The following is a 70,554-nucleotide window of genomic DNA, read 5'->3' as shown; positions in this document are numbered from 1 at the left end:
TGTTTGACTTTGTGTGTGTGTGTGTGTGTGTGTGTGTGTGTGTGTTTTTTTTCTTAATGTGTGTGTGTGTGTGTGTGTGTGTGTGTGTGTTGTTTTTTTTCTTAATGTGTGTGTGTGTGTTGTTTTTTTTCTTAATGTGTGTGTGTGTGTTGTTTTTTTTCTTAATGTGTGTGTGTTTGTTGGTTTGTTTCTTAATGTGTGTGTGTGTGTTTGTTTCTTAATGTGTGTGTAGGTGCTGGACAGGCTGCTGCTCTACCTTCGTCTGGTTCACTCAGTAGATTATTATAACTTCTGTGAATATCCTGCGGAGGACGAGATGCCTCATCGCTGTGGACTCATCCACGTACGAGGACCCCTACCTGCAGGCCGCATCACTGCAGCTGAAGGTACACACACACTATCTGTGATAGTGATGATGTCATTCTGCTCTCTGATTGGACAGTGAGTGATGATGTCATTCTGCTCTCTGATTGGACAGTAAGTGATGATGTCATTCTGCTCTCTGATTGGACAGTGAGTGATGATGTCATTCTGCTCTCTGATTGGACAGTGAGTGATGATGTCATTCTGCTCTCTGATTGGACAGTAAGTGATGATGTCATTCTGCTCTCTGATTGGACAGTGAGTGATGATGTCATTCTGCTCTCTGATTGGACAGTGAGTGATGATGTCATTCTGCTCTCTGATTGGACAGTGAGTGATGATGTCATTCTGCTCTCTGATTGGACAGTGAGTGATGATGTCATTCTGCTCTCTGATTGGACAGTGAGCGAGCACCAGAGGATGTGTGAGGAGCGTCTGGCTCCTCTTCTTTCTGCTTCAGAGACTCTGAGTGAAGACGACGCTGCGAGACTCGGGAGGAAAGAGCCGGAGCAGGAGGTACCTGTCTGTCTGCTCACCTGTCTGTCTCTCTGTCCGTCTGTCTGTCTGCTCACCTGTCTGGCTGTCTGTCTGTCTTTCTGCTCACCTGTCTGTCTGTCTGCTCACCTGTGTGTCTGCTTACCTGTCTGCTTGTTGTAACAATTCCGCCCTCTGCCTTAAATTGAGGGGGAAAAGCACAACGCTAAATTAAAAAGGTCATGGGCGGATCTGTTGTCAATACCGGTAAATCGGACTATCTAACCCATGAAAACAAAAACACCAAGAAACAAACAGGTGGTTGAGCGTCTCAGTGTTATTAACAAACAAAATTCAATGCCACAAGGCAAGACATATGACAAACCGTAAGCCGTAGTGAGCTTTTGCGTCACGCCCCAAGTCTCACACAGGCTGGACATCAGATGGCTTGTGAATTGGGGTCCTCGATCCGAGACCAGGTATGCTGGTACCCCCCAGCGGTTGAAGATGACGTTTTTCAAGATCTGACAGACCTTTGGCGTTTTGGCATCTTTCAGAGCAAAAAGCTCTACCCACTTAGTGTAATAGTCCACCACCACCATCAGGACTGAATTACGGGACTTGCTAAGTGGGAAGGGCCCCATGAAGTCCACGCCTAACATCTCCCCGGGCTTGTCGACCTCAGTCGTCTGAAGCTGACCAGCCGGCTTGGTGTTAGAGCATTTATATTGCTGACACGTAAGACAGGCCCGAACATGCCCCCAAACATCCTTGCGGACTGTTGGCCACCTTGCCACTTCTAGGATCTTTAAGAGGGTCTTCATCCTTCCTAAGTGCCCTCCAAAGGGGCTATCATGGAAGTAGGCCAGAAACTCCGGGACTAGTACGGCCGGAACAACTAATTGGTAGTTGAACCCTCCATACTTGGACGGTACACCACGATACACCACTCCCTGTTGTAGCTTATAGTGAATACGACCGGGTGTGGGCTGGCAAACCGTCTGAGCCAGCTCTCGGCAGAACTCGTCGTTCTTCTGTGCCTCTTCAATGTCCTGCAGGGAATTGGGCAAATCGGACCAGCGCGTTTTGGCAACGGCCACACACACACTACCTTCTTGCGGTGGAGGGGTGCCCGGGACAGCGCATCCGGAACGACGTTGCAGCAACCCTTCTTGTACTGCACTCGGAAAGAGAATGCCTGCAGGCGCAGAGTCCATCTGGTGAGCCGTGATGTAGCTTTGGGACAGTTGAAGGCCCAGGTCAGAGCGCTGTGGTCTGTGAACACATCGAAGGTCTCTCCTTCAAGGAAATGCCGCCACTTCTCCACCGCCCACACAACGGCCAGGCATTCCTGCTCCGAGGTGGAGTACCTGAGCTCAGCCCCCTGCAGAGCCCTTGATGCGAAGGCGATGACCCGTTCGTCGCCCTCAATGGTCTGCATCAGTACGGCTCCAAGACCCACCCCACTAGCGTCACAGTGGACATGGAAAGGAAGGTGGGGCCTCGGCTGAGCCAGCACCGGTGATGACTGTAGCCGATCTTTCAGCAGCCTGGCAGGTTGCAGTCCACTCCCACAATACCCCTTTTTTCTTCAGGTTGTTGAGTGGGGCCACAATGTCAGCCAGCCTTGGGATGAACTTGTGGTACCAGCCCACTAACCCAGGAACCTCTGGAGACTTTTCAAAGTCCGTGGGAACTGGGTAGGCTGCGATGGCATCCCCCTTTGAGCGGTCAACTTCCACCCCTTTCCCGGATACCACATGCCCAAGAAAGGTGAGTTGCGACTGGAGAAGATGGCATTTTTTTACATTGAGGGTCAGGTGAGCCTGATGGAGTTTCTGGAGCACTGCATCGAGGTCCCGCAGGTGCTGATCTTGCGTTTGAGAAAAGACGATAATATCGTCTATATAGACGAAGCAGATCTTGCCTTTCAGCTCCCCAAGGACTCTTTCCATCAGCCTCTGAAAGGTGGCGCCTGCATTCCGCAAACCGAATGGCATGACCTTGAACTGGAATAGGCCGAGATGGGTGATCATGGCGGTCTTCTGCTTGCTCTCCACATCCATTGCCACCTGCCAGTATCCACTCTGGAGGTCTAGGGAGCTAAAATACTGAGCCCCCTGCAAGGACTCCAAAATTTCATGCACCAGCGGCACTGGGTAGGCATCATGGTGGGTTTTGGCGTTAACCTCCCTGTAGTCCACACAGAAACGTGGTGTCCCATCTTTCCTCGGGGTCAAAACTACCGGGGAGGCCCACGCAGAAGAGGATGGTTCAATGACGCCACCACTTAGCATCTTGTTAAGTAGTCCCTCTATAACCGCTTGCTTCTGTGGCGACACTCGGTAGGCTCTCCGTCGTACTGGCAGCTCGTCTGCCGTCCAAATCGTATGCCTTGCAACGTCGGTGGCACCAGTGGACTCCGTCCACACCGTGGACCACTTCTGCAACAGTGGCCTGACCACCTCCGGTTGAGCCTCCCACAGCGGAATCGCAGGCGGTTTCACATTGGCGTCTTCCATTACTGCCATGTAAAAGTTGACTGCAGGCTCTGCATGACTCCATTTCAGTGACTCACGGGTCTTGGGTAGGAATGTATACTCCTTTCCCCCGGGCATGCTATATTTTCTCCGGTGTGGCTTTAAGACCATCTGGCTTGCGCACATAAAGTCCAGGCCGAGCAGTACCGGCATGCACAACTGGTCGTCGCCGAGTACATGCATGCTAACAGTTATGGGGGTATCATGGATGTTAAGGAGCAAGACGGTTCTACCTAATGACTGGCTTTCTTGCCCATTGGCCATTATAAACTTAGGGATCTCACTTGCCCCTAATGTCTCCCCCGCCTTCCCAATGCTGCCCCACAGCGTTCTACTCATTAAGGAGTAAGTGCAACCTGTGTCGAGAACTGCGTCACCTTGTAAGCCTCGGATCTCTATTGGCACCACTTGAAGAGTGAGAACCCCCAGCACCGAGGCTACCTCCCCCCGGCCTTGCCCATGTTCGGATTTCTTGTTGGGTTTCCTGGCAGGGTGCTCTGAAGGGGGTGTCTGCTGTGTTCTGCTCCAGTAATCTTTAGAGTTACTCCAGTCCTTTTCAATCAGGGAGCCCACCTTGACCACTTGGTCCACCGTAGTGACGATGCCGCGTAGGCCACTTGCCAACCTCGGATTACAGGCCCTGAGAATACGCCGCACCATTTCCTCCTCAGACATCTCGGGTCTCCATTTCAGGCAGAGCGCACGATGATCATAAGCAAAGTCCCTCAGGCATTGGGTGTGGGCTTGCACATGTGCGCGCAGCTGCTCCTCAATCTCCGACTGACGGTCGGTGGGTAGGAAAGCTTCGAGGAAAGCCTCTTTGAACTTTGCCCAAGTGGATATTTTGCCGCGGGTCGCTACCCACCAGCTCCGTGCTGGGCCCTTTAGCACCGCATTGAGCGTGCCTACAAGTTCAATGTCACTCAAGGGTCTAAGGGTGAGAAAATTCTCGCACTGCTCAATAAAGTCTGTGACATCTGTTGAACTTCTTGATTCACCAAACTGAGGGAAATCCATTCTAACGGGTAACCTGCCCATCGCCGCAGGTAGGGACGCGAGACTCGTACTGTCCCCAGCCCTCTGCCGGCCGTCGAGCGGTGGCCCTGTAGGAGAGGGAAAGCTGGCGGGCGTCCAAGAGAGACGATTCTTCTTGAGGGCTTTTTTCAGCTCTTGTTCCCATCGGCTATCCCTCCGTTGCAAACATGCCACTATGGTTCGGTCCAAGCACTGCAGCCGGGCGTCAACATAGCCTTTGGCCGCCTCACGGTCTCAATGGCAGACCTGAGCCCTTCCTCCCGATTGAGTGTGCTGTCAACTGCCTCTTTGAGTCGATTCTCCAGGGTGTCCAGCCTTGAATGGAGGTCTTGCAGCTGCTCTCTGAGCACCATGACCTCACCATTCTCCTCATCATCAAGCGGTTGGTCTTCCTGATCCGACGGCTCAAGATACATAGCTTCCAGCTGGCTGGTCAACTCTAAGAAGCCACTTTGGTTGTGTCTAGAGGTGACATGACGGTAAGGGTCAGCATCCCCGTCAGCACCAGCACCAGAAAGCGGGCTAGCATCTTGGTCTGACTCTGAGAAGGGGGATGCATCTTCTTCAGGTGTCCCACCATCCATGGCTGCTCCCCGGTGGCTCATGCCGTACATGTATGTGGAGATGTAGCTATGCTATCAGGGATAATATGTATGTAGGGTGTTTGTTATGTGTATTGTCTCAGCTGTGTGACGGGTACTACGCACTAAACATCTAAACACATTCATCAAAAAAAAAAACCTTGTGCAACAATTAAATGTAATTTTCTTAGAGTGCACACCTCACCAGGGCCATACTTATAATATTCACAGCCACAAGTACTACAACTGTAACTGGCTCGGTGTAAAACAAAAACACTCAAATCAGATATAGGTTAAGCAGCAAACAATTAACACAAATATCACAACTAGTTAATCCTCCCGGTCCCCATACTGGCCACCACTCTGTAACAATTCGCCCTCTGCCTTAAATTGAGGGGGAAAAGCACAACGCTAAATTAAGAAGGTCATGGGCGGATCTGTTGTCAATACTGGTAACTCGGACTACCTAACCCATGAAAACAAAACACTCAGAAACAAACAGGTGGTTGAGCGTCTCAGTGTTATTAACAAACAAAATTCAGTGCCACAAGGCAAGACATAAGACAAACAATTAACCCCTCCCCCAAAACACAACTTAATCCCAACAGTCCCAAAGTCACCCGGAGTCCCGGAGGACGCGTCCGGCGGCGAAAGAAACCCCCCCAAAGTTGGCATACTCCGCTCCGCGTCGGGCGGAGACGTGACGAGCGCGCCTCGCCGCGTCCACCTGCCCCGCGCTACCTTGTGGCGTGCTTCCGGCAGCTGGGCTTTGTGCTTTGGCTGTCGGCGCAGTCCTCTGCGCTCACATCCACCTCCGCTGGGTCTGGAAACTCGCGCAGGGCAGCCGCCGTAATCCCGTCCAGGAGCACCAGAGTCCGTGCGCCGAAATCCGCTCGGGAAGACAAAAAAAACCCTCCGCGTCACTTCCCCCCGGTCACCTTAAATACCCATGTCACAATAAAAGTAATAACAACAACAAATAATAAACGGTCTCGGTTAAACCCGTGTCCTTATTCAGGCCGGCGATAATATCATCGGTACAGCAATAACGTGTAAAAGAAAAAGAGCGACCAAGGTGCTTCTTTTAGCAATGCTGTAACCCAGGCGGACCTATGCGATCTTTACATTGTAACACCTGTCTCTCTACCTGTCTGTCTCTCTACCTGTCTGTCTCTCTACCTGTCTGTCTCTCTACCTGTCTGTCTCTCTGTGTCCAGGTGGAGAAGTTCTTGTCATCAAACACTCAGGAGCTCAGTAAAGACAAGTGGCTCTGTCCTCTGAGCGGGAAGAAGTTCAAGGTGTGTGTGTGTGTGTGTGTGTGTGTGTGTGTGTGTGTGTGTGTGTGTGTGACTGTGTGTGTGTGTGTGTGTGTGTGAGAGAGAGTGTGTGTGTGTGTGTGAGAGAGTGTGTGACTGTGTGTGTGTGTGCGTGCGTGGTTGCCGTGGTAACCCTCTCTGTTGTCGTCAGGCTCCAGAGTTTGTGCGTAAACACATCCTGAACAAACACGGGGACAAAGTCTCCGCCGTCAGACAGGAAGTCGTGTTCTTCAACAACTTCCTGCTGGACGCCAAGAGACCCGCCCTCCCTGAGAACAAGCCCCTCCCCCCGCCAGCACAAGGTGAGACACACACACACACACACAGGAAGCTGCTGAAAGGCGTTCTGGTTGATGTGTGTGAATACGTTTGATGTTCTTTATTTAATCACGTTTATTAACATTTCATTGTTTTGTGATTATTTTTAAATAAAGTTTTGGCCTCTCTTTTAGCCACGCCCCCTGGTATGCCAGGGTTTCCTGGTCAATCGCCACAGCAGCAAAGCCTTCTGGGATATCCTCCTGGAGTCAGACCTCCTATGCCCGGCTTCCCTGGTACACACACACGCGTGTATACACACACATACACACGTGTGTATACATACACACACACACACACACACACACACACACACGTATGTGTATATATATATATATATATATATATATATATACATATACATATACACCCATTTCATTAAAAACATGAAACGTTAACGTGTGTGTGTGTGTGTGTGTGTGTGTGTGTGTGTATGTGTGTGTGTTGCAGGTGGAGGACTCCCCTTCCCCCCCAACCAGTTTGGGGCGGGCCGTGGTAACTATGACAACTTCAGAGGTCATCCGGGAGGAGGAGGGTTTCCAGGGAAACAAAGAACCAACAACAACAACAGGTAGAGAAGACAACGGTTCACAGCAACATATTGATCGTGTATTGGTTGTGTGTAACCGTGTGTGTGTGTGTGTGTGTGTGTGTGTGTGTGTGTGTGTGTGTGTGTAGGGGCGTGCGAGGAGACCCCCGCTCCATCATCGAGTACCGAGACCTGGACGCTCCAGACGACCTCGACTTCTTTTAGTGAAACTGGATGTTTTTTATTATTATTCCTACATTTCCCATGATGCCTTTCACCGAGGCTCCATGTGTTTGTTTTTTTAAAGTTGTGTGAGTGTGTGTGTGTGTGGGTGTGTCAGTCAGCAGGACCAACGTTGTTATTGATCTGATTCCACTTTCCAATAAAGATGATGATGATGAAGATGATGATGATGAAGAGTGGTGTGTTCAGGGTCGCAGTGGAACGGCGCCCCAAAATGGAGGCTGAATTCTGACCTTTCCTCACTTGAACCAATAGGAGCTTCATGTCCTGACTGACAGGCTACATTACCCAACCAGAAGCTACGTTGAAGAACAGAGTCAACCCCTCTGTCTCCTTAGTGGCTCAAGCCTGTCACGAGGTACAGCTCAGATGACAGGCGTATTGTACAGCCAATGAAATTGCTTAAAAAACGAATAGCAGGAAGAGGGGCAAATAATCCCAACAGCCTTCAATTTGATGAGAAGAGACAGCTGCTCATAAATCCTCAGTTTGGCATTGAATTAGCATAACAATGCATTTATACTTCATTTTCTCTGTCAGCAATACTGGTAGTATATATGAATTGTACCTCCTATAAGTTTGCAAGACTATAAGCCTTTTTAAATAGGTATATAGTTTATATATCAGGAATATTTTCAGTCTTAAAGTGAGAAACTGCCTAGACATTTCATTAGAAAAACATGTGTAAAATATTCATTTTCTGTGATATTGTTATCAACTTTTTCCTTAGACTAGAAAAGGCTTCAGGCTATGGTCCCATTGTGTTTTCCAGTCCATAAATCACATTTATATTCATCTACAGGCATCTATTTACAAAGACATGTTCAGGCGGAAATAAAAACCTTATACTTTAGTGTGTTCAAACTCATTTAACTCAGTGTCAGCAGCACTTAAAGTGAATCTGACTATTGAGGGGGAAAAGCTTCAGAGTGTTACCTTTCAAAAGAGACCAAGACCATGCATTTACTCCACGTGGTTCAAGTGCAGCTTCCTGTTTACTTTGGGTTTACCTGGATAGGCGTTTAGGCACATTTTACAGGAATGTTAAGAGTAAGTCTGAGAAAGTGAGTCCTGACCACCGGGGGCGGGGGCACACACACACACACACACACACACACACACACACACACACACACACACACACACACACACACACACACACACACACCCCCACGCCCCTCAACAGGACTTCCTGTCTGTTTCTCAACAATCGGTTCAAAGTTTAATCAAAATGTGTTTCTGAAGTTCTCAACACGTAGAAGCTGTTAAAACACTAAATGTGACCAAAATAATAATGAGAAACAAAGCGATCGGAGTCAGAACCAGGCTGGCAGAACCGGGCCAGTAGAACCAGGCCAACAGAACCAGGCCAGTAGAATCAGGCCGGCAGAACCAGGCCGGCAGAACTAGGCCAGCAGAACCAGGCCAACAGAACCAGGCCAGTAGAACCAGGCCAACAGAACCGGGCCAGTAGAACCAGGCCAACAGAACCAGGCCAACAGAACCAGGCCAACAGAACCAGGCCAGTAGAACCAGGCCAACAGAACCAGGCCAACAGAACCAGGCCAGTAGAACCAGGCCAACAGAACCAGGCCAGTAGAACCAGGCCAACAGAACCAGGCCAACAGAACCAGGCCAGTAGAACCAGGCCAACAGAACCAGGCCAACAGAACCAGGCCAACAGAACCAGGCCAGTAGAACCAGGCCAACAGAACCAGGCCAACAGAACCAGGCCAACAGAACCAGGCCAACAGAACCGGGCCGGCAGAACCAGGCTGAGCCATCCCGCTGAGTCAAAGAGTCCAAGGGGGCCAAGAGGACGTCACCAGATTCCAGACGTTAAACATTCGGTTGTTTCTTTTGTAAAAAGCTGTTAAATCCTCATTTATAACAACAAATAAAACGTAGAAGAAGAACGTCTCGTATCCGGTAACTTCCAGTCAAACTTTCTGTGGAGCTCATTAGTCAGGATGCTGCCTCCTTCATACTACCTTTAAAAATAGATCTTATTCTATCACAATGTCTAATTGATCTATCGATTATTATACATGACAATATATATTTATATAAATATATGTATAAAATATATATATATGTAATATTGTAATTAATATAACCCTAACCCGATTGTAGTAACATAATCCGACCACTAGAGGGCACCACACCACAACCTGTCTCTCTCTCTCTTTCTCGTGTTCCTCCTCATCACTCAGGGTGGACTCAACCTCTGAGACTGCAGACAACACACCTCTCTCTCTCTCTCCTGTCTCTCTCTCTTCTGTCACTCTCTCTCTCTCTCCTGTCTCTCTCTCTCTCTCTCTCCTGTCTCTCTCTCTTCTGTCACTCTCTCTCTCTCTCCTGTCTCTCTCTTCTGTCACTCTCTCTCTCTCTCTCTCCTGTCTCTCTCTCTCTCTGTCTGTGTCTGTCTCTCTCTCTCTCTCTCTCTCTCTCTCTCTCTCTCCTTCAGTGAGACATGAAGAAGAAGCGAACGCTTGGTTTTCTGCTCTGGGTAAGTTTAGAAAATCTTCTGATTTTTACTCGTCAACAATGTATTAAAATATAAATGAATACATGAATTAAATATAATCAATCTTAAGTGATAAATAGTGTTTGTTTAACTTTGAAGGGAAGTGAATATGTTTAATAATCAAGTGTTTTTCATTTCATTTAACATTATTTTATTTAATTGTCTTCGTATGAAGCGATTCCTCAAAGTATTTCATTTGAGTTTTGTTTATATTTATGTATATATATGTATTCTCATCGTCAACAGGAGAACTTTTGTCAAAAATGAAACTTTAATAAAATAAATCTTTGTTTACATTTCGTGATGTTTGTTTTCTCCATAAAATAATATTTATTGTATTTATTTTCTGACTGAAAACATTAAATGGGATTGACTTCAATTCTATTAATTTTTTATTAGGTAATTAATGTGTTTAGACAAATTATTGTATTAATATTACAATAACAGGCCGTGTGCGTGTGTTTTGTGTTTGTTTGTGTGTGTGTGTGTGTGTGTGTGTGTGTGTGTGTGTGTGTGTGTGTGTGTGTGTGTGTGTGTGTGTGTGTTTGTTTTGTGTGTGTTTGTGTGTGTGTGTTTGTGTGTGTGTGTGTGTTGACAGGTGTGTGTGTGCTGTGTGAGCTGCTGGCATGATCTTGACAACAGTGAGTACGACTGCTGGCCGCTAGAGAAACCAAACGAATACAACATGATGGACTGTGGAGGTGAGAACCTTCTCCTTCTTCTTCTTCTTCACCTTCTCCTTCACCTTCTCCTTCATCTTCTCCACCTTCACCTTCTCCTTCATCTTCATCTTCTCCTTCATCTTCATCTCCTCTTTCTCCTTCATCTTCTCCTTCATCTTCACCTTCTCCTTCATGTTCACCTTCTCCTTCATGTTCATCTTCTCCTTCATCTTCATTTTCTCCTTCATCTTCATTTTCTCCTTCATGTTCATCTTCTCCTTCATGTTCATCTTCTCCTTCATCTTCACCTTCTCCTTCATGTTCATCTTCTCCTTCATCTTCACCTTCTCCTTCATGTTCATCTTCTCCTTCATGTTCACCTTCTCCTTCATGTTCTCCTTCTCCTTCATCTCCTCTTCTTCATCTTCACCTTCTCCTTCATGTTCACCTTCTCCTTCATCTTCATCTTCTCCTTCATGTTCATCTTCTCCTTCATGTTCTCCTTCTCCTTCATCTCCTCTTTCTCCTTCATCTTCACCTTCTCCTTCATGTTCACCTTCTCCTTCATCTTCATCTTCTCCTCCATGTTCACCTGCTCCTTCACCTTCTCCTTCATCTTCACTTTCATCTTCTCCTTCTCCTTCATCTTCACCTTCTCCTTCATCTTCACCTTCATCTTCACCTTCATCTTCTCCTTCATCTTCACCTTCTCCTTCATCTTCATCTTCACCTTCACCTTCATCTTCTCTTTCTCCTTCATCTTCACCTTCTCCTTGATCTTCTCCTTCATCGTCACCTTCTTCATGTTCACCTGCTACTTCACCTTCTCCTTCATCTTCACCTTCATCTTCATGTTCACCTTCATGTTCACCTGCTCCTTCACCTTCTCCTTCATCTTCATCTTCACCTTCTCCTTCATCTTCACCTTCTCCTTCATCTTCATCTTCACCTTCACCATCACCTTCTCTTTCTCCTTCATCTTCAACTTCTCCTTCTCCTTGATCTTCATCTTCTCCTTCTCCTTCATCTCGTTACAAACTAAACAGATTTTTTTTAATAAAATAGACTCACTGTAGATTATGTATATCCAGAATTAGTGATAATATAGTTTGATACGTTGTAATGTTCCCTCTACCTGTCTGTCTGTCTGTCTCTCTCCCATTCTCTGTCTGTCTCTTCCTGTCTGTCTCTCTCTCGCTCCCTGTCTGTCTCTGTCTGTCTCGCTATCTTTCTGTCTGTCTCTCTCTCTCTCTCCCTGTCTCTCTACCTGTCTGTCTGTCTCTCTCTCTCTCTCCTTGTCTCTCTCTCTCCCTGTCTCTCTACCTGTCTGTCTCTCTCTCCCATTCTCTGTCTGTCTCTCTTCCTGTCTGTCTCTCTCTCGCTCCTTGTCTGTCTCTGTCTGTCTCTCTACCTGTCTGTCTCTCTCTCTCTCGCTCCCTGTCTCTCTACCTGTCTGTCTGTCTGTCTGTCTGTCTCTCTCTCTCTCTCTCTCTCTCTCTCTCTCTCTCTCTCTTTCTCTCCCGGTCTCTCTACCTGTCTGTCTCTCTCTCTCGCTCCCTGTCTCTCTACCTGTCTGTCTGTCTGTCTGTCTGTCTGTCTGTCTGTCTGTCTGTCTGTCTCTCTCTCTCTCTCTCTCTCTCTCTCTTTCTCTCCCGGTCTCTCTACCTGTCTGTCTCTCTCTCTCTCCCTGTCTATGGTCCAGGCCTAGAGATGTCCTGGGTGGTCCGTCCTCCAGAGACGGTGAAGAGCGGTGAGTTTTTCAGCGTCACGTATTCGGTGACGGCGACGGACTCGTTCTACCAGTGGGCCGTGGAGAACCACATCTTCTCCCACAGGTCTGTACTGGTTTACATCTGGTGTACTGGTTTACATCTGGTGTACTGGTTTACAGCTGGTGTACTGGTTTACATCTGGTGTACTGGTTTACATCTGGTGTACTGGTTTACAGCTGGTGTACTGGTTTACAGCTGGTGTACTGGTTTACATCTGGTGTACTGGTTTACATCTGGTGTACTGGTTTACAGCTGGTGTACTGGTTTACAGCTGGTGTACTGGTTTACATCTGGTGTACTGGTTTACAGCTGGTGTATTGGTTTACATCTGGTGTACTGGTTTACAGCTGGTGTACTGGTTTACATCTGGTGTACTGGTTTACAGCTGGTGTACTGGTTTATAGGCAAAGAAGGTGGCATGAATGATGCAAATTATGCAACCAACAGCGTGTGTGTGTGTGTGTGTGTGTGTGTGTGTGTGTAGCTCCATATCAGACGCAGACGCAGCTCGGAGGTTTTGTGAACACCTGGACTGTCCGTCCAACTGGAAAGACGCTGACGGAGACAACTGCTGCATTCACCATGCAAACATCCACTCCTGCCCGCTGGGTCACATGGTACTGGTCACATGGTGCTGGTCCACATGGTGCTGGTCACATGGTGCTGGTCCACATGGTGCTGGTCCACATGGTACTGGTCACATGGTACTGGTCCACATGGTGCTGGTCCACATGGTACTGGTCACATGGTACTGGTCCACATGGTACTGGTCACATGGTACTGGTCACATGGTACTGGTCACATCGTACTGGTCACATGGTATTAGTCCACATGGTACTGGTCACATGGTACTGGTCACATGGTGCTGGTCCACATGGTACTGGTCCACATGGTATTAGTCCTCATGGTACTGGTCCACATCGTACTGGTCACATGGTATTAGTCCACATGGTACTGGTCACATGGTGCTGGTCACATGGTACTGGGTCCTGAATTCAAACACAGCTACTGCTGCAATTATGGAGTCCAGTTAAAGCACCAGTTATATTATTTAAAGGACCAATGATTAGAGGCAACTAGGAGCTATTTAGATGATCAATAATACCATAAAAATGATCAATAATACCGTTAAAGTGATCAATAACACATTAAAGTCGGATGCAGTCGTCCCTTGAACTAGACTTGGTGCTTTGTTACTGTAAGACGTGTTAAAGTGTTCGCCCCTCCAGACGGAGAGCATCTGTGGTCCCTGGATACCCGACGACGGGAAGATCTTCACTCACACCATCTCCACCTCGGGGAGGATGACCCAGAACAACTGGACCGCCAAGGTGAGGGTCACCTGTCCGGGTTCTCTGGAGGCTTCGTGTGACTAGGAACAGGAAGTAGAGACACTGTGTGAACCCTGAACTCTGTCCTGCAGGTGGTTCTGTTCCACGCCGGCTTGACCTCGATCATCGCTCACATACGAGTCGGTCGCATGCAGGTCGCTCTCGAGGCCAAGAGCACGGTGCAGCCGGCTGTCGGTAGGTTGACCTTCAGTCTCACATTACCTGACCTCTGTATGTCTTGCTGTAAACCAATCACCATCGTCTCAGCACGGTGTGCGGAGAGGGGAGAATGCGCTCAGTGGCAGGCTTATACCCAAGTCTTCATCCAGTTAGTCAGACCAGCTGAGCTTCTACTTCCTCGCATGACTCTTGAAACAAACACAACGAGGGTCACGTGACCAACAGAGGAAGCTAAAAGGTCCAGTCTTGGATCCCATGTCACATGGTCAAAGTCATGTTCAGTTTATAAAGAAGTCCGTCCGACCTCGGCGTAACCGTTCTTTACTCTTGGATCTGGGTCTGGAACCCGGCGGTCGCTCAAGCGGCCTTCTGGGTCGGCCCATAGCCCTCCTGCCAGTTCGACATGTCCACAAGGAAGTTGTCCAAGAGGAGTTCTGATCAGACGAACCGTCTCAACTTACTGATCTCCTCCGAGTTCCTCCCGAGTATCTGAACTCCTCACCTGGTCTCTCAGGTGGAGTCGAGACATCCTGCCATGGAAACTCTTTGTCTTCGTCCACAATCTCATTCTTTGGATTACGACCCAGGACTCTCTGACTCACCGCCGATTAAAGACCTATCCATTGAAGCCCAGCTCCTCTTCACCCCAACAGTCAATCACAGACCCCCAGCGCTAGACCACTAGGCCACCAAGTATTAGAGGGCCACCAGTAGAGAGGTGAAAAACCAACCAGCAACAAAGGTCTCCAGCTGGAGGTGAACTGGACCTAGAACTCCAATCGGAGGGAGGCCATCTATGGCTGTTGGTAAAGTTTAAGGTATATTGTAAGCTCAGAAATAGCAGAGACCATTGTCTTTGGGTATGGGCAGGGGCGACTGTGGATCAGTGATTAGCATGGCTGTCTTTCAATCAGAGGATCGGTGGTTCGAGCCCCGGCTGCGCTCGTCCTTGCGTCCTTGAGCAAGACACTTAACCCCTAACTGCTCCCCGTTGCTGTGTCTACGGTGTATAGAGGAAACATGTAAGTCGCTTTGGATGAAAGCGTCAGCTAAATGTAAAGTATGAGGCTACACGTGGGAAAGGTCCAGGTCCTGTGGGGATTTCACACTCATCACATTGGTCCAGTAGTCTCTCCACTCCCAAAACATGAACCAGCAGCTCCTCTTTTCTCTCCTCCTAAGTGTGTGGCGATGGCGTCTGTGAGGAGGCGGAGCTTTGTTCCACCTGTTCAGCCGACTGTGGTGAATGCCCGATGACCGCGACCATGAAGCTGGCCATCGGCCTGCCGCTCAGCCTGCTCTGCCTCTGCTTTGTACTGACGGCCGTGGTGAGAACTCACAACACAGCACCCAACATTATGCTCAACAGTACACACAATAATAAACCCAATCTGTCTGGTGTAGTGGCTGAGGTACCAGAAACGGAAGCTGCTGTGGGACGAGAGCTGGATCATCGACTTCAGCAAGATAAAACAAGGTACTGTGACAATCCAGACCTGTTTAAGCTGCCTGGCCCCGACCCGTTTCGTCAACTCTTAACTGCTCTGAAACTGATGAGGAACTAGTACAAGAGGTCTGAAACTGATGAGGAACTAGTACAAGAGGTCTGAAACTGATGAGGAACTAGTACAAGAGGTCTGAAACTGATGAGGAACTAGTACAAGAGGTCTGAAACTGACTGATGAGGAACTAGTACAAGAGGTCTGAAACTGATGAGGAACTAGTACAAGAGGTCTGAAACTGACTGATGAGGAACTAGTACAAGAGGTCTGAAACTGACTGATGAGGAACTAGTACAAGAGGTCTGAAACTGATGAGGAACTAGTACAAGAGGTCTGAAACTGATGAAGAACTAGTACAAGAGGTCTGAAACTGATGAGGAACTAGTACAAGAGGTCTGAAACTGACTGATGAGGAACTAGTACAAGAGGTCTGAAACTGATGAGGAACTAGTACAAGAGGTCTGAAACTGACGAGGAACTAGTACAAGAGGTCTGAAACTGACGAGGAACTAGTACAAGAGGTCTGAAACTGATGAGGAACTAGTACAAGAGGTCTGAAACTGACGAGGAACTAGTACAAGAGGTCTGAAACTGATGAGGAACTAGTACAAGAGGTCTGAAACTGATGAGGAACTAGTACAAGAGGTCTGAAACTGACTGATGAGGAACTAGTACAAGAGGTCTGAAACTGATGAGGAACTAGTACAAGAGGTCTGAAACTGACGAGGAACTAGTAGAAGAGGTCTGAAACTGACGAGGAACTAGTAGAAGAGGTCTGAAACTGATGAGGAACTAGTACAAGAGGTCTGAAACTGATGAGGAACTAGTACAAGAGGTCTGAAACTGACGAGGAACTAGTACAAGAGGTCTGAAACTGATGAGGAACTAGTACAAGAGGTCTGAAACTGATGAGGAACTAGTACAAGAGGTCTGAAACTGATGAGGAACTAGTACAAGAGGTCTGAAACTGACTGATGAGGAACTAGTACAAGAGGTCTGAAACTGACGAGGAACTAGTACAAGAGGTCTGAAACTGATGAGGAACTAGTACAAGAGGTTTGAAACTGACTGATGAGGAACTGGTAGAAGAGGTCTGAAACTGATGAGGAACTAGTACAAGAGGTCTGAAACTGATGAGGAACTAGTACAAGAGGTCTGATACTGATGAGGAACTAGTACAAGAGGTCTGAAACTGACGAGGAACTAGTAGAAGAGGTCTGAAACTGATGAGGAACTAGTACAAGAGGTCTGAAACTGACGAGGAACTAGTACAAGAGGTCTGAAACTGATGAGGAACTAGTACAAGAGGTCTGAAACTGATGAGGAACTAGTACAAGAGGTCTGAAACTGATGAGGAACTAGTACAAGAGGTCTGAAACTGATGAGGAACTAGTACAAGAGGTCTGAAACTGATGAGGAACTAGTACAAGAGGTCTGAAACTGATGAGGAACTAGTACAAGAGGTCTGAAACTGATGAGGAACTAGTACAAGAGGTCTGAAACTGATGAGGAACTAGTACAAGAGGTCTGAAACTGACGAGGAACTAGTACAAGAGGTCTGAAACTGACGAGGAACTAGTACAAGAGGTCTGAAACTGATGAGGAACTAGTACAAGAGGTCTGAAACTGATGAGGAACTAGTACAAGAGGTCTGAAACTGACTGATGAGGAACTAGTACAAGAGGTCTGAAACTGATGAGGAACTAGTACAAGAGGTCTGAAACTGACGAGGAACTAGTAGAAGAGGTCTGAAACTGATGAGGAACTAGTACAAGAGGTCTGAAACTGACGAGGAACTAGTACAAGAGGTCTGAAACTGATGAGGAACTAGTACAAGAGGTCTGAAACTGACGAGGAACTAGTACAAGAGGTCTGAAACTGATGAGGAACTAGTACAAGAGGTCTGAAACTGATGAGGAACTAGTACAAGAGGTCTGAAACTGACTGATGAGGAACTAGTACAAGAGGTCTGAAACTGATGAGGAACTAGTACAAGAGGTCTGAAACTGATGAAGAACTAGTACAAGAGGTCTGAAACTGATGAGGAACTAGTACAAGAGGTCTGAAACTGACTGACGAGGAACTAGTACAAGAGGTCTGAAACTGATGAGGAACTAGTACAAGAGGTCTGAAACTGACGAGGAACTAGTAGAAGAGGTCTGAAACTGATGAGGAACTAGTACAAGAGGTCTGAAACTGACGAGGAACTAGTACAAGAGGTCTGAAACTGATGAGGAACTAGTACAAGAGGTCTGAAACTGACGAGGAACTAGTACAAGAGGTCTGAAACTGATGAGGAACTAGTACAAGAGGTCTGAAACTGATGAGGAACTAGTACAAGAGGTCTGAAACTGACTGATGAGGAACTAGTACAAGAGGTCTGAAACTGATGAGGAACTAGTACAAGAGGTCTGAAACTGACGAGGAACTAGTAGAAGAGGTCTGAAACTGATGAGGAACTAGTACAAGAGGTCTGAAACTGACGAGGAACTAGTACAAGAGGTCTGAAACTGATGAGGAACTAGTACAAGAGGTCTGAAACTGACGAGGAACTAGTACAAGAGGTCTGAAACTGATGAGGAACTAGTACAAGAGGTCTGAAACTGATGAGGAACTAGTACAAGAGGTCTGAAACTGACTGATGAGGAACTAGTACAAGAGGTCTGAAACTGACGAGGAACTAGTACAAGAGGTCTGAAACTGATGAGGAACTAGTACAAGAGGTTTGAAACTGACTGATGAGGAACTGGTAGAAGAGGTCTGAAACTGATGAGGAACTAGTACAAGAGGTCTGAAACTGATGAGGAACTAGTACAAGAGGTCTGATACTGATGAGGACCTAGTAGAAGAGGTCTGAAACTGACGAGGAACTAGTACAAGAGGTCTGAAACTGATGAGGACCTAGTAGAAGAGGTCTGAAACTGATGAGGAACTAGTACAAGAGGTCTGAAACTGATGAGGAACTAGTACAAGAGGTCTGGCACTGGTCTGAACAGGCCTTAAACGGATGGCCTGGTCCAAACAGGTCTGTGCAGGTCTAGAGCCGTCCTGATAGATCTGTATCCCCCCCCTTTGTATCTGTAGATCAGGAGGCTCGTATGACCATGGGCAGCATCATGAGCGTACCGGTGGGGAACAGCGACAGTAACACCAGCTGCGTGACGGCTCTCAGCTGCAACATGGGACAGCCGGGGTCCCGGAGAACCCTGTTCACCTGCACAGGGATCTAGTATGCCATCCGTTTGTCCACCTGTCTACTTGAACCGCCTTGCTGCTGTCAACACGGGGGTTTCTTTTTGATGCTGCCACTCAGGACGGGCTGCATGTGAAATTGTCCGATACGATGCATAATTCACGGCACCAACCACCAATGAAGCCACAGATTTCTGATGTGAAGTGCAGTTTGAAGAGAGGCAGCATGCATTTTGATTTCAATTCGGAACTACTTGATCAAACAATCTACTTGTGCTCTTAAGAACCAGAGGTTCAGTTGGCTGATGAAGACACAAAGTCAGTTTAAAGATGCGAGTAAGAAAGACATATCCAAGAGCAAAAGTCTGCTTAATGTTCCTTCTGGGTAGTAGAGAAAAGTAGAGAAAAGAAAAAGCATCCAGCATTTAAAATAAATACAATCTTTATAACATATGATGATTGATTTATGATACTTTTGTTGTCCAGTGATGGCAGGACGGTGGCCATCAAGAGGATTCAAACGAAGACGTTCTATCTGTCCAAAACCATCAGACAGGAAGTCAAACAAGTCAGGTGACGAACACACTCGTCTTCCTTCTTTGTCTACGTGACGTTAAACCCCATTTATGTTAAAACACAAAACACTGGGTTTTCCGTTCGTTATGCACATTTATATTTCACAGCAATTAAATGGAAATGTATCTCCATGAGAGATTGAAATGTTGACCCAGATGGATTAAAACTCAGATGTATTCTGAAATGTGTACAAAGGGGCTTCACCTTGGTTTGGTTTTATTTGTGACTGATCGGTTCCAGAAACTTTGGGCTTTGTTGGTGAAAAAAGAGGCATTAAACGTGACTTTTAGTGCTTTGACGCTCTCTCTCTCTCTCTCTCTCTCTCTCTCTCTCTCCAGGGAGCTCGATCACCCAAACCTCTGTAAATTCATTGGCGGTTGTGTTGAGGTGCCGGATGTGGCCATCGTGACGGAGTACTGCCCAAAAGGAAGCCTGAACGACGTTCTCCTTAACGAGGAGGTCCCGCTCAACTGGGGCTTCAGGTCTCATTTCAGATCCTGGAGATTTAGGCGGCTGATGATTCATCCGGTTCACGAGGAATGACCGACAGTTTGATTCCCTCCAGGTTTTCGTTCGCCACAGACATCGCCAGAGGGACGTCGTACCTGCACCAACACCGGATCTGTCACGGCCGACTCAAGTCTCTGAACTGTGTGCTGGACGACCGCTGGGTCTGCAAGATTACAGGTGAGGCAAGGCGTCTATTTATTTAGTCTGTTTATCTCAGAAACTGATTCAAATTTATAGAAATAAAAAGTACTATTTTCATGCTGTTTTTAAAAGTTTTCCTTTACATTAAAAACAAGACTTTGTGCAGAAGAAAACATCTGGTAAAGTTAAGAGCTCAGAAGTGTTTCGTCTATGAGTTGAATAAAGATTATCTCAACTCCTCATAGAATCAATATATCGTTATATCGTTTTTCTGAGCATGCAGAATAATAATTATTGATAATAATAATATGGGTTTATCAGTAGATTAAAACAACAGTAGCAAAAATCAACAGAAAAAAACCTGCATCTTTTACGTAATCTGACTTCAGCCCTGAATCCCTGGACCCTGATTGGACCGTTTTATTTCCCGATGTTGATTGACGCGTGGTCTGTCCTGTCAGATTACGGGCTGATGACGTATCGCAGGGACGACGGCGCCGAGCCTCTTTCCTCCTATCAGCAGAGAGTTCTGGAGGTTTACATGCCGCCCGAGTTTCAGAACTCGAACATGGAGCCGACGCTGGCTGGAGACGTGTTCAGGTACTCGGAACAGTTACCTCATGCTGAGTTCACGCCAAACGCCAGGCGAAGGTTTCTCTCGACACGATTACATACAAAGTCAATGCAAAGACGCCAATGGACGCCAATGGACACCATTGGACTCCAATGGACTCCAATGGACTCCAATGGAAACCAATGGACGCAAATCCGTGTCATTCATATTTACGCTCGAGCGAGAAATTCCTGTGACATTGTGTCTTTAAAGCCGATCAGCATTGAGATTCTCCACGTCATATAAGTACACAGACCAGATGATATGTGTATAAATATATGAGTATTAGCCACAGGATACAAATAATACCAATGCTGATGCATTTATACCTTTATGACGTTATGTTGAGCGGTGATGGAGCAGCTACAATGTTAGCGTAGCTTAGCACTGATCAAACCAGACTCCATTCAGAGAAACCAGCATTTTAAAAGTTGCTTACCTGTTGTCTTGAGGAGAAAACTAAACAAAACATGAATTGAGACTGTTTACTAATCAGCTTCATAATGTTGTTATTTCAGCTTCACTTCTGTCTGTTTGTTGTTATTAAGTGACAGAATGCTGATGATGTCATGAAGCAGACAGAATGCTGATGATGTCATGAAGCAAACGGGACGTTTAGTTTCTTCCTCAACATGAACGAAACAGCTCGACACATAATTTATGTCGTGATCAATAAACACAAATGATCCTGCGAGTAACGTTGTAATCATGTGACTGAGTGAACTGGCCTTTTAACCTCAACCTTTGACCTGAACTTCAATATATATATATATATATATATATATATATATATATATATATATATATATATATATAACACCTGTATGTTTTCCCAGTTATTCCATCATTCTGCTGGAGATCGCCACTCGCAGCGACCCTGTCCCAGTAAGTCCTCACCTGTCTGACGTCTCTTCTGAGTTGTGTTGTGCGTCACTGGTAGAATGGAGGACAGAAACATGAGTACTTTACAGGTGGAGGAGTCGAGTCTGGAGAGTTCCTGGTGTCCCCCTCTACCTGAGCTGATCTCCAGTAAAGCAGACAGCACCTGTCCCTGTCCTGCTGACTACGTAGAGGTGAGAACCTCCACACCTGGATAGTCATACCTTGACTAACGTTAGATACGTTGTTGATTTGTTAATCAGCCTGTTATTATGCAAACTAGCTACCTAGCACACTACCTAACTAGCAACCTAGCACACTACCTACCTAGCTAACTAGCTACCTAGCACACTACCTACCTAGCAAACAAGCTATCTAGCAAACAAGCTACCTAGCAAACAAGCTACCTAGCACAGTAACTACCTAGCTACCTAGCACACTAACTACCTAGCTAGCTAACTAGCTATCTAGCTAGCTAACTACTTATCTAACTCACTAACTGAGCTCTTCTGCCGTCTTTTTGTCCCTCCTGTGTTCCCGTAGCTGATCCGCCGATGTCGCTCTAACAACCCCGCCCACCGACCCACCTTTGAACAAATTAAGAAGTTTGTTCACCGAATCAACCCGATCAAAGTCAGCCCGGTGGACATGATGATGAACCTGGTAAGAACCTGTGTCACACAAAGTCCAGAGTCACTGTATACGCATTATATCATAAAATATCACTGTATACGCAATATATCATAATATATCACTTCATACGCATTATATCACGCTAGATCGCGTTATGTCATGTTATGCTGCGTTATATTGTGTTATCTCATATTATATCATGTTATATCATAATATATCACTTCATACACATTATATCACACTATATCGCGTTATGTCACGTTATGCTGCGTTATGTCACGTTATATCATGTTATCTCATATTATATCATGTTATATCATAATATGTCATATTCAGTCTTTCACAATCTATTTAATATTGTTTGTAATAAGAGACAGCTATTATGAATATAGGAGAATAAGTATGTTTTAAAATGTTATATTTAGTTTCATATGAACTTTAACCGTTTGTTTCAGATGGAGAAGTACAGTAAACACCTGGAGGTGCTGGTGACGGAGCGGACGCAGGATCTAACGCACGAGAAGCAGAAGACCGACAGGCTGCTTTATAGTAGGACACACACTGACGTACACACACTGACGCACACACACTGACGTACACACACTGATGTACACACACTGACGTACACACACTGACGTACACACACTGACGTACACACACTGATGTACACACACTGACGCTGACGTACACACACTGACGTACACACACTGACGTACACACACTGATGTACACACACTGATGTACACACACTGACGTACACACACTGACGTACACACACTGATCTACACACACTGATGCACACACAATGACGTACACACACTGACGCACACACACTGACGTACACACACTGACGTACACACACTGACGTACACACACTGACGTACACACACTGACGTACACACACTGATGTACACACACTGACGTACACACACTGACGTACACACACTGATGCACACACACTGACGTACACACACTGATGTACACACACTGATGTACACACACTGATGCACACACACTGATGCACACACAATGACGTACACACTTGTCTGTCTGAATTCAGTCTGAAACTGAACATATTTGGATGAAAACTTTCTTTTCAAAAAGACATAATATATCTGAATAATCTTAAGCTAGCTGCATGTTTGTGTCGTAGGTATGCTTCCTAAACAGGTAGCTGATGACCTGCGGCAGGGCAAACCAATGCAGGCTCAGAGTTACGTCAGCGCCACCATCTTCTTCAGGTAGGACAGGATTCAACCTCCGGGTCTAAAAAGTGAAGCCAAAGCTCCATGTGTTAAAGCTGCATTCTCTCTCCTGACCACCAGGGGGTGACTTCTCTGGTTGTATAGAAGACTATGAGAAAATTACTCCTTACTTACTTCTCTTGATTTATCTAAACCTAACAACAACATGGCGATGGACACGTTTTGTGTGTGTGTGTGTGTGTGTGTGTGTGTGTGTGTGTGTAGTGATATTGTGGGCTTCACTCAGCTGTCCAGCAGCAGCACTCCTTACCAGGTCGTAGACTTCCTTAACAAGCTCTACACAACGTTTGACGACATCATCGACAACTACGACGTCTACAAGGTGGAGACCATCGGAGACGCCTGTGAGTGACACACACACACACACACACACACACACACACACACACACACACATACAACCACCATTGTTGTGGTCTGGATCTTTGTGTGGTCCCATAGACATGGTGGTCTCCGGAGTTCCCATTGAGAACGGGATCCTCCACGCCGCGGAGATCGCCAGCATGGCTCTGGACCTGGTGGGCGTCTGTCGCACCTTCAGGATCCCCCACAAACCCAACACACAGCTGCAGATACGAGCCGGGATACACTCTGGTACGTGCACACACACACACACACACACACACACACACACACACACACACACACACACACACACACACACACGTCAAACGTATTGATCAGTATTGAACGTAGTGAGCGCTCTGCAGGGCCGGTGGTGGCCGGGGTTGTGGGGACGAAGATGCCTCGTTACTGTTTGTTTGGAGATACAGTGAACACGTCGTCGAGGATGGAGTCCACCAGTCTGGGTAACACTCGTTATTACACATTAAAGCACCAACTATATCATGTAATAATACATGTTATTCTGAAGAATGAGTAACTTTGATCGCTAAAGCTTTTGTGCTTGTACCAGAGTATTTATTTACTGTGGTATTAGTACCTTTACTGAAGTAGCTGAGTCTTTTCAGCCCTGAAGATTCAGTGCAGCTCCAGTACGTTCTACCTGCTGGAGGAGATCGGAGGCTACCTGCTGGAGTGCAGAGGGATGATGCAGGTCAAGGTGAGCATGAGCTCAGTTCTGTCAGGCACTGGGAACATTGGGAGCATTGGTAACATTGAGAGCATTGGCAGCATTGGTAACATTGGGAGCATTATTAGCATTGGTAACATTTGTAACATTGGGAGCATTGGTAACATTTGGAGCATTGGTAACATTGGGAGCATTGGTAACATTTGGAGCATTGGTAACATTGGGAGCATTGGTAACATTTGTAACATTGGGAGCATTGGAAACATTTGGAGCATTGGTAACATTGGGAGCATTGGTAACATTGGGAGCATTGGTAACATTGGGAGCATTGGTAACATTTGGAGCATTGGTAACATTGGGAGCATTGGTAACATTGGGAGCATTGGTAACATTGGGAGCATTGGTAACATTTGTAACATTGGGAGCATTGGAAACATTGGGAGCATTGGTAACATTTGTAACATTGGGAGCATTGGTAACATTTGTAACATTGGGAGCATTGGTAACATTTGGAGCATTGGTAACATTGGGTGCATTGGTAACATTGGGAGCATTGGTAACATTGGGTGCATTGGTAACATTGGGAGCATTGGTAACATTTGGAGCATTGGTAACATTTGGAGCATTGGTAACATTGGGAGCATTGGTAACATTGGGTGCATTGGTAACATTGGGAGCATTGGTAACATTTGGAGCATTGGTAACATTGGGAGCATTGGTAACATTGGGAGCATTGGTAACATTTGTAACATTGGAAGCATTGGTAGCATTGGTAACATTTGGAGTATTGGTAGCATTGGGAGCATTGGTAACATTGGCAGCATTGGTAACATTGGGAGCATTGGTAACATTGGGAGCATTGGTAGCATTGGTAACATTGGGAGCATTGGTAACATTGGGAGCATTGGTAACATTTGTAACATTGGGAGCATTGGTAACATTGGGAGCATTGGGAGCATTGGGAACAATGGGAGTGCCCGGTCACTCTGGGTCTTGTCTCCAACAGGGGAAAGGGGACATGGTGACTTACTGGTTGGAGGGGAAGAAGATGTCTCTGGAGAAAGAGCGAAAACTGGACTCCTCAATGTCGGGCTTCCAGAACCACGACGGCCTCCAGAACCACGACGGCCTCCAGAACCACGGCGGCCTCCTGTACGCCACCTGACCCCCGAAGAGCCTCCTGAAGCATCAGAGCTTGTTGTGCGTCACACGTGTTACATTGTGTTCATGAAAAACTAAAATAATAGAGAACTGTAATAAGTCTTAATGTAGTAGATTCATATATAAAGAAATGTTACAAAATATAAAGGGAAATCAAAAAGTCCTGCTCTCCAACTAAAAGAACTCACAATTTGTTTGAAAGCTCTGTATTTAAATAAATATTTCCACCTGTTCTACATTCATTCAGTGGTGGAAAGTAAGAAATTACATTTTATTTAGTGCCGTCTTAAATACAATATTGAGGTACTTGTACATTACTTGAGTATTTCCATTGTCTGTTACTTTATACTTCTAGGGAAATATTGCAGTATTTTTACTGCACTACATTTATCTGACAGATTTAAAAGTTTGTAAACTTTAAATACAATTTATCTGTGAAATTATTCTGTAAAAGGTTTTAAACTGATATTTAATATATATATATATATCAAAATATTCAAAAATAGAATTTATTTTGGATTTTCCAAGATTATTTTTTTTTCGAAATGTTCCTTTTATTTATATTCAAGCCACATAAAATAAATCTATTTCATAAAACATAACTATTCTTTCTGCAACCACAGATTAATTCACATCAAAACAAATTAGTCATTTCTTTGCAGAATGAATACTTTTTCTTTTGGTATTTTAAATGCATTTTACAGGTATTTTCACAGTGTGGTATTTGTACTTTTACTAATACTCCCTCCACCACTGGTGAAAGCCACAGATCACCTGATCAGCTTTGACAGCTAATGTTTGGATCAATAAATAAAGGTTTTACAGATGAATAGTGATTATCAGTGTAAGGAGTCTGTGATATTTGTCTCTCTGTGGTTACGTGTTATAAACTGTTCTATTGTCTTCGTTTGTCTGTTTTTGACGACAGTTTTAGGAAAATGTGTTTACAGAAGAAAACCAGGACAGTTTCATAGGTTCATCTTGGGATGTTTGTAGTTTTAATGAGCGGAGGACTCGAATATCTTTACATTTTAGGCACAAAATATGATTCAATTAAAAACGATGAACTGTAGAGATTTTTCAGACAGTTCAAGCTGAAAGCGGCTCATTGTGCCGACGCTTGTTTGAATATTCATGTCGCCGTGTCGAGCAGACGTGAAGACAACAATGCATAAAGCTTGTTTAACCTCTTACTTCTCTTACTAAATAAATATATGTCACAAACAGATGTCTAATGTGGTTATTTTAAAATATCCTACATGACAGAATTACTGCCTCCTCCACTGACCAGGCAAGTTTCAGTTCACATGCCTCTCCAAAAGGTCACTTCAGGCAGACGTACAGGAGGATGTACAGGCGGACGTACAGGAGGACTTACAGGCGGACGTACAGGCGGACGTACAGGCGGACTTACAGAAGGACTTACAGGCGGACGTACAGGCAGATGTACAGGCGGACGTACAGGCAGACGTACAGGCGGACATACACAAAGACGTACAGGCGGACGTACAGGCAGACGTACAGGAGGACTTACAGGCAGACGCACGAGCGGACGTACAGGCAGACGTACAGGCGGACGCACAGGAGGACGTACAGGCGGACGTACAGGCGGACGTACAGGAGGACGTACAGGCGGACGCACAGGAGGACTTACAGGCGGACGTACAGGAGGACTTACAGGCGGACGTACAGGCGGACGTACAGGCAGACGTACAGGCGGACGTACAGGCGGACGTACATAAAGACGTACAGGCGGACGTACAGGAGGACTTACAGGCAGACGTACAGGCAGACGTACAGGCGGACGTACATAAAGACGTACAGGCGGACGTACAGGAGGACTTACAGGCAGACGTAAAGGAGGACTTACAGGCGGACGTACAGGCGGACGTACATAAAGACGTACAGGCGGACGTACAGGCGGACGTACAGGCGGACTTACAGGCAGACGTACATAAAGACGTACAGGCGGACGTACAGGAGGACTTACAGGCAGATGCACAGGCGGACGTACAGGCAGACGTACAGGTGGACGCACAGGAGGACTTACAGGCGGACTTACAGGCGGACGTACAGGCAGACGCACAGGAGGACTTACAGGCAGACGTACAGGCGGACGCACAGGAGGACTTACAGGCAGACGTACAGGCGGACTTACAGGAGGACTTACAGGCGGACGTACAGGCGGACATACAGGAGGACTTACAGGCGGACGTACAGGCAGACGCACAGGCGGACTTACAGGCAGACGTACAGGCGGACGCACAGGAGGACTTACAGGCAGACGTACAGGCGGACTTACAGGAGGACTTACAGGCGGACGTACAGGCGGACATACAGGAGGACTTACAGGCGGACGTACAGGCGGACATACAGGAGGACTTACAGGCGGACGTACAGGCAGACGCACAGGAGGACGCACAGGAGGACTTACAGGCAGACGTACAGGCGGACGCACAGGAGGACGTACAGGCGGACGCACAGGAGGACTTACAGGCGGACGTACAGGCGGACATACAGACGGACGTACAGGAGGACTTACAGGCGGACGTACAGACGGACGTACAGGCGGACGTACAGGCAGACGTACAGGCGGACAGCTTGTGAGCATAATAATTCATCTGAAAATTGTCAGCTACGGACTTCTATAGTTCTTGTGATTAGAACATAATAATAGAACTAAATGTGTTTAACAGTGTGTGTGTGTGTGTGATGGGCTAATCTGCATGAGGGGTTTGAATACAGCACAGCTGGAAACGCCTGCTTGCTTTTCCTTTTCAGAAAACACAAACACACACACTTTTGTACATCATGTAAACATTTTCATCATTTAGTTTTGACACAGATGTCTTTTGTTGACAAACTGTTGAACTCTAACTTGAATAAAAACAATAATAACAATAATGTGTGTGTGTGTCACTCAATAATGTATTTATTAAAGTATTTTCATTATTTCTCTTCTCTGACTCACCGAGGACAAATTCATGTTAAATGTTTTCATATTTATTTGGTTCTAACTGGCTAGCTTAGCATAAAGACTGGAAGCAGGGGCACATGGGAGTTTTGTTTTTTAACAGTTTCATCCGAGGAGCAGAGTGTGGATGTTAATCACAGATGAGCCTTTCAAGTGTTTTTAATAGAATGAGTGCTCACCTCTCTCTCCACTCAGCACAGAGCTCGCTCGCCCTCATCCACCCATTCTGTTGAGGGGAATTACCATATCTGAGAGGACACACACATCAAACAGCTGTGTGAGTCTGTGCGAGAGAGAGTGTGTGTCTGTGTGTTCAGAGCTCTTAGTTACTGAATACATCACTGGTCTTTGTTCTAGATCAATCTGATTGGATCCTCCATATGGCGCCTGTGGACCAATCACAGCGCAAGAAACCAGCCTCTTCAATATCAAAGTGAAACCAAAAAAACAAGAACACATGATAGTGTTTATAAATAAAGTTTTATTCTCAAACGTTCACACTCGTGCCTGTACAGCGGCTGGTTAGCTTAGCTTAGCATAAAGACTGGAAACAGGGAAACAGCTAGCATGGTTACTATGAGCTTTGTTTTATTTAATAATCTATCAAATATAGAAGATTGTAGTCCTCATGAAGGAGATCAGCAGGCCTCAGGGTTCTTGTAGTCCTCATGAAGGAGACCAGCAGTTCTCAGAGTTCTTGTAGTCCTCATGAAGGAGATCAGCAGGCCTCAGGGTTCTTGTAGTCCTCATGAAGGAGACCAGCAGGTCTCAGGGTTCTCGTAGTCCTCATGAAGGAGACCAGCAGGCCTCAGGGTTCTTGTAGTCCTCATGAAGGAGACCAGCAGGTCTCAGGGTTCTTGTAGTCCTCATGAAGGAGACCAGCAGGTCTCAGGGTTCTTGTAGTCCTCATGAAGGAGACCAGCAGGTCTCAGGGTTCTCGTAGTCCTCATGAAGGAGACCAGCAGGCCTCAGGGTTCTTGTAGTCCTCATGAAGGAGACCAGCAGGTCTCAGGGTTCTTGTAGTCCTCATGAAGGAGACCAGCAGGTCTCAGGGTTCTTGTAGTCCTCATGAAGGAGACCAGCAGGTCTCAGGGTTCTTGTAGTCCTCATGAAGGAGGCCAGCAGGTCTCAGGGTTCTTGTAGTCCTCATGAAGGAGACCAGCAGGTCTCAGGGTTCTTGTAGTCCTCATGAAGGAGGCCAGCAGGTCTCAGGGTTCTTGTAGTCCTCATGAAGGAGGCCAACAGGTCTCAGATCCTGCAGCCAATGGGCTGTCAGTGCTGCTGCAGGAGGGCGGTCCTCTCCTCCAGCAGCCAATGAGCAGCGATCCTGCTGGCGTAGATCACATAGGACCAGGACAAGACCACCACAGCCAGCAACACCTGAAGGCAGAAGAAGACTCTGAGTGCCTCCACGACGAAGAGGTTCACTGTATGTATGTATGTGTGTATATAGTATTATATAGCGGTGCTCACTTCACCTCATATTTAAAACACACATACAACAGTACAGTACACATAATCTGTTTCACTAACTAGCTTTAGCTGCTCACTAACTAGCTCTAGCTGCTCACTAACTAGCTCTAGCTGTTCACTAACTAGCTTTAGCTGCACACTAACTAGCTCTAGCTGTTCACTAACTAGCTGTAACTGCTCACTAACTAGCTCTAGCTGCTCATTAACTAGCTCTAGCTGCTCACTAACTAGCTCTAGCTGTTGACTAACTAGCTCTAGCTGCTCAATAACTAGCTCTAGCTGTTCACTAACTAGCTTTAGCTGTTCACTAACTGGCTCTAGCTGCTCATTAACTAGCTCTACCTGTTCACTAACTAGCTCTAGCTGCTCATTAGCTAGTGCTACCTGTTCACTAACTAGCTCTAGCTGCTCACTAACTAGCTCTAGCTAGCACTACCTAGCTTTAGCTGCCCACTAATTAGCTCTAGCTGCTCACTTACTAGCTCTAGCTGCTCACTAACTAGCCCCTAGTTGTTCACTAACTAGCTCTAGCTGTTCACTAACTGGCTTCAGCTGCTCACTAACTAGTTCTAGCTGCTCACTAACTAGTTCTAGCTGCTCACTAAGTAGCTCTAGCTGCTCACTAACTAGCTTCAGCTGCTCACTAACTAGCTCTAGCTGTTCACTAACTAGCTCTAGTTGTTCACTAACTAGCTTCAGCTGCTCACTAAGTAGCTCTAGCTGCTCACTAACTAGTTCTAGCTGCTCACTAAGTAGCTCTAGCTGCTCACTAACTAGCTTCAGCTGCTCACTAACTAGCTCTAGCTGTTCACTAACTAGCTCTGGTTGTTCACTAACTAGCTTCAGCTGCTCACTAACTAGTTCTAGCTGTTCACTAACTAGCTCTAGCTGCTCACTAACTAGTTCTAGCTGTTCACTAACTAGTTCTAGCTGCTCACTAACTAGCTATTGCTGCTCACTAACTAGTTCTAGCTGCTCACTAACTAGCTCTAGCTGCTCACTAACTAGCTCTAGCTGTTCACTAAGTAGCTCTAGCTGCTCACTAACTAGCTTCAGCTACTCACTAACTAGCTCTAGCTGTTCACTAACTAGCTCTAGCTGCTCACTAAGTAGCTTTAGCTGCTCACTAACTAGCTCTAGCTGCTCACTAACTAGTTCTAGCTGTTCACTAACTAGTTATATCTGCTCACTAACTAGCTATTGCTGCTCACTAACTAGTTCTAGCTGCTCACTAACTAGCTCTAGCTGTTCACTAAGTAGCTCTAGCTGCTCACTAACTAGCTTCAGCTACTCACTAACTAGCTCTAGCTGTTCACTAACTAGCTCTAGCTGCTCACTAAGTAGCTTTAGCTGCTCACTAACTAGCTATAGCTAGCACTGACTAACCAGGTAACCAGTAACGTACCAGCGTGTAGACCCGGTCCAGGTCGCGCCTGCTGAAGGGCGCCATCTTGTTTCGATCCCGCCGGAACACAGATGGTCAACGGTTTGTTTACACGGAGACTTCAGCGGCGCTTCGTTCTTCTTCTCTGGTTGTAAAGCGGGTTGTCGCCGCAGAGTGAAGCGCGGTACCGCCACCTGCGGCTGCGGAGCGTCACTACGTCACATTCAATCTGACCATAAACACATGAATATTAACAACAACATGACGAATATATTTAACATGACTCACAATAGCACTAATACATTAATATTGTATCAATATATATTTATACATATACATTTGTAATGTACATATATTGCTCAACAAGTGAATGAGTGTGTATTTATATGACTACAACACTACACCTGTTGACCGGTAGGGGGCAGCACTGACCATGCGAGGATGTCTCACTCTGCCTCATTTCACAAACACAAAAACAACGAGATGCTGAAAAGCAAGAAAGTACATTTACTCAAGTACTGTAGTACTATGAAGTACTTTATAGAGTAATTCATAGTACTACAGTACATTTACTCAAGTACTGTAGTAATATGAAGTACTTTAAAGAGTACTTCATACTGTATCTTTATTCTACATATTCAGATTAGTAATCATCTCATAAATTATGTTATTATGAATTATTTTACATTTTGACTACGTGTAGTGTTTATATACTGTAGTACTTCTTCCACATGAATTATTTGTTAGTACAAAACAATACTATTTCTACGTAACAATACTCATAATCATGATTTATTAGGATTACAATAGGAACATGTGTAAATCCCTCTTGCTTTTAGACGATCTTCGGCGAAAATAAGGAAATCCAACGTTCTGCGTCCCACAATGCACCGCGGCACCTTTCTCTTTCCGGCTCGTGAGGCTTCGGGTCTGGTGACAACACGGACACAGATGTCCCCGTTCCTCCCGGGAGGTTCCAGTTAAACGGGTCCGCGCGGCGGCTCCCGGTGGCCCGAGACCCGGATGCCGCTCACGCTGCGGAACTCTGCCCGCAGGAGGAGGAAGACCCCAGATAAGAAGCTCGCGCAGCGGCCGGAGGAGGCGACCTCTTCTGCGGCTGCTCGGGTAGGGAAGCTAGCAAGCTAGCATGCTAGCGAGCTAACAGGCTAGCAAGCTGACAGGCTGACAAGCTGACAGGGAAGCTAGCAAGCTAACGAGCTAACAGGCTAACAAGCTAACGAGCTGACAGGCTGACAGGGAAGCTTCTGTTCCTCCACCCCTCACGGGGACCTGGAGGGTAGGGGTCCCTACTTGTGTGTGCGTGTGTGCGCGTGTGTGCGCGTGTGTGTGTGTGTGTGTGTGTGCGTGTGCGTGTGTGCGTGCGTGGGGGAGGTTAAAATAACGTTAAAGCTGCCGGTTAGCTCAATGCTAACATACTTAACATGCTCATCTGGTAGCTTCCAGTCTTTGTGTGTGTGTCTTTGTATCGTTGTGTCTTCGCATGTGTGTGTGTGTGTGTGTGTGTGTGTGTGTGTGTGTGTGTGTGTGTGTGTGTCTTTGTATGTGTCTGTATGTTTGTATCTTTGTATATGTGTGTGTCTTTGTGTGTTTGGGAAGATAACTCACGCTCACTAGCTTAGCATCCTATTAGCTTTGTTATAAACCTGGTTATTACTGTCGTTACAACCAGCTGTGACTAACTGACTTCCTGTCTCTTCAGGCGATGGCGCCCATGAGGATGAAGCTGCGAGTGCGTCGCCGTGACAACACAGCTGCTGCTGTAGGTGACCAGCCAGAGGAGGAGGAGGAGGAGGAAGAGGAGCAGAAGGTGCGACGCCGAGGGAGCGGCAAGAGGAAGAAGACCGCCAACGCCAACGCCGCTGCCGCCGCGGCAGCAGCACCCGCCACGCCGGCCGCCGCCACGGCCTCCTGGTCTCCTCCTCCCTCTTCCTCCTCGGCGCGGGCGGCCATGGCGGCGGCCGAGGAGGCGTCGCCCGACTCCAAGTGCCCGATCTGCCTGGACCGCTTCAACAACCTGGCCTACCTGGACCGCTGCCTGCACCGCTTCTGCTTCCCCTGCATCCAGGAGTGGTCGCACAACAAGGCCGAGTGTCCGCTCTGCAAGCAGCCCTTCGCCTCCATCCTGCACTCGGTGCGCGCCGAGGACGACTTCAAGGAGTACACGCTGCGGCCGCCGCCCGCCAACAGCAGCGTGGCCGCCACCGTGGCCATGGTGGCGGCCATGGCGTCGGCGGCAAGGAGCGACCACCAGATGAGGCTGATGCTCAGGAGGCACCGCGGCGACGGCGAGGAGGCGACGACCCGGAGGCGGCGGCGGGGCGGCCGGCGGGCCGGGGTGTGGGAGTGGTACCTGGACGCCCCGCCTCTCGCGCTGCCGCCTCTCCCTCGCCACGAGGACACCGAGGAGGAGGAGGGGGAGGAGCCGGGGGAGCGCCGGGCGAGGGGCGGTGCCGACCCGTCGGAGCGCGGCGTGATATTCGAGGGGCTGACAGGACTCGGTGGCGCAGCGCTGCCAGCGGCGCCCAACGACCGGGCGGCGCGGCGGCTGATGACGCGACTGGCGGCGCGGCGGCGGCTGCAGCGGGAAGGCGGCGCGGTGCGGCGGCTGCGGGAGCGAGAGACCGTGGCTTTCCGGCGCGCTCTCTACCGTAACGCCATACGGGTCCGCGCCGGTGGCGGCGGCGTGACATCACAGCAGCGCGACATCACCGCCGAGAGCTTCCGCCGTAACCCCACCCACCTCAACAGGCTCCGCCCCTGGCTGCGGCGGGAGCTCACGGTTCTGTACGGCGCACACGCCTCGCTGGTCGACATCGTCCAGCGCATCATCATGGCGCGGGTCGCCCGCCACGGCCTGGAGGACACACCCACCATAGAAGAAGAGCTGCGGCAGTTCCTGCTGGCGCGCACCGACCACTTCCTGCACGAGCTGGTGAGCTTCGCCCGCTCGCCGCTCAGCCTGGAGAGCTACGACCTGCAGGCGGCGTACGAGCCGCCGGACGCCGCCGTGGAGCTGGACGGCACGAGCAGCTCCTCCGACGGCAGCTCCGTCATCGCCATATCGGAGGGCGAGGAAGAGGAGGGGCCGGCGGGAGGAAGGTCGACGGAGAGGACGGCGTGCGGCGCTCGCGACGGCGATGACGTCCAAGCGGGAAGCGGCCTCAGCCTGGCGACCTGGGACGACGAGACTCCAGGCCCCTCCTACTCCACCGCAGAGCCGGCGTTCGGCCACGCCCCTCGGGAGGCGGCCAATGAAGAGGAGGGAGGCGGTGACAAGGAGGAGGAGGAGTGTCTGATTGTGGGCTACAAGAAGCCGATCGCGGAAAGGACCCCTGAGCTGGTGCAGCTCTCCTCCGACAGCGAGGAGGAGGAGAAGAAGATGAAGACGACTGAGGAGCTTCCGCCCCTCCCCCCCGCCACCCCTCCCCTTTCGTACTTACCCACAATCCCTCCCTCCACGTCGGGCGCCTTCGCTGGCGAGCCGAAGGAGAAGGACGGCTCCTGGTCGAGCTCCCTAGGGAGCGGGAACTCGGTATGCGCGCTCAGCCCGGCGGCGCCCGCGGAGAGCAAGCGGAAGTCTGCCGGCGGCGGCGAGACGGTGAGAGAGAAGAAGAGGAGGAAGAGGAGACGAGGGCGGGAGAGGAGCGGCACCCTGTACAACCCGAACCGCTCCATCTTCCCCGCCATGATGCGCCACCGCTCGCACTCGTCCTCGCCGTTCCACTCCAGCGGCGGCTCGCCGGACTCCACCTGGGAGTTCCACTGCTCCCAGGTGTCCCCGCTCACCTCCTCCGCCTCCTCGCCCTCCCGTTGCTCTTCTTCCTCTTCTTCCTCGTCCTCCTCCCCACCGGCGGCGGCGGCGATGCCCTCGCTCTCCCCCGACGGTCGCAGCGGGGAGAAACCCGGCGGGAAGAGGAAGTACAAGAGCCGCCACCTGGACAGCGACGACCGGGACCCCACCTGGAGGCCGAGCAGCCGGGAGAAGGAGGCGAGGAGGCGGCGGCGGGAGAGGTGAGGACGCGCTTCCTGTTCCTGCGGTGGTGAGTCGCCCCGTGTGTCCTGTGATGTAATCGTCCTCGTCTTCCTGTCCGTCCTCCAGCAGGAGCCGCCGGGCGGACCGGAGCCCCAGCGTGGAGATCATCTACGAGGGCGTCGCCTCCCCGAACGCCGCGCAGACCCCGGCCCGCAAGCGCCGCCGGAAGCGACAGCGCAGGACTCCACACAGCAGGTATGTCTCCTTAAACGCTTAAAGATGTCTCCTTAAATGCTTAAAGACGTCTCCGTCTCCCCTCAGCTCTCCGGTCATCATCACGCTGGACAGCGACAGCAGCCTCGGCGCCGCCAGCAGCAGCAGTCCGATCAGCAGCCAGCAGACCGTGGACTTCTCTGACCTGCCGCCGCTCCCGTCGGTGCACTCGGACGGAGTGGGCGGAGCCCTGTGCGCGGAAATCGGCGAGCTTCCCGTCGACATCCTGGACCGGGGGTCCGAAGGGTCGGAGGTCGAGCCGGCGGGCCGATCGGCGGCGGCGCTGTGTCCCGTCGCCGTTGAGGACAGCGACGACAACGTGGACGTGGAAAGCGTAGAGGACAGCGGTTTGCTGCTGGACGATGAAGAGGAAGACGATGAAGGACCAATGGGAGCCGCTGCCGCTAACCCGAGACGCTCTCGGCCAATGGGAGCGAAGGATGCGGCCTCCGCGGCTCCGATCGGGGCGTCGTCCTCCGACAGCTGCCTCCTCGCGTCCATCCTTGACGACCTGAAGGGAATCGCCACGCCCAAACGCAAAGCGCCGCCTGTGAACTTCGACCCCAGCCGGTCGCCCGACCCCGGAGTGGGGCGCCTGGGGGATCGGTGCGAGGCCCACTCAGACCAGAAGCGGGGCTTCTTCGAGTCGCCGGCTCTTGAGTGCCTGAAGGAGTCCAGCTCGAGAGAGGAGGTCAAGGAAGTCCCTCCTCTCCTGAAGCAGGCCAGTCCCGGCAGGCCGTACAACCGAAACACGCCGCCGCCGCTAAAGCACAAAGGCGCCGGGAGTCCGCACCGGACCCCCGTGGACCCGCACTCGCCTCACGCCACCTGTAGTGGACGTTCTCGCGTCGACCTTGAGTCGAACCCGGTTGACGCCAGTCCGGAAGACACGCCTCCCTGGTCGGCGCTGAAGAGACGTCTCGTCGACGCCCACGGCATCAACTCCACGAGTCACGAACCTCCCGCGGGCGCCGGTTCTTCTTCTGGTTCGGGGAACAGATCCACAAGTGCCGGTTGCTTTTCACATCTGGAGTTAAATTCTTCAGCGTTCCATTTACATTCCAGCCGTGACGGAGCCGAAGAGATGTCTCCTCCTTCGCCCGTTGACTCGCATCCCGTGAATTCTTTATCCGCCGTCGATTTTCATTCGGCCAAGACCGGCCGGTCCGAGGAGAAACCGGCTCTCGGGGGTGAGACCGGCAGGACTCGTTCCTGCCTGGTAGCACCAGACCTCCACCCCTCCAGCCGTGGGCGGGTTTCCTCAGGAGTCCACCGTTACGACTCGTCACCGCCTGCGTTTGTTTCCTCCGTTGACTTCAGGTCTCGGGATCCCTCCTCGCCCGTTGACGGGATCTCGCGCTCTAGAGGTCGTTCTGACCCGACGGCGGCTCCCGGCGACGAGTTACTTCCTCCCAGATCTCCCATCGACCTCCTCCACCCTGCCGGGGAACAACCGCCGGTCGACCGCGGGTCCGGGTCGCCTCGCGGTCGACCCTTGAACCACTTGGCCTTATCCTCCTTCGACTCCCACTCAAAACTTCGCAACCACTTCGACCCCGGAGCCGACTCCCAGTTCCCCGACGACGCTCGGCCCAAAAACTCTCGGCGGGAGCTTCAGCCGGACGACCACGCAGCGTCTTCCCCCGAATCCGGAGAGAACCGGTTTACCTCGAACGCCTCCGCAGACGGACGCTCGGACTCTCAGTCGCCTGTCGAGGAACGCTGGAACACACACACACACTCGGCCACGTAGGACGGACACACACACACACACACACACACACACACACACACCTCTCTGAAACAAAGCGATTTGAACGTTTTGAGACCTTCAGAACTGCTGATTTTTACTTTTTGTTGAAAGATAAATTGTGTACATTTGAAATGATTGCTTCTCGTCTCCTCGGGTTCTTTAAGACGTTTGATTCTGTTTGTACCTGAAGAACAAAGTTTAAATGATTATTTTCACATGTGACTTGTTTCTTTTATTTTCGGGGATGGAAACACAAATCAATGCCCACTTCTGAGTCTAATAAGCCCCGCCTCCTGTCTGTCAATCAAACGTAGTCTGATTTTTAAAGAAGACTTAAAAAAAAAAAGAAATCGGATAAAATAATCTGCAGTAGCGCTTTCAATAATAGAGAATATTTTATATTTAAATGATGAATCGCTAAGTAGGGAAAGAATCATCATTCCATTTGTTTAAAAACCTTTCTGAATGAATATAATTAATATATAGATATGAACAAGTTACTGTTGGTTTATAAAGGATTAATTTGGGTTAAACACATTCATAGAAACCATCAGTTTCTACTTTAAAGTCTTTATAATGTACAGATCTACGTTTTTACCAAGTGAATGTGATCAAAGTAATTAAAACAGAATGTGTATTTAATTACTTCTACAGTTACTTTATTTATATTTATAATCTTTTCTTATTTTATTTTAATAGAATTCCACAACAAAGCTGCAGTTTGTGTTTCTCACCACCAGGTGGAGCCGTCAGCTGCTTTTTCCTCTTCACTCCTTCCTGGTTCCCCTTCTTCTCTCAGTTCTTCCTCCATGTGCTTCACGCTCTGCTTCCTCTTCCTCACTTCTTCCTCTTCCTCACTGCTTCCTCTTCCTCACTTCTTCCTTTTCCTCACTGCTTCCTCTTCCTCACTGCTTCCTCTTCCTCACTTCTTCCTCACTGCTTCCTCTTTCTCTCTCGCCCTCAGAAGAAAAACTAAGAGGGATAATGAGTCTCAAGGGAGAGACGGAGACACTAATTAAGCCTATCAGGGTTCGATTAAACGGCTGTTAGACACACACACACTCTCACATACACACTCTCACACACACACGTTCACATACACACACTCAGACACACACACACACACTCACTCACAGACTGCTGTCAAAGTAAGAAGGGATGCCGGCAAAAACGAGGAAAGGAAGAGTGAAGAGATAAAGGAAGAGTGAAGAGATAAAGGAAGAGTGAAGAGATAAAGGAAGAGTGAAGGAGATAAAAGAAGAGTGAGGAGGAAAAGGAAGAGTGAAGGAGGAAAAGGAAGAGTGAAGGAGGAAAAGGAAGAGTGAAGGAGATAAAAGAAGAGTGAGGAGATAAAGGAAGAGTGAAGGAGGAAAAGGAAGAGTGAAGGAGATAAAAGAAGAGTGAGGAGGAAAAGGAAGAGTGAAGGAGGAAAAGGAAGAGTGAAGGAGATAAAAGAAGAGTGAGGAGGAAAAGGAAGAGTGAAGGAGGAAAAGGAAGAGTGAAGGAGGAAAAGGAAGAGTGAAGGAGATAAAAGAAGAGTGAGGAGATAAAGGAAGAGTGAAGGAGGAAAAGGAAGCGTGAAGGAGATAAAGGAAGAGTGAAGGAGATAAAAGAAGAGTGAAGGAGAGAAAGGGAGAGTGAGGAAAAGAAGTGAAGAGATAAAGGAAGAGTGAAGGAGGAAAAGGTAGAGTGAAGGAGCTAAAGGAAGAGTGAAGGAGTTAAAGGAAGAGTGAAGGAGATAAAGGAAGAGTGAAGGAGAGAAACAAAGAGTGAAGGAGATAAAAGAAGAGTGAAGGAGGAAAAAGGAAGGGTGAAGGAGGAAAAGGAAGAGTGAAGGAGATAAAAGAAGAGTGAGGAGGAAAAGGAAGAGTGAAGGAGGAAAAGGAAGAGTGAAGGAGGAAAAGGAAGAGTGAAGGAGATAAAAGAAGAGTGAGGAGATAAAGGAAGAGTGAAGGAGGAAAAGGAAGCGTGAAGGAGATAAAGGAAGAGTGAAGGAGATAAAAGAAGAGTGAAGGAGAGAAAGGGAGAGTGAGGAAAAGAAGTGAAGAGATAAAGGAAGAGTGAAGGAGGAAAAGGTAGAGTGAAGGAGCTAAAGGAAGAGTGAAGGAGTTAAAGGAAGAGTGAAGGAGATAAAGGAAGGGTGAAGGAGGAAAAGGAAGAGGGAAGCAGATAAAAGAAGAGTGAAGGAGGAAAAGGATGAGGGAAGCAGATAAAAGAAGAGTGAAGGAGGACAAGGGAGAGTGAAGGAGGAAAAGGAAGAGTGAAGGAGATAAAAGAAGAGTGAAGAGATAAAGTAAGAGTGAAGGAGGAAAAGGAAGAGTGAAGGAGATAAAGGAAGAGTGAATGAGATAAAAGAAGCATAAAGGAGGAAAAGGAAGAGTGAAGGAGATAAAAGAAGAGTGAAGGAAATAAAAGAAGCGTGAAGGAGGAAAAGAAGAGTGAAGGAAAGAAAGGAAGAGTGAACGAGATATAGGAAGAGTGAAGAGATAAAGGAAGAGTGAAGGAGGAAAAGGAAGAGTGAATAGATAAAGGAAGAGTGAAGGAGGAAAAGGAAGGGTGAAGGAGATAAAGGAAGAGTGAAGGAAATAAAGGAAGAGTGAATAGATAAAGGAAGAGTGAATAGATAAAGGAAGAGTGAAGGAGGAAAAGGAAGGGTGAAGGAGATAAAAGAAGAGTGAAGGAGAGAAACGAAGAGTGAAAGAGGAAAAGGAAGAGTGGAGGAGAGAAAGGAAGAGTGAAGGAGATAAAGGAAGAGTGAAGGAGATAAAGGAAGAGTGAATAGATAAAGGAAGAGTGAAGGAGGAAAAGGAAGGGTGAAGGAGATAAAGGAAGAGTGAAGGAAATAAAGGAAGAGTGAATAGATAAAGGAAGAGTGAAGGAGGAAAAGGAAGAGTGAATAGATAAAGGAAGAGTGAAGGAAATAAAGGAAGAGTGAATAGATAAAGGAAGAGTGAAGGAGGAAAAGGAAGAGTGAAGGAGATAAAAGAAGAGTGAAGGAAATAAAAGAAGCGTGAAGGAAATAAAAGAAGCTTGAAGGAGTAAAAGAAGAGTGAAGGAAAGAAAGGAAGAGTGAATGAGATAAAGGAAGAGTGAAGGAGGAAAAGGAAGAGTGAAGGAGGAAAAGGAAGAGTGAAGGAGATAAAGGAAGAGTGAATGAGATAAAAGAAGCGTGAAGGAGAGAAAGGAAGAGTGAAGGAGGAAAAGGAAGGGTGAAGGAGATAAAGGATCTCTTCAGATAAAGGAAGAGTGAAGGAGATAAAGGAAGAGTAAAGGAGCAAAAGGAAGAGTGAAGGAGATAAAAGAAGCTTGAAGGTGGAAAAAAAGAGTGAAGGAAAGAAAGGAAGAGTGAACGAGATAAAGGAAGAGTGAAGGAGAGAAAGGAAGAGTGAAGGAGGAAAAGGAAGGGTGAAGGAGATAAAGGAAGAGTGAAGGAGATAAAGGAAGAGTGAATGAGATAAAGGAAGAGTGAATAGATAAAGGAAGAGTGAAGGAGGAAAAGGAAGGGTGAAGGAGAGAAAGGAAGAGTGAATGAGATAAAAGAAGCATGAAGGAGGAAAAGGAAGAGTGAAGGAGATAAAAGAAGAGTGAAGGAAATAAAAGAAGCGTGAAGGAGGAAAAGAAGAGTGAAGGAAAGAAAGGAAGAGTGAAGGAGATAAAGGAAGAGTGAAGAGATAAAGGAAGAGTGAAGGAGGAAAAGGAAGAGTGAAGGAGATAAAAGAAGCGTGAAGGAGAGAAAGGAAGAGTAAAGGAGCAAAAGGAAGAGTGAAGGAGATAAAGGAAGAGTGAAGGAGATAAAAGAAGCGTGAAGGAGGAAAAGAAGAGTGAAGGAAAGAAAGGAAGAGTGAACGAGATAAAGGAAGAGTGAAGAAGAGAAACAAAGAGTGAAGGAGGAAAAGGAAGGGTGAAGGAGAGAAAGGAAGAGTGAAGGAGATAAAGGAAGAGTGAAGGAGAGAAACAATGAGTGAAGGAGGAAAAGGAAGGGTGAAGGAGATAAAGGAAGAGTGAAGGAGATAAAGGAAGAGTGAAGGAGAGAAACAATGAGTGAAGGAGATAAAGGAAGAATGGAGAGATAAAAGAAGAGTGATGGAGAGAAAGGAAGAGTGAAGAGATAAAGGAAGAGTGAAGGAGTTAAAGGAAGAGTGAACGAGATTAATGAAGAGTAAAGGAGGAAAAGGAAGAGTGAAGGAGATAAAAGAAGAGTGAAAAGATAAAGGAAGAGTGAAGGAGGAAAAGGAAGAGTGAAGGAGATAAAGGAAGAGTGAATGAGATAAAGGAAGAGTGAAGGAGGAAAAGGAAGAGTGAAGGAGATAAAGGAAGAGTGAATGAGATAAAGGAAGAGTGAATGAGATAAAGGAAGAGTGAAGGAGATAAAAGAAGAGTGAAGAGATAAAGGAAGAGTGAAGGAGGAAAAGGAAGAGTGAAGGAGATAAAAGAAGAGTGAAGGAGATAAAAGAAGCGTGAAGGAGAGAAAGGAAGAGTAAAGGAGCAAAAGGAAGAGTGAAGGAGATAAAAGAAGAGTGAAGGAGATAAAGGAAGAATGAATGAGATAAAGGAAGAGTGAAGGAGATAAAAGAAGAGTGAAGAGATAACGGAAGAGTGAAGGAGGAAAAGGAAGAGTGAAGGAGATAAAGGAAGAGTGAAGGAGATAAAAGAAGACTGAGGGAGATAAAAGAAGAGTGAAGGAGGACAAGGGAGAGTGAAGGAGATAAAAGAAGAGTGAAGAGATAAAGTAAGAGTGAAGGAGGAAAAGGAAGAGTGAAGGAGATAAAAGAAGAATGAAGAGATAAAAGAAGAGTGATGGAGAGAAAGGAAGAGTGAAGAGATAAAGGAAGAGTGAACGAGATAAAGGAAGAGTGAACGAGATTAATGAAGAGTAAAGGAGGAAAAGGAAGAGTGAAGGAGATAAAAGAAGAGTGAAGAGATAAAGGAAGAGTGAAGGAGGAAAAGGAAGAGTGAAGGAGATAAAGGAAGAGTGAATGAGATAAAGGAAGAGTGAATGAGATAAAGGAAGAGTGAAGGAGATAAAAGAAGAGTGAAGAGATAAAGGAAGAGTGAAGGAGGAAAAGGAAGAGTGAAGGAGATAAAAGAAGAGTGAAGGAGATAAAAGAAGCGTGAAGGAGAGAAAGGAAGAGTAAAGGTGGAAAAGGAAGAGTGAAGGAGATAAAAGAAGAGTGAAGAGATAACGGAAGAGTGAAGGAGGAAAAGGAAGAGTGAAGGAGATAAAGGAAGAGTGAAGGAGATAAAAGAAGACTGAAGGAGATAAAAGAAGAGTGAAGGAGATAAAGGAAGAGTGAAGGAGATAAAAGAAGACTGAAGGAGATAAAAGAAGAGTGAAGGAGATAAAGGAAGAGTGACGGAGGAATTGGTGATATAGTTATTGTAGTTAGTGATGTAGTGAGTGATGTAGTGAGTGATGTAGTTAGTGATGTAGTTAGTGATATAGTTAGTGATGTAGTTAGTGATATAGTTAGTGATGTAGTTAGTGATATAGTTAGTGATATAGTCTCATTCCTGATGAAACAACATGAGTAACTTCATGTGTTTGTTGAGCTGCAGTTGATTCAATGAAAGCTGATTTATTTGCAGATTGATGACACAAACATCAATGAATGACGTCTCACCCGCTCTCCTTCAGGCCACGCCCACATTCTAGAACACTGCTGGTGGGCCATTGTTAGCACTGTTGCCAGGCAACACGGCGCACCGTCGTCAGGGACAACCAGTCTTTCTTTTTCTGATAGCAACATCACACACACACACACACACATACACACACACACACACACACACACACACACACACACACACACACACACACACACACACACACACACAAAGCTTCCATCTTGTGGCGGCGCAAAAACATATTGTTCATCTTCATGCCTGCTCTCTCCGTCTCACACACTCTCTCTCTCTCTCTCTCTCTCTCTCTCTCTCACACACACACACACACACACACACACACACAGTGTTGTGTGATGCAATCACCTGACATCCACATACTATCCTGCAGCGTTGTGCGTCCATCACACATTCACAGCTCATCTTTTAAATGCTTTATTACAATCCAGCACACAAGGTCACATGACACACAAGGTCACATGACACACTAAGGTCACATGACACTAAGGTCACATGACACACAGAGCCGGCGTCCTCGTCGGAGACGCAGGGGAACGTTTTCTTGTGACACTCGACAATGAAAGAAACTAAAAAAGACAGATGAATACATTTCCAACGCGTCTGTGACGAGTTCGGTCTCCCAAACACAACGTGCTGGTCCTGGTCCACAGGCCCCAGTCAACGCTTCTCACTGGGACGCTTTCTTCCCAGTAAAGGCGAGGGGATGAGGACGGAGGAACAGGTAGTGAGAGGAGCGCCTCATGTCCACCGCACGGTTCAGCCAAACAAAGGTTTATCTTCTTGGTCGTCCATCTTTACTCCAGATTCAAGATCCTCCAACACTCCAATTTAAACATGTATTTATAGCATTACTACTGCGTACATAGTGTACGGAGTAGTATTAATAGTCTGGGGCGTAGTGTACTTAACATACATAGTGTAGGGCGTAGGGTACATAGTGTACTTAGTATACATAGTGTAGGGAGTAGTGTACTTAGTATACATAGTGTAGGGAGTAGTGTACTTAGTATACATAGTGTAGGGCGTAGGGTACATAGTGTACTTAGTATACATAGTGTAGGGCGTAGGGTACATAGTGTACTTAGTATACATAGTGTAGGGAGTAGTGTATTTAGTATACATAGTGTAGGGAGTAGTGTACTTAGTATACATAGTGTAGGGAGTAGTGTACTTAGTATACATAGTGTAGGGCGTAGTGTACTTAGTATACATAGTGTAGGGCGTAGGGTACATAGTGTACTTAGTATACATAGTGTAGGGAGTAGTGTACTTAGTATACATAGTGTAGGGAGTAGTGTACTTAGTATACATAGTGTAGGGCGTAGGGTACATAGTGTACTTAGTATACATAGTGTAGGGCGTAGGGTACATAGTGTACTTAGTATACATAGTGTAGGGCGTAGGGTACATAGTGTACTTAGTATACATAGTGTAGGGCGTAGGGTACATAGTGTACTTAGTATACATAGTGTAGGGAGTAGTGTACTTAGTATACATAGTGTAGGGCGTAGGGTACATAGTGTACTTAGTATACATAGTGTAGGGCGTAGGGTACATAGTGTACTTAGTATACATAGTGTAGGGCGTAGGGTACATAGTGTACTTAGTATACATAGTGTAGGGCGTAGGGTACATAGTGTACTTAGTATACATAGTGTAGGGAGTAGTGTACTTAGTATACATAGTGTAGGGCGTAGGGTACATAGTGTACTTAGTATACATAGTGTAGGGCGTAGGGTACATAGTGTACTTAGTATACATAGTGTAGGGAGTAGTGTACTTAGTATACATAGTGTAGGGAGTAGTGTACTTAGTATACATAGTGTAGGGCGTAGGGTACATAGTGTACTTAGTATACATAGTGTAGGGAGTAGTGTACTTAGTATACATAGTGTAGGGCGTAGGGTACATAGTGTACTTAGTATACATAGTGTAGGGCGTAGGGTACATAGTGTACTTAGTATACATAGTGTAGGGCGTAGGGTACATAGTGTACTTAGTATACATAGTGTAGGGCGTAGGGTACATAGTGTACTTAGTATACATAGTGTAGGGAGTAGTGTACTTAGTATACATAGTGTAGGGCGTAGGGTACATAGTGTACTTAGTATACATAGTGTAGGGCGTAGGGTACATAGTGTACTTAGTATACATAGTGTAGGGCGTAGGGTACATAGTGTACTTAGTATACATAGTGTAGGGCGTAGAGTACATAGTGTACTTAGTATACATAGTGTAGGGCGTAGGGTACATAGTGTACTTAGTATACATAGTGTAGGGCGTAGGGTACATAGTGTACTTAGTATACATAGCGTAGGGAGTATTTTTTGCGGGCTGCTATTTTTTTTAAATCTGGATCAATTGAAAACAAGATGGCGGTAGTTATGCACCGGAGCTTGGCTTTTGAACAATGTGGTCTTAGAGGATGTCCCATGTTGTGCTGGTGATGATTCTCTCTGACCAATCAGTGGTCTGCAGTGTTTAAGCTCCGCCCTCTGGCATCAGCTCCGTGGACATGCAGCATGAGGCGACCTCCACTCACGAACTTTAACGTCCTCGTCAAGCTCATGGAAATCTGGAGAAATATCTTTCATAACCTTTAATCAGTTTGACAGAAATAAACTGATCAGCATGACATTTGAAAGTGTGCTTGACGAGCCTTCTTGACTTTCTCCAGATCTCCATGAGTCTGTCGACGCCAACGTCCATCTATTAAACATTCATATGTCATGAAATGCTCCGAAGAACGTTGTGCGTTCATCGATATTGGAATCATTGAGGTGTTTTCTTGTGTAGTGTAAATGAAGACAGAAAGTCTTTGCATTGGTTCAAAAGCTGTCGCAGACGAGTTGGAAACAACATGTTTTTAAAGTGTAATGTTCTGATTCAATCTCGTTCGGTTCCTCTTGGTTCTGCTCAAAATGTCTTCCCAGAAGATCCAGAAGGTTCCCGCTCTGCATCCAAACCCCTGGTTCCTGTTGGTCACCATGTGGTGGTCTGCATGGTTCAAAAACAGAGAAACGGGTTCTGAAGTCTCTCTGAGGTCCTGGTGAGGGTTTCACTGATCGGAGTGCTTGGGACTGGATGTGCCAATTAAGAGCCAATATTCAGAGAGAAACTCCACCCAAAATGTTTTTAATCACAATTACAAACCTTCCACTTCCACCTTTTTACGCAAATACAAAAATACGACAAAGTGAGTTTTTCCAGTCTGTTTTAGTTCATATAAAATGCGCCCTGAGAACTTTCCATTATAATCCAGACGAATAGTAAAACGGTCGAGAGCTCTTTTCGACAGAGGAGTAAATTAATAACTAAAGAAACCAGGTTCCATGAGGAGGGGGTCAGCTATGGACCTTCTAGAGAGTTAAGAAGCAGATCAAGTCGCACCAACCCAGAAAATAATCCATCAAGGTGTCTTCTAGGTTCTTGAGGAGGAGGTAGACAGAAGAGACAGATAACAGTGATGTGGTAATTGTAGTCCTACTGTGGTGAAGGTGTAGTCCTTAAAAACAGTCCTGGATCGCTTCCTGCTGAGGTTCGTGCTCCCTCTGTGGTAAAGGTCGTCCTTTGAGGTCAACTTGTCGTCCGGTTTTGGTCAAACTGTAAAAGTTTCTGTGGCGAAACAACAGAGGTCCACTTGAATCCTCCCGGTTCGGCTACGATGGGGTTGCTAGGAGGAGGAAGAGGAGGAGGCAGTTTTGATCACAGATGCTGAAGGTCGTATGGGTTCTATCTGTCGTACTATAACCACAGAGTTGAGTTTATCTTGTCCCGAATCCTTTACTATTGACTCTCTGCTGATTCAGAGTTTATTCACCGAAATCTTCATGAAACACACACAATTTGACAGAACTTTGTTTTTTCAAACAACAGGAAGTGAAGGAGGGATCGGACTACGAGGGGCTTATAGTCTTTGCTGGTACCGATCCATTAAAACACGGCCGGGTGATGTGAGATCCGATATGTCGGGAACATAAAAGGGTTTGTGGTGCTGTGCCGCTTCCTGCCTTTACTTCTGACCAACAGAGACGACTTCTAACGCCGTGAGTATTTATAGACTCGGTGATTGCGCGACCTTCAATGTGACCGGACGGCTCTACGGATCTCTCGAGGCTACGATGAGCTTCGTCAGGTAAACATGGCTCTGCTACTGGCTGGTTCTAAGAGGCGTGGCTTAACTGACTCCAAAGACCGGCCAATAGGAGACGAGCAGTTTCACCAGTAGATGTCAGGCATCAACAACCAATGTGGTGAATAGAGAGCTGCAGGGACGACAGGAAGTCGTCATGTTTCTGTAGTCCAACAGGAAGTTGTTGTGTTTCTGTAGTCCAACAGGAAGTTGTTGTCTTCTGTAGTCCAACAGGAAGTCATCGTGTTTCTGTAGTCCAACAGGAAGTCGTCGTGTTTCTGTAGTCCAACAGGAAGTTGTTGTCTTCTGTAGTCCAACAGGAAGTCGTCATGTTTCTGTAGTCCAACAGGAAGTTGTTGTCTTCTGTAGTCCAACAGGAAGTCATCATGTTTCTGTAGTCCAACAGGAAGTTGTTGTCTTCTGTAGTCCAACAGGAAGTCATCGTGTTTCTGTAGTCCAACAGGAAGTCGTCGTGTTTCTGTAGTCCAACAGGAAGTTGTTGTCTTCTGTAGTCCAACAGGAAGTCATCGTGTTTCTGTAGTCCAACAGGAAGTCGTCATGTTTCTGTAGTCCAACAGGAAGTTGTTGTCTTCTGTAGTCCAACAGGAAGTCATCATGTTTCTGTAGTCCAACAGGAAGTCGTCATGTTTCTGTAGTCCAACAGGAAGTCATCATGTTTCTGTGGTCCAACAGGAAGTTGTCATGTTTCTGTAGTCCAACAGGAAGTTGTTGTCTTCTGTAGTCCAACAGGAAGTCATCGTGTTTCTGTAGTCCAACAGGAAGTTGTTGTCTTCTGTAGTCCAACAGGAAGTTGTTGTCTTCTGTAGTCCAACAGGAAGTCATCGTGTTTCTGTAGTGCAACAGGAAGTTGTTGTCTTCTGTAGTCCAACAGGAAGTCATCATGTTTCTGTAGTCCAACAGGAAGTCGTTGTGTTTCTGTAGTCCAACAGGAAGTTGTTGTCTACTGTAGTCCAACTGGAAGTCATCATGTTTCTGTAGTCCAACAGGAAGTCATGTTTCTGTAGTCTAAGAGGAAGTCATTATGTTTCTGTAGTCCAAGAGGAAGTCATCATGTTTCTGTAGTCCAACAGGAAGTCGTTGTGTTTCTGTAGTCCAACAGGAAGTCATCGTGTTTCTGTAGTCCAACAGGAAGTCATGTTTCTGTAGTCTAAGAGGAAGTCATTATGTTTCTGTAGTCCAACAGGAAGTCATCATGTTTCTGTAGTCCAACAGGAAGTCGTCATGTTTCTGTAGTCCAACAGGAAGTCGTCATGTTTCTGTAGTCCAACAGGAAGTCGTTGTGTTTCTGTAGTCCAACAGGAAGTCGTCATGTTTCTGTAGTCCAACAGGAAGTTGTTGTGTTTCTGTAGTCCAACAGGAAGTTGTTGTGTTTCTGTAGTCCAACAGAACGTCGTCATGTTTCTGTAGTCCAACAGGAAGTTGTTGTGTTTCTGTAGTCCAACAGGAAGTTGTTGTGTTTCTGTAGTCCAACAGGAAGTCATCATGTTTCTGTAGTCCAACAGGAAGTCGTCATGTTTCTGTAGTCCAACAGGAAGTCGTCATGTTTCTGTAGTCCAACAGGAAGTCGTCATGTTTCTGTAGTCCAACAGGAAGTTGTTGTGTTTCTGTAGTCCAACAGGAAGTTGTTGTGTTTCTGTAGTCCAACAGGAAGTCATCATGTTTCTGTAGTCCAACAGGAAGTCGTCATGTTTCTGTAGTCCAACAGGAAGTCGTCATGTTTCTGTAGTCCAACAGGAAGTCGTTGTGTTTCTGTAGTCCAAGAGGAAGTCATCATGTTTCTGTAGTCCAACAGGAAGTCAGCTTCTTCCATTAGATTCTGGATTATTACATAAAACAAACAAGCGTTTATGATTCCTCCGGGTTTAGTTCGTCAAGATAATCTTCACTAATTAACTTTTTTAAGTGTAAAGTACAACACTAACGTTAGCCACTAAGCTAACGGAGGACTAGTGAGGACGCTAAGTCATCTCCTTTAGACTCTTTAATATTCACCAGAGGGGCGTTCACTGACCTGTTTTATGAATCAGACAACTAAACGTTTGTGTCAAACACAGACCTGATTTCAGACATCGAACCAGAAACATCCAGCCCATTCTCAGTCCCACCTACTCAACTGTGATTGGTCAGTTTATAATTGTACCCTGCTAGCTGTAGCCTTTGACGCTAGCATGAACGGACAACCTGTTTAAGAGCAGAGTTTTAAAATTACCTGCAAAACAAGTTCAGAAAAACATGCAACTGTGACATCATCTCGCCCAATTCTGATTGGTCAGTTCCTGCTGCCTGTGACCCAACTGCCCCCTCTGGCTCCGCCCTCTTAGCGGGTTCCCGGTTGCAGTTGAGCTGAGATTTGTAGTCCTAAATCACCACCCACACAGTATGAAATCATGTTGCAAAAGCACCGGGTTCAAATCCAGAAATTGTAGTCCTTTTTTTGTTGTTTTTTTAAAGTCAAGCTGGATTTGTAGTCCATACGCAACGGTGACTTCCTGTTGGGCGACTCCGTCTAGAAGAACCAACGGAACGCCTCGCCGGTCGGGACGGACGGCGGCCGCTGAAACAAGAGACGATGAGAAAGAAGGCGTGAGAGAAAGAAAGTACACGAATACTTTATTAACCCGCAGCTCTTTTTCCCTTCTCAGGGAATATGAGATTTGTGTTTTTTTAAAACTAAAACTGTGATATCTCCTCATCCACAGGGTCGATTTAATTCATTTGAATTGCTAAAGTATCGTAACCCTTGTGAGAAGAGACGTGTGGATTAACATTTTAAAAAAAGATCGTTAAGTTTGAATAACGGCAAAGACACATCCTGTAACCTACGAGACTGTGGGAGTTTCTTTTTGCTTTTTGGGGCGTTCCGAGATCCTGCGATCTCATTGGTCCTCAGACTCTTCTGAAAGCGCGTCAGACGGCACATGTGGAAGTAGACGGTTATTTACATATCCCTGTGGCCATTTTTCAATTTTTTAATCGAAAAACACGTTTTCTGGACTGAATATGCTTCCTAACATGTCAATGCTTGTGTTTATTGTGATTATTATTATCAACATATTCAACTTCCTCCTCAGTCCTAATATGGTCACTTCCTGTTCACTGGCTGCAAAACAAGATGGCAGCGGACGTGACGCTGAACTGGAGGCTTCAGACGGAAAGGGCGACGCCCACGCGGTGATGAGGTCAGGTGACACGTAATCTCCTGAATGTTTTATGCTCAAAACACTTTTTAAAACAAAAAGATTTATTTAAATTTCTCTTTAAAGTCAATGGAGTCAAAAAAAATCCCAAAATGCTTTGCTGCTGGTTTCACAAAGTAAACTTCTGATTGGCTGAGAGAGTCTGTCAGGTCGACATCAAAGAGAACGGAGGATGAGGCAAGAGTGTGAAACCTACTGCTACACACACACATGCTCGCACACACACACACACACACACACACACAGACACACGCACACGCACGCACACACACACACACACACACATACACACACACACACAAAGCTGTCACTTGTCGCTAGTATCCACAGGACCAATTAGTGTGTAATTGAGAGAGATTATGGCTGTTAATTCACTGTTTTACTAACACACACACACACACACACACACACACACACACACACACACACACAGAAACATGCCGTCAGTGTGTGTGTGTGTGTGTGTGTGTGTGTGTGTGTGTGTGTGTGTGTGTGTGTGTGTGTGTTGATGCTGAGGGAATAATTAGTAATAGTTTGTGGAGATTCCCACAGGGAGAGAGTGTGTGAGATGTATAGAGTCATCAGTGAGGTTGAATGCTGGTGTCAATTAATTATTGATCGGCACTAATTCTTACTACACATGCACACACGCACACACACATGCACACACGCACACACACACGCACACATACACACAAACACACAGTAGTAGATAACAAATATTCTCCTTCCCTCTCTCTCCGTCTAGTTTTATCACTATGAATCAGTGGAGAGATGGTGTGTGTGTATGTGTGTGTGTTGGCAGCCTGCCAGACCTCAGCAGGGACCGAGCTCTCGCTTTTCACCACCCACCATCTGCACAGCATTCACACACTCAGCAGGGTGAGCGATGCCTTCCAGCCTGCTGGCAGTCATCTGGGTTAAGTGAGCCAGCACACACACACACACACACACACACACACACACACACACACACGCACACACACGCTCACACAGACACTCACACAGACCCACTCTTTCACACTCTCTCTCTCACACACACATACAGACACACTCACACAGGCACAGACACACACACACACACACACACACACACACACACACATGCACAGACACACACACACACTCACACAGACACACTCTTATATATATGTATATATATATATATATATATATATATATATATATATATATATATATATATATATTACTATTATATGTTTATAACCCTTTGAGTTCGCTTGGGAAAAGAAGGAGGACCTACGATGGAACCCTGTGGAACTCCAGACCACATGACCCACATTGATCTGTCTCTCTCTCTCTCTCTCTCTCTCTCTCTCACACACACACACACACACACTCACCTCCAGCGCCCCTCCTCCTCCCCCCGGTTTCTTCTTCAGCTCTTCACACTTCCTGAACTTGCAGATCTGGTGACCCGTCTTCCGGTTCCGGCAGGACGAGCAGACGCCGCAGTTGATGAGTCGCCGGCACGGCCCGCACACGCCGCAGCGCTTCCTCTTCCTCTTGGCCGCCGCCCCGCCCGACGAAGAGGAGGAGGAGGACAGGACCACGCCGCCGCCGCCGCCCGCCACCCCGGAGGACGAGGGCGAGGAGGAGGACGGGCAGGGGGAGGAGCCTGCGTGCTGCTGGCAGTCCGCCAGCGCCCGCTGGCCACTGGTCATCTGGAAGGCGCTGCCGGCGTCCGAGATCCCGCCCCCCGCCGACCCCATCGCCATGACGATGACCCCGGGGGGTAGTCCCAGTCCCCCCAGGAAGCCACCGCCCATCACCCCTCCTCCTCCGCAGCCCCCGCCCTCCGATAGGCCCATCATGTCCGGGTGGGCGTGGCCCTGTTTGGTGCCGCAGTCCGCCCCGCCGCCGTAACCCGGCAGGAAGTTCCCGTTGGGGTGATGGTGTGCCGTTCCTTGTGCGGCAGGAAGTGAGGAGGCGGTGTGTCCGTGTTTCTCAGCTCCGCCCCCCTCACTGCCCCCTCCCCCTCCCGCCCCCCCGCCTCCCTGGTGCATGCTGGTACTGAGGGGGTGCGATGAGGTCATGTGACCCGGCGTCGCCGATTGGTGGTGATGGTGGTGATGGGGGTGGTGGTGTGTCGCCGGTTTGGGCCGGCCCCAAAACATGGCCGCCGGGTGGTTCATGTTCATGTTGTCGTGACATCCCCAGGGCCCCGTCGCCATGGCGCCCAGCCTGGCGGCGGCGGCAGGGGGAAACATGGGGGCGGCGGCCGCCAAACGGGCCGCCAGCTTGGCGGACTGAGGGAAGTTTGTGACGTTCATGTTCATGTTGACGTTGGTCTTGTAGAAGCTGGCGATGGAGGAGCGGTAGCGGTCCATCTCTGTGCTGTAGTCCAGCATCGGGCCCAGACCCACCTGCAATGAGCGTTGTTAATATTAATAATATTGTTATTATTATACCTGCAATGAGCGTTATTGATATTAATAGTATTGTTATTATTATACCTGCAATGAGCGCGTTATTGATAGTAATAATATTGTTATTATTATACCTGCAATGAGCGTTATTAATATTAATAATATTGTTATTATTATACCTGCAATGAGCGTTATTATTATTAATAACATTGTTATTATTATACCTGCAATGAGCGTTATTATTAATGTTATTATACCTGCACCATGTTATTAATAATATTATTAATATTGTTATTATTATACCTGCAACACAATGTTATTATTATTATTATACCTGCAACATGATGTTATTAATATTATTATTGTTATTATTATTACTAAGCTAACGCAGTATGTCGCCCCCTTTATTAAGCTTATCTTTATTTGTATCATCATATTTACTAAACATAACTAAGTATTTAATATTTATTAAACATAACATAAGTATTCCATCATCTTCATTAAACATTTAATAATAATAATAATAATAATAATAATAATAATAATAACAATAATAATAATAATAATAACTAATCCTCCTCACCTGTCCCTGTCCGCTGTAAGCGTGGTGGTTTGGGTGGGAGGGGGCGGAGCTTCTCTGGAGCATCGAGGAGAGGTCGCTCTCCACGCACACGCCGCTCGTCATGCCTGACATGACCTCACATGCACACGCACACTCACACTCACACACTCACGGGCTCACAGCTGGTTCTGTTGGGTCGACACGTTCTGTTCTGTGAAGTTTCCTGTAAAAAACGCAGCACAAACACTACATAAAGACGTTACGCCAAGACATTATGCCAAGACGCTACGCTACATAAAGACATTACGCCAAGACATTACGCCAAGACGCTATGCTACATAAAGACGTTACGCCAAGACATTATGCCAAGACGCTACGCTACATAAAGACATTACGCCAAGACATTACGCCAAGACGCTACGCTACATAAAGACGTTACGCCAAGACATTACGCCAAGACGCTACGCTACATAAAGATATTACGCCAAGACGCTACGCTACATAAAGACGTTACGCCAAGACATTACGCCAAGACGCTACGCTACATAAAGATATTACGCCAAGACGCTACGCTACATAAAGATATTACGCCAAGACATTACGCCAAGACGCTACGCTACATAAAGACATTACGCCAAGACTTTATGCCAAGACGCTACATAAAGACATTACGCCAAGACAATACGCCAAGACGCTACGCTACATAAAGACGTTACGCCAAGACATTACGCCAAGACGCTACGCTACATAAAGACATTACGCCAAGACATTATGCCAAGACGCTACGCTACATAAAGACGTTACGCCAAGACATTACGCCAAGACGCTACGCTACATAAAGACGTTACACCAAGACATTACGCCAAGACGCTACGCTACATAAAGATATTACGCCAAGACGCTACGCTACATAAAGATATTACGCCAAGACGCTACGCTACATAAAGATGTTACGCCAAGACATTACGCCAAGACGCTACGCTACATAAAGACGTTACGCCAAGACATTACGCCAAGACGCTACGCTACATAAAGACATTACGCCAAGACGCTACGCTACATAAAGACATTATGCCAAGACATTACGCCAAGACGCTACGCTACATAAAGATGTTACGCCAAGACATTACGCCAAGACGCTACGCTACATAAAGACGTTACGCCAAGACATTACGCCAAGACGCTACGCTACATAAAGATGTTACGCCAAGACATTACGCCAAGACGCTACGCTACATAAAGACGTTATGCCAAGACGCTACGCTACATAAAGACGTTACGCCAAGACATTACGCCAAGACGCTACGCTACATAAAGACATTACGCCAAGACAATACGGCAAGACGCTACATGAAGACATCACGCCAAGACATTACGCCAAGATGCTACGCTACATAAAGACGTTACGCCAAGACATTACGCCAAGACGCTACACTACATAAAGACATCACGCCAAGACATTACGCCAAGACGCTACATGAAGACGTTACGGCAAGACATTACGCCAAGACGCTACGCTACATAAAGACGTTACGGCAAGACATTACGCAAAGACATTACACCAAGACATTACGCCAAGACATTACGCCAAGACAATACGCCAAGACATTACGCCAAGACATTACGCTACATAAAGACGTTACGGCAAGACATTACACAAAGACATTACACCAAGACATTACGCCAAGACATTACGCCAAGACAATACGCCAAGACAATACGCCAAGACATTACGCTACATAAAGACATTACACCAAGACATTACGCCAAGACAATACGCCAAGACAATACGCCAAGACATTACGCAAAGACGTTACGCAAAGACGTTACGCAAAGACGTTACGCCAAGACGCTATGCTACATAAAGACGTTACGCCAAGACACTACGCTACGCAAAGACATTACAAAACATTATTAAGATACATGTTATCACACTATAGAGATACGTGTTATTACATGATAGAGATACGTGTTATTACACTATAGAGATACATGTTATTACACTATAGAGATACATGTTATTACATGATAGAGATACGTGTTGTTACATGATAGATATACATGTTATTACATGATAGAGATACGTGTTATTACATGATAGAGATATGTGTTATTACATGATAGAGATACGTGTTATTACACTATAGAGATACGTGTTATTACACTATAGAGATACGTGTTATTACATGACAGAGATATGTGTTATTACACTATAGTGATACATGTTATTACATTATAGAGATACATGTTATTACAGGATAGATATATGTGTTATTACACTAAAGAGATACGTGTTATTACATGACAGAGATATGTGTTATTACACTATAGTGATACATGTTGTTACATTATAGAGATACATGTTATTACAGGATAGATATATGTGTTATTACACTATAGAGATACGTGCTATTACATAATGTTTTATAACCTGACTGTACAACATTGCTGCCTCTTGTGAATGTGTGTGTGCAAACACAGACTGAAACAGAGATGTGTGTGAATGTGTGTGAAATGTGTGTGTGTGCGTGCGTGTGTATACGCGTGCAGTCACGCGCGTGTGCGCATGTGTGTATCTAGAAGGAAACACAAAATGTGTGCAGCAGCTTCCAGGAGGAGGACGAGTGTCTCCGTGGCGTGCGCGTGTGTGTGCATGAGCGCAGTGTGTGTGAGAATGTGTGTGCGCGCGTGTGTGTGTGTGAGCCCCCCCCCCCCCCCCCCCCTCTCCCTCGAGGCGTAACTAATTACCCTGTCTGGTCAACCGGGCCGCGCGCTCCGACAGAAGGTCACGGTGGCCGCCGGCCGCGAGGGAAACGCTCTCTCTCCCACGCGACACATTACCCCCTCAGGCACGCGCGGATGCTGAGGAGGAGGAGGAGGAGGAGGGGGAGGGGGAGGGGTTGGGGGAGGGAGGGGGTTGGGGGGGGAGGAAGGGGGGTCAATCAAAAAGAGGGAGAAAAAAAAAGCCAGACCCGATAACAACCGATAAAGACCGTGAACGCAGCATGCCGTCCGACAGAGAGGAGGAGAACACAGGAAGATGGACGGCGCGTGCTGCTACTTACCGGGCCCGCGAGGAGGAGGAAGAGGAGGAGGAGGAGGAGAGGAGGAAGGAGAAGAGGAAGAAGGAAGAGAAGAGGAAGAAGAAGAAGAAGAAGACCGTCTGGGAATTAGCCCGCCACGGATCATGGCTGGCGGGGAAGGAGACAGAGAGAGAGGAGGGAGGAGGAGGGGGGGGGGGGGGGGGGGGGCACCGGGAGGGATTTGTCGGTCTGTCGGTGCTGAGGAGGGGAGGGGGGGGGTAACGGATAACGGGGGGCGGAGGATAATCACCTGGGTTTGGCACGAGCGCGAAGCGGGAGAGAGGGAGGGGGGGAAAGGGGGGGGGGGTGGAGACCCCGCAGGGGCGGGAAGAAACATCACCATGGGAAGAGAGGGGAGGGGGAGGGGTGAATAATGGCGGAGGTTATGAGCGGAGACGTGCGGCGCTCTTGCGACGCAGTGAAGGGAGGGTGGTGGCAGGGGGTACACACACACACACACACACACACACACACACACACACACACACACACACACACACGCTCACACACAGCAGGAGACACACACACACAGCAGGAGACACACACACTCACAGCATGTGTTTGTGTGCGTGTGTGTGCGTGTGTGTGTCTCCTGCTGTCGGCGGCGGCGCTCGTGACGGCTCGTGCCGCGCCGCGCGCGCCGTGTGTGAGCGGTCTGATTGGTGAGGTGAGATGAAAACAGGAGGCGCGATACCCCGACGATGATTGGCTGTCTGCTCAGAGAGAGAGAGAGAGAGAGAGAGAGAGAGAGAGAGAGCGTTACATTGGGGGAGAGAGATATAGAGACATTATGAGAGAGATAGAGACATTATGAGAGAGAGATAGAGACATTATGAGAGAGAGAGACATTATGAGAGAGATAGACATTATGAGAGAGATAGAGACATTATGAGAGCGATAGACATAATGAGAGAGATAGAGACATTATGAGAGAGATAGAGACATTATGAGAGAGAGATAAAGACATTATGAGAGAGAGATAGAGACATTATGAGAGAGAGAGAGACATTATGAGAGAGATAGAGACATTATGAGAGAGATAGACATTATGAGAGAGATAGAGACATTATAAGAGAGATAGACATTATGAGAGAGATAGAGACATTATGAGAGAGATAGAGACATTATGAGAGAGATAGAGACATTATGAAAGAGATAGACATTATGAGAGAGATAGAGACATTATGAGAGAGATAGACATGAGAAAGATAGAGACATTATGAGAGAGATAGAAATTATGAGAGAGATAGAGACATTATGAGAGAGATAGACATTATGAGAGAGATAGAGACATTATGAGAGAGATAGAGACATAATGAGAGAGATAGAGACATGATGACAGAGATAGACATCATGAGAGAGATAGAGACATTATGAGAGAGATAGACATTATGAGAGAGATAGAGACATAATGAGAGAGATAGAGACATTATGAGAGAGATAGACATTATTAGAGAGATAGAGACATTATGAGAGAGAGAGAGACATTATGAGAGAGATAGACATAATGAGAGAGATAGATACATTATGAGAGAGATAGAGAGACATTATGAGAGAGATAGACATTATGAGAGAGATAGAGACATTATGAGAGAGATAGAGAGACATTTTGAGAGAGATAGAGACATTATGAGAGAGAGATATACATTATGAGAGAGATAAAGAGACATTATGAGAGAGATAGAGACATTATGAGAGATAGATAGAGACATTATGAGAGAGAGACATTATGAGAGAGAGATAGAGACATTATGAGAGAGATAGACATTATGAGAGAGAGATAGACATAATGAGAGAGATAGAGACATTATGAGAGAGATAGAGACATGAGAGTGATAGAGACATTATGAGAGAGATAGAGACATTATGAGAGAGATAGAGAGACATTATGAGAGAGATCGACATTATGAGAGAGATAGAGACATTATGAGAGAGATAGAGAGACATTATGAGAGAGATAGAGACATAATGAGAGCGATAGAGAGACATTATGAGAGAGAGAGACATGAGAGAGAGATACATTAGAAGAGAGAGAAATAGACATAATGAGAGAGATAGACATAATGAGAGAGATAGAGACATTATGAGAGAGATAGAGAGACATTTTGAGAGAGATAGAGACATTATGAGAGAGATATATACATTATGAGAGAGATAAAGAGACATTATGAGAGAGATAGACATTATGAGAGAGATAGAGACATTATGAGAGATAGATAGAGACATTATGAGAGAGATAGAGACATAATGAGAGAGACAGAGACATTATGAGAGAGATAGACATAATGAGAGAGATAGAGACATTATGAGAGAGATAGAGAGACATTTTGAGAGAGATAGAGACATTATGAGAGAGATATATACATTATGAGAGAGATAAAGAGACATTATGAGAGAGATAGACATTATGAGAGAGATAGAGACATTATGAGAGATAGATAGAGACATTATGAGAGAGAGATAGAGACATTATGAGAGAGATAGACATTATGAGAGAGAGATAGACATAATGAGAGAGATAGAGACATTATGAGAGAGATAGAGACATTATGAGAGAGATAGAGAGACATTATGAGAGAGATCGACATTATGAGAGAGATAGAGACATTATGAGAGAGATAGAGAGACATTATGAGAGAGATAGAGACATAATGAGAGAGATAGAGAGACATTATGAGAGAGATAGAGACATAATGAGAGAGATAGAGACATTATGAGAGAGAGAGAAATGAGAGAGAGATATATATTAGAAGAGAGAGATAGACATAATGAGAGGGATAGAGACATTATGAGAGAGATAGAGACATAATGAGAGAGATAGAGAGACATTATGAGAGAGATAAAGACATAATGAGAGAGATCGACATTATGAGAGAGATAGAGACATAATGAGAGAGACAGAGACATTATGAGAGAGATAGACATAATGAGAGAGATAGAGACATTATGAGAGATATAGAGAGACATTATGAAACATTATGAGAGAGATAGAGACATTATGAGAGAGATCGAGACATTATGAGAGAAATAGACATTATGAGAGAGATGTACATTGTGAGAGAGAGATAGAGACATTATGAGAAAGATAGACATTATGAGAGAGATAGACATTATGAGAGAGATAGAGACATTATGAGAGAGATAGACATTATGAGAGAGAGAGATACATTATGAGAGAGAGATAGACATAATGAGAGAGATAGACATTATGAGAGAGATAGACATTATGAGAGAGATAGACATAATGAGAGAGATAGAGACATTATGAGAGAGAGAGACATTATGAGAGAGATAGAGACATTATGAGAGAGATAGACATAATGAGAGAGATAGAGACATTATGAGAGAGATAGAGACATTATGAGAGAGAGACATTATGAGAGAGATAGAGACATTATGAGAGAGATAGACATTATGAGAGAGATAAATACATTATGAGAGAGATAGAGAGACATTATGAGAGAGATAGACATTATGAGAGAGATAGAGACATTATGAGAGAGATAAAGAGACATTTTGAGAGAGATAGAGACATTATGAGAGAGATATATACATTATGAGAGAGATAAAGAGACATTATGAGAGAGAGATACATTATGAGAGAGATAGAGAGACATTATGAGAGAGATAGACATTATTAGAGAGATAGAGACATTATGAGAGAGAGAGAGACATTATGAGAGAGATAGACATAATGAGAGAGATAGAGACATTATGAGAGAGATAGAGACATTATGAGAGAGATAGAGAGACATTATGAGAGAGATAGACATTTTGAGAGAGATACAGACATTATGAGAGAGAGAGAGACATTATGAGAGAGAGATAGAGACATTATGAGAGAGAGAGACATTATGAGAGAGAGAGAGAGACATTATGAGAGAGAGTGAGAGAGACATTATGAGAGAGAGAGACATTATGAGAGAGAGAGAGAGAGACAGCCACCGCTGACGTCAATGCACTCTTTCACAAGGCAGCTATCAAAGCCAACCTCGTCAAAAGGAAGAGACAGTACAAGAAAAAGCCAAACAAAAAACAAAATTATACAAATGAAAGATTGGAGGAAATTGAAAGCTCTATAAATCAAAACCAATTCTGGGAAATGTTAAATACATTGAACTCAGCAAAACCACAGGCATTACCAATTCAAGATGGTGATATTTGGAAACCACACTTTGAAAATCTTTTATAAAGACATTCAACCAAATTAAATGAATTCAAACCACAGAAGTATTCAAGAAAAACTGCAAACACTACAATTAACAATTAAAAACAATCAGAATCCGCTTGACTTCCAAATCACGTTGGAAGAATTGATGGAAAAAATTAAATGTATCAAAACTAAAAAAGATTTCAAAAATGAAATGCTTAAAAACAGCACTCCTGCCATGCAGGGCGCTATCCTCAAGCTGTTTAACACAGTGCTGGGTTCTGGCTGCTTTCCTGACATCTGGTGTGAGGGGCTGATTTCTCCAATCTATAAAAGTGGAGATAAATTAGACCCCAATAATTACCGAGGCATCTGTATTAGCAGCTGCCTGGGGAAGTTATTTGGCAGTATCATAAATAATAGAATCTTAGATTATCTGGACCAACACAAAATCCTTAGTAAAACTCAAATTGTCTTTCTTCCAAAAGACCATACCACCGATCATGTTTATACCCTTCACACGTTCATCCAGAAGCATGAACACCAAACCAATGGACAAATATTTGCTTGTTTTATTGATTTCAAGAAAGCATTCTATTCAATTTGGCATAAAGGACTAAATTACAGACTTCTACAATCTGGCATTGGAGGAAAAGTCTATGACATTATACAATCTATATATTTGAATATTAAGTGTGCTGTAAAAATAGGAGAAAGACGCACTGACTTCTTCAGCCAGAGAAGAGGTGTTCGTCAGGGCTGCAATCTGAGTCCAACACTCTTCAACATCTACATCAATGATCTAGCAGTGCAGCTGGACCAGAGTGCCGCCCCAGGCCTCTGGCTCCTCGACAGAGAGGTGAAGCCTCTGTTCTATGCAGACGACCTGGTGCTGTTGTCTCCTAGACAGAAAGGTGAAGCCTCTGTTCTATGCAGACGACCTGGTGCTGTTGTCTCCTAGACAGAGAGGTGAAGCCTCTGTTCTATGCAGACGACCTGGTGCTGTTGTCTCCTAGAGAGAGGTGAAGCCTCTGTTCTATGCAGACGACCTGGTGCTGTTGTCTCCTAGACAGAGAGGTGAAGCCTCTGTTCTATGCAGACGACCTGGTGCTGTTGTCTCCTAGACAGAGAGGTGAAGTCTCTGTTCTATGCAGACGACCTGGTGCTGTTGTCTCCTAGAGAGAGAGGTGAAGCCTCTGTTCTATGCAGACGACCTGGTGCTGTTGTCTCCTAGAGAGAGGTGAAGCCTCTGTTCTATGCAGACGACCTGGTGCTGTTGTCTCCTAGAGAGAGGTGAAGCCTCTGTTCTATGCAGACGACCTGGTGCTGTTGTCTCCTAGAGAGAGGTGAAGCCTCTGTTCTATGCAGACGACCTGGTGCTGTTGTCTCCTAGAGAGAGGTGAAGCCTCTGTTCTATGCAGACAACCTGGTGCTGTTGTCTCCTAGACAGAGAGGTGAAGCCTCTGTTCTATGCAGACGACCTGGTGCTGTTGTCTCCTAGAGAGAGAGGTGAAGCCTCTGTTCTATGCAGACGACCTGGTGCTGTTGTCTCCTAGAGAGAGGTGAAGCCTCTGTTCTATGCAGACGACCTGGTGCTGTTGTCTCCTAGAGAGAGGTGAAGCCTCTGTTCTATGCAGACGACCTGGTGCTGTTGTCTCCTAGAGAGAGGTGAAGCCTCTGTTCTATGCAGACAACCTGGTGCTGTTGTCTCCTAGACAGAGAGGTGAAGCCTCTGTCCTATGCAGACGACCTGGTGCTGTTGTCTCCTAGAGAGAGGTGAAGCCTCTGTTCTATGCAGACGACCTGGTGCTGTTGTCTCCTAGAGAGAGGTGAAGCCTCTGTTCTATGCAGACGACCTGGTGCTGTTGTCTCCTAGACAGAGAGGTGAAGCCTCTGTTCTATGCAGACGACCTGGTGCTGTTGTCTCCTAGACAGAGAGGTGAAGCCTCTGTTCTATGCAGACGACCTGGTGCTGTTGTCTCCTAGACAGAGAGGTGAAGTCTCTGTTCTATGCAGACGACCTGGTGCTGTTGTCCCCACAAAGCAGGGACTCCAACAGCAGCTAGACCTGCTGGAGGACTACAGTCAGAACTGGGCCCTGGCAGTAAACCTAAAGAAGACTCACATTATGATCTTCCAAAAAAGGCTCAGATGTCAGGAAAGCAAACACAATTTTACATTAGGAAACACACCCATAACACACACAATGAGCTACACTTACCTGGGTCTGACTATCACAGCCTCAGGGAGTTTCAGCCTGGCAGTGATTGCACTAAAAGAAGAGCCCTCTATGCAATTAAAAGAACATTTTATAAATCTGGTGTAAGATTTTTGATGGTGTGATCCAGCCCATTGCGCTGTAAGGCAGTGAAGTTTGGGGTCCACTCAGTCACCATAGCTACACTCAATGGGACAAACACCCCACAGAAGCCCTGCATGCAGAGTTCTGCAGAATGATCCTCAACGTTCAAAGAAAGACACCAACAAATGCTTGTAGGGCAGAATTAGGCAGATATTATAATAAACATCCACAAACGAGCACTACATTTCTGGAATCACCTTCAAACAAACTCACGAGACCCCCTCCATGTTAAAGCCCTCCGAAGCCAAGAGCTGAACCCAGAACAGAGTCTCCTGAGGCAGCTGGTGTGAGACTAACTTCTACCCAGCAGAAGCAGCCTCACAGCAGCACTGCTCTCCAGACACCAGCTAGAGTCAGCGCAGTTATACAGACAAGCAAAGAAACATATGGGGGGGGGGGGGGGGGGGGGGGGGCACGGCCGGGATTACATTTCACCCAGATACAACAGATAAGTTTTTCTGATTGGCTATTCGTGTCGCCCATCTCTTTTTATTGATTGGCAGGGGATTCGGGGAGACGTGCTTGATTCCTCCATGGTGAGGGCAGCGCGACCAGGTCATGTTTGCGCGCTGCGGCACATTAAATAGCCTAGAGTTTTTTTTCAGCGTGAGAAATACGATGTGTGGCGGGAGGGCGTGACTTAAGACCGAAATGCGTGACAGTCACGCTCAATGTGTGACACTTGAGAGCCCTGTATACTGAAACTAGACGAGCGTGGTTGGACCGGCTCAGCTCCAGATGTCTGGCTTCAGAGAGCTGGAGGATCTCCTCTACTAAGGATCCTCCTGGGAGAAGGAAACACAGCACAGCTTGTTGCTGCTCATGTCCTGTTGTGTCACAACCTGAGGGATAGTGAGTGACACACACACACACATACACACACGCACACGCACATGCACGCGCACACAATCAATTTAGATAGGTTGTTTCCCCTGCTTCCAGTCTCCATGTACCCTTTGATGGATATCATGGCCTCATTCTCAAACAGAGTAATGTTGTGGTATGATGTCCTTATGAGGACTCTCAAAGTTTAAAGTGTGGCGTTGTTGTTATTGTTGTAAATGTGACTGAGAATACAGAGAATCACACACAATTTCTTTTCACTGCTTCAATTGATTGAATTTCTGATTATGAATAATACATACATACTGATCCGCCCATACACATTCAAACTCCTAGGTATATGGTAATCTACACATACATGTATATACACATACATAGTACATGATACATACACGCATACAGTACATATATCCTCATAAGTATTTATTAATTTGTATACTACTGCCAGCAAGCACATTGATTTGTGTGATGAAGCATTTCAAATTAGCCGATACATTTTCCCAACACTGACGTATTTAACTTGTCTGATGTATAATACATGTAGTGTATTTGTGAAAAACCATTGCATAACAAATAGGCATAACTTTGAAACATAAAAAATACAAAAGAATACAAACAAATATAAACAAATAATTTGTTTTCCAAATTATCAAATAAAATTAAAAAATAGCTATAACTTTGTGATCCTGTTTAGGCCAGCAGAGAAGGCTTAGCGGGACCTGACGGCCCACAACTGGGTGTGGCTAAGCTAGCTGCTGGATGCCGTCGTGCTAACGCCGTATTTTACTTTCCATGCTTGCTTTTTAAATCACCAGGAGGACACACATGGATACCTCCGTCAAGCTACTAAGCTAGTGTATCAAGCTAAGTCAACATCCTACCCACGGATGCAGGACTGCTGTGAATAAACACAATGAGGTGGATGAAAATGGGCACATTTTATCCAAAGAGGCTGACTCCTGGATGCTGGAGGAGCAAGACACGAAACGAGCTGCTGGACGGCATGCTGGCGGTTATTATGTATATATTATAATATACTAAATTGTATTAATAAGATGTCCTTATTATGTCAAAGTGTTGGAATAAATGTTAAATATTTCAAGTAGTAATGCATGATACCTTTTTTGCAATGAATCATACGGGATGTTTGCTGAAAGATAAGTCTTTATAGTTCTGCTGTAATGAAGCTCTTTGGTCATAAGTCTTTATAGTTCTTTATAGTCCACCAACAGCTGCACCTCCAGTCACCAGTCCGTCAAGCTCCTGAAGTTCACGGATGACACCACCCTCATTGGACTCATCTCTGGTGGGGACGAGTCTGCCTACAGGTGGGAGACTGACCACCTGGTGCAGCCAGAACAACCTGGAGCTCAACGCTCTGAAGACAGTGGAGATGGTTGTGGACTTCAGAAGGAATGCAGCCCCACCCGCCCCTCTCATCCTGTGTGACCCCCCCGTCGACGCTGTGGAGTCCTTCCGCTTCCTGGGCGCCATCCTAACCCAGGATGTTCTTCCTGAGGCAGCTGAGGAAATTCAACCTGCCAAAGAAAATGATGGTGCAGTTCTACACTGCCATCGTTGAGTCCATCCTCTGCTCCTCCATCAGCATCTGGTACGCTGCAGCCACTGCCAAGGACAAGGCCAGGCTGCAGCGCATCATCCGCTCTGCTGAGAGGTGATTGGCTGCAATTTGCCATCCCTCCAGGTCTTGTTCGCTTCCAGGACTCTGAAGCGAGCTAGAAAGATCGTAGCTGACCGCTCTCACCCTGGACACTAACTGTTTGAGTCCCTTCCCTCTGGCAGTCGGCTGACACCAATAGACTTAACAAGCTAGTTAAGAAGGCCGGCTACGTCATCGGCTGCAAGCAGGAGTATCTGGAGCAGGTGGTGGAGAGGAGGACGCTGAAGAAACTTTTGTCCATATTGGACAACCTGGACGACCCTCTCCACCACCAGTGTTAGGGGTAACGAGTTACAAAGTAACGGATTACAGTAATGATATTACTATTATAGGTAACGAAGTAAAGTAACGCATTACACTCAAAATATTGGTAACTACACTACTTTACTAGACCTCAGTAACGCGCTTTCCTGCGTTACCCAAGACATTTTTACAGTCCATCAGGACCAAGACTCCACACTCCATCAGGACCAAGACCTCACAGTCCATCAGGACCAAGACCCCACACTCCATCAGGACCAAGACCTCACAGTCCATCAGGACCAAGACCCCACACTCCATCAGGACCAAGACCTCACAGTCCATTAGGACTAAGACCTCACGGTCCATCAGGACCAAGACCCCACACTCCATCAGGACCAAGATCTCACGCTCCATCAGGACCAAGACCTCATGCTCCATCAGGACCAAGACCTCACAGTCCATCAGGACCAAGACCTCACGGTCCATCAGGACCAAGACCTCATGGTCCATCAGGACCAAGACCTCACACTCCATCAGGACCAAGACTTCACGGTCCATCAGGACCAAGACCTCACGGTCCATCAGGACCAAGACCTCACACTCCATCACGACCAAGACCTCATGCTCCATCAGGACCAAGACCTCACACTCCATCAGGACCAAGACCTCACGGTCCTTCAGGACCAAGACCTCACACTCCATCAGGACCAAGACCTCACAGTCCATCAGGACCAAGACCTCACGGTCCATCAGGACCAAGACCTCACCCTCCATCAGGACCAAGACCTCACACTCCATCACGACCAAGACCTCATGCTCCATCAGGACCAAGACCTCACAGTCCATCAGGACCAAGACCTCACGGTCCATCAGGACCAAGACCTCACAGTCCATCAGGACCAAGACCTCACACTCCATCAGGACCAAGACCTCACGGTCCATCAGGACCAAGACCTCACACTCCATCACGACCAAGACCTCACGCTCCATCAGGACCAAGACCTCACACTCCATCAGGACCAAGACCTCACGGTCCATCAGGACCAAGACCTCACACTCCATCACGACCAAGACCTCACGCTCCATCAGGACCAAGACCTCACACTCCATCAGGACCAAGACCTCACGGTCCATCAGGACCAAGACCTCACACTCCATCAGGACCAAGACCTCACAGTCCATCAGGACCAAGACCTTCCATCAGGACCAAGACCTCATGGTCCTTCAGGACCAAGACCTCACACTCCATCAGGACCAAGACCTCACAGTCCATCAGGACCAAGACTTCACAGTCCATCAGGACCAAGACCTCACGCTCCATCAGGACCAAGACCTCACACTCCATCAGGACCAAGACCTCACAGTCCATCAGGACCAAGACCTCACGCTCCATCAGGACCAAGACTTCACACTCCATCAGGACCAAGACTTCACACTCCATCAGGACCAAGACTTCACAGTCCATCAGGACCAAGACCTCACGCTCCATCAGGACCAAGACCTCACACTCCATCAGGACCAAGACCTCACAGTCCATCAGGACCAAGACCTCACGCTCCATCAGGACCAAGACTTCACGCTCCATCAGGACCAAGACTTCACGCTCCATCAGGACCAAGACCTCACGCTCCATCAGGACCAAGACCTCACGCTCCATCAGGACCAAGACTTCACGCTCCATCAGGACCAAGACCTCACACTCCATCAGGACCAAGACTTCACGCTCCATCAGGACCAAGACTTCACAGTCCATCAGGACCAAGACCTCAAAAGTCCATCAGGACCAAGACCTCACGCTCCATCAGGACCAAGACCTCACGCTCCATCAGGACCAAGACCTCACGGTCCATCAGGACCAAGACTTCACGCTCCATCAGGACCAAGACTTCACAGTCCATCAGGACCAAGACCTCAAAAGTCCATCAGGACCAAGACCTCACGCTCCATCAGGACCAAGACCTCACGCTCCATCAGGACCAAGACCTCACGCTCCATCAGGACTAAGACCTCACGGTCCATCAGGACCAAGACCTCATGCTCCATCAGGACCAAGACCTCACGCTCCATCAGGACCAAGACCTCACGCTCCATCAGGACCAAGACCTCACGCCACACTAACAGTTTTTTCCCGTCGGCAGACGGGCTCATCAACAGAGCCCGGTCCCCCACTGACTGACTCTGTCACCCCAGGACTATGTCTTTCATCTTTCTTTTCTTTCTTATACCGGTCACTCCCCTGCACACTTCATATTTAAACACTCATGTCTATTTAACATACACTTACATTAACGTTATCTGTTTGTCTGAGCACTTTATCTTATACTTGATTTAATATCATTGCACTGTTGTTGTCGTTGATTGTTGATTGTTGTTTGTCTCGTCTAACGTCTCATGTCTAACGTATGCTCCTTCTGCCTAGAAGAAATACTCGTTTGTGAAAACATTCCTGGCAAATAAACGGTTTCTGATTCTGTAATGAAGCTCTCTGGTTCTACTGAAGGAGTACAGCCTCCCCTAGTGGAGGAGAGCAGGAGGTACACCTGCCTGCTGTCTGTTCCTCAGGGGGATGAGTGGTCGTCCAGTAACCACAGGGTCGCCGGTTCGATCCCCAGTCCCCTCATAGCTCACATGTCTCATGTCCCTGAGACACTGAACCCCTAGCTGCTCCTCACAGGGCAGAACACTGCTCCTTAACCAAGGATGTCACATGCAGAGAAGAATCTTCCCAAGGGGATTAATAAAAAAAATAGCATGTTCTTCTTCTATCTGCTTCCTTTCTCTCTTGTTTCCTTTCTTTATTTCTCCTGCTTCCTTTCTCGCTTTCCTAATTCGCAGAAGGACCATAGACCCTATGAAAACAACATGGAGGACTGATTGCATCACAAGGCGTTGGTGGTATAGTGGTGAGCATAGCTGCCTTCCAAGCAGTTGACCCGGGTTCGATTCCCGGCCAACGCAGACTTTTTTTCTTTTTCCTTTTTTTTTTCGAGCCAACAATTTGATTTTGTACTTAATTTGTAATTCCTAATTCATCATTATATATCATTGAAGCTGGTTGAGGAGACGCTATGTAAAGTACACTGTTGTAGGGTAAGAGTAATACAATAACAACACTAATAGTAATACAAAAACACTAACAGTAAAACAATAACAACACTAGTAGTAAAACAATAACAACACTAGTAGTAAAACAATAAAAACACTAATAGTAATACAATAACAACACTAATAGTAATACAACAACACTAACAGTAAAACAATAACAACACTAGTAGTAAAACAATAACAACACTAATAGTAATACAATAACAACACTAATAGTAATACAACAACACTAACAGTAAAACAATAACAACACTAGTAGTAAAACAATAACAACACTAATAGTAATACAATAACACTAATAGTAATACAACAACACTAACAGTAAAACAATAACAACACTAGTAGTAATACAATAACAACACTAATAGTAATACAATAACACTAATAGTAATACAACAATACTAACAGTAAAACAATAACAACACTAGTAGTAATACAATAACAACACTAATAGTAATACAACAACACTAGTAGTAATACAATAACAACACTCAGTAATACAATAACAACACTAGTAGTAATACAATAACAACACTAATAGTAATACAATAACAACACTAGTAGTAATACAATAACAACACTAATAGTAATACAACAACACTAGTAGTAATACAATAACAACACTAATAGTAATACAATAACACTAATAGTAATACAACAACACTAACAGTAATACAATAACAACACTAGTAGTAAAACAATAACAACACTAATAGTAATACAATAACAACACTAATAGTAATACAACAACACTAACAGTAAAACAATAACAACACTAGTAGTAATACAATAACAACACTAATAGTAATACAATAACACTAATAGTAATACAACAACACTAACAGTAAAACAATAACAACACTAGTAGTAATACAATAACAACACTAATAGTAATACAACAACACTAGTAGTAATACAATAACAACACTCAGTAATACAATAACAACACTAGTAGTAATACAATAACAACACTAATAGTAATACAATAACAACACTAGTAGTAATACAATAACAACACTAATAGTAATACAACAACACTAGTAGTAATACAATAACAACACTCAGTAATACAATAACAACACTAGTAGTAATACAATAACAACACTAGTAGTAATACAATAACAACACTAGTAGTAATACAATAACAACACTAATAGTAAAACAATAACAACACTAGTAGTAATACAATAACAACACTAGTAGTAATACAATAACAACACTAATAGTAAAACAATAACAACACTAATAGTAAAACAATAACAACACTAATAGTAATACAATAACAACACTAGTAGTAATACAATAACAACACTAGTAGTAATACAATAACAACACTAATAGTAAAACAATAACAACACTAGTAGTAATACAATAACAACACTAGTAGTAATACAATAACAACACTAATAGTAAAACAATAACAACACTAATAGTAATACAATAACAACACTAATAGTAAAACAATAACAACACTAGTAGTAATACAATAACAACACTAGTAGTAATACAATAACAACACTAATAGTAAAACAATAACAACACTAATAGTAATACAATAACAACACTAGTAGTAATACAATAACAACACTAGTAGTAATACAATAACAACACTAATAGTAAAACAATAACAACACTAGTAGTAATACAATAACAACACTAGTAGTAATACAATAACAACACTAATAGTAAAACAATAACAACACTAATAGTAATACAATAACAACACTAGTAGTAATACAATAACAACACTAATAGTAAAACAATAACAACACTAATAGTAAAACAATAACAACACTAGTAGTAATACAATAACAACACTAATAGTAAAACAATAACAACACTAGTAGTAATACAATAACAACACTAGTAGTAATACAATAACAACACTAATAGTAAAACAATAACAACACTAATA

The 70,554-nt window shown here is 46.0% G+C and overlaps 4 protein-coding genes and 1 long non-coding RNA gene across 5 annotated transcripts in view; 3 read left to right on the top strand and 2 right to left on the bottom strand.

The window, feature by feature from the left end:
• The window catches only part of LOC306734541 (serrate RNA effector molecule homolog), a gene marked incomplete at its 5' end in the record, with an annotated part of 21,951 nt that extends 14,425 nt beyond the window's left edge, over positions 1-7,526 (top strand). Inside the window, 7 exons of the mRNA XM_079215898.1 lie at positions 233-386; positions 767-879; positions 6,211-6,291; positions 6,461-6,611; positions 6,762-6,863; positions 7,078-7,198; positions 7,306-7,526. Of these exons, the coding sequence (XP_079072024.1) occupies positions 233-386; positions 767-879; positions 6,211-6,291; positions 6,461-6,611; positions 6,762-6,863; positions 7,078-7,198; positions 7,306-7,381 (798 nt within the window). The 3' untranslated portion in view covers positions 7,382-7,526. The remainder of the gene's footprint in view (positions 1-232; positions 387-766; positions 880-6,210; positions 6,292-6,460; positions 6,612-6,761; positions 6,864-7,077; positions 7,199-7,305) is intronic.
• Positions 7,527-9,872: 2,346 nt separating this feature from the next.
• LOC306734540 (uncharacterized protein) lies at positions 9,873-27,983 on the top strand (the record flags this gene model as incomplete). Its single annotated transcript, XM_079215897.1, has 24 exons — positions 9,873-9,908; positions 10,525-10,627; positions 12,291-12,423; positions 12,845-12,977; positions 13,590-13,691; positions 13,784-13,886; positions 15,054-15,199; positions 15,276-15,348; positions 18,458-18,602; positions 19,052-19,138; positions 19,480-19,623; positions 19,707-19,828; positions 20,254-20,392; positions 21,242-21,290; positions 21,377-21,478; positions 21,828-21,947; positions 22,373-22,466; positions 23,071-23,158; positions 23,387-23,526; positions 23,624-23,776; positions 23,893-23,991; positions 24,154-24,245; positions 25,222-25,367; positions 26,699-27,983. 24 exons carry the CDS (start codon positions 9,873-9,875, stop codon positions 27,981-27,983), a joined length of 3,834 nt encoding a protein of 1,277 aa, XP_079072023.1.
• Positions 27,984-28,811: 828 nt separating this feature from the next.
• On the bottom strand, positions 28,812-31,348 carry LOC306733990. The gene is made up of 2 exons (XR_013770958.1): positions 31,229-31,348; positions 28,812-29,730 (listed from the first exon to the last, which is right to left on the bottom strand). It is a non-coding gene; the product is annotated as an uncharacterized lncRNA (long non-coding RNA).
• Positions 31,349-32,230: 882 nt separating this feature from the next.
• On the top strand, positions 32,231-37,442 carry LOC306734539 (uncharacterized protein; the record flags this gene model as incomplete). The annotated part of the gene is made up of 4 exons (XM_079215896.1): positions 32,231-32,332; positions 32,928-35,239; positions 35,328-35,456; positions 35,523-37,442. 4 exons carry the CDS (start codon positions 32,231-32,233, stop codon positions 37,225-37,227), a joined length of 4,248 nt encoding a protein of 1,415 aa, XP_079072022.1. The 3' UTR covers positions 37,228-37,442.
• Positions 37,443-49,529: 12,087 nt separating this feature from the next.
• LOC306733989 (uncharacterized protein) lies at positions 49,530-53,304 on the bottom strand (the record flags this gene model as incomplete). Its single annotated transcript, XM_079215307.1, has 3 exons — positions 49,530-49,577; positions 51,585-52,607; positions 53,194-53,304. 3 exons carry the CDS (start codon positions 53,302-53,304, stop codon positions 49,530-49,532), a joined length of 1,182 nt encoding a protein of 393 aa, XP_079071433.1.
• Between the last annotated feature and the right edge of the window lie 17,250 nt (positions 53,305-70,554).

The sequence above is a fragment of the Taurulus bubalis genome, assembly GCF_910589615.1.
Source record: "Taurulus bubalis genome assembly, chromosome: 3".
NCBI lineage: Eukaryota > Metazoa > Chordata > Actinopteri > Perciformes > Cottidae > Taurulus > Taurulus bubalis.
The sequence above is the reverse complement of the archived record's forward strand: the minus strand, read 5'-3'. Positions and strand labels throughout refer to the sequence as shown.